The sequence below is a fragment of the Sus scrofa genome, chromosome 7 (genome assembly GCF_000003025.6).
Source record: "Sus scrofa isolate TJ Tabasco breed Duroc chromosome 7, Sscrofa11.1, whole genome shotgun sequence".
In the NCBI taxonomy this organism is placed as follows: domain Eukaryota; kingdom Metazoa; phylum Chordata; class Mammalia; order Artiodactyla; family Suidae; genus Sus; species Sus scrofa.
The window spans coordinates 44,745,383-44,817,471 of record NC_010449.5 but is presented as its reverse complement, the minus strand read 5'-3'; the positions used below and the strand labels follow the sequence as shown (position 1 = coordinate 44,817,471).

Below are 72,089 nucleotides of genomic sequence, written 5' to 3'. Positions count from 1 at the left end.
TGCTTAGTGGGTTAAGGATCCAGCGTTGCCGTGAGCTGTGGTGTAGGCTGGCAGCTACAGCTCCGATTAGACCCCTAGCCTGGGAACCTCCATATGCCATAGGAGTGGGCCTAGAAAAGGCAAAAAGACAAAAAAATTTAAAAAAAAATTTTTTTTAATTGCCTGCTACTAATCTTATCAAAGGCTCAGAAATACTGATTGTTTGATTAATTAATTGAACCAGATAGCTTTTTATCTGAGACATCATCTTTTTCTATCTTAATCTAACTCTTGGCCATTATTTAAGTAGGGATGGGGGGAATTGTGATATATTCATTCATTAGTTCTGCAAATATTTATGAGGCACATGCTATGTGCTGACACTAGATGAAGTTGTTTCCACTCAACATCAAGCTGGTACTGGAGATAGACAACTTATAATACATTGTAATCATGCTATGATAAACTGGGTATCACAAGGTTCTATGGGGGTGCAAAGCAGAGAATGAAAAAAAAAAGAAGAGAAGGAAGTATAAAATTAGTATGTCTTAGAAGAGCTTTTCAACTTAAGTTATCAAATGCACAAATTGCTTTGCTGTCTTGCTCACCTTGTCGTTTTACCAATAATCATATATTATGGTTTATGCCTTTCTTAACCACTTAGAGCTCAATTTTGCAGGTAATTGGGAGCTGGTGAGCTGTTCTCTAGAGAATGCTTCACAGCAGATACTCTCCCTCTGTGAGACTCTCCCTATGTGAGAGTCGTTGGTCATTTCACATATTGCTGCTGGGGCCGGGAGAAGTTTGGGTTGTAAGGTATTATATTTGACACCATGTGCCCCCCAAAGCCCCCTCCTCTTCTTGCACCACCTTATTGCAGCTCAAGGTCTAAAAATCCATGAATTGTGCTATCTTCCAACAGCCCCCTTCTGTAACACTACGACCTGTGCAAAATTAGAGCTAGTAATTCATACCAAAAGGGATAAAAATCATAGATCAACTGGCTTGCTTCCAGAGGCCATGGAGAATCAAGCATCTTTTTTTTTCTTCTTTTTAGGATAGCACCTGCAGCATATGGAAGTTCCCAGGCTAGGGGTCGAATCGGTCAGCCCACGCCACAGCCACAGCAACGCTGGATCTGAGCCACATCTTTGCCCTATACCACAACTCATGGCAATGCCAGATCCTTAACCCACTGAGCAAGGCCAGGGATCGAACCCGAATCCTCATGGATACTAGTCAGGTTAGAAACCGGCTGAGTCACAATGGGAACTCCCTGAATCAAGCACTTAAAGCAGTGCCCTTTGTGAGGCAGAATTCAGTCTGTTTGTGCCTCAGTCAGGAGCCCTGGATTCTAGCTGTGCTTCTGCTGCAGACCCAAGGCAAGCATGAGGCCCCTCTGGAACACAAGCCCCTCATTTCTAGATGTAGGAGGCCTGGATGAGGAGATGCCTAACGTAAATGTCAACTCCAATATTCTGTACATAAGTATTTAAATAAACTAGACAAACTTTTTGCTGTTTTAATGTTCAAATCCTTCATCTATCCAAAGTCCTTAAAGAACATTTTTGGTAGAACCTCGTGTATCATTCTAACCTATGCAAATGGCTGAGAAATAGCACACACTCCACATTTCTGAAATAAAAATTCTGAAACCCAAAGAGATTAAGCCATTTTCCTAAGAATATATAGTGACTCAGAAGAGGAATAGAGAATCAAATCCCTATGCTCTCAAATTTTAAATGAGACCAAAATATTCCATAAGAAAAGGAAATGTTTTTTTCATAATTTCCTCTCATTCAATTAATAATCTGACCCTCGGTATGATTAAGTAAAATACTAACTATATTTGGCTCTCTGCAGATAAAGTTGTTTCATTGGCCAAAATGCATAGTTAAAGGAATTAGACATTCATTAGAGAGCCAAATGGACCATGCAAAAGACACAGATTGAAGCTCCAGTGTCTATATTTGATGATAACAGGCACCACTGGCAGGCAGGAAAGCCAGGCCAGAGGTGTTCTGTACTAGCCCCTCTCTCCTTCCCTCTGAATGCTCACCATACAGATATCACCATTTGGTCTGCATGCTTGGAAGTTTCCCTGGACTGCCTGGCAAAGAAACAACATATCTTCCTAAAGATCAATAAGTATACACTCAACTTGGAGGGTCTCTAGCCCTCGGTGAAACACGGGCTATTTTAAGTGTCGCAACATGATGACCACAGAATCCAAAGCTCCAAAGTGGTAACACGGGTAATCTGGTAGAGCTTCCCATCTCTTTGCCTTAATCCTGCTTTCTGCACATTTTCAAAGTGCATCAATCAGTTAAAACCTGTGCTAGAAACAGACTTCTGATAAACACTGTAAAAGCTTGTGTTTAGGAAATGAGTATTATGGAGTTCCCATCACAGTGCAGTGGAAATAAATCCGACTCGGAACTGTGAGGTTTCGGGCTCGATCCCTGGCCTCCATCTGGTGTTGCCATGAGCTGTGGTGTAGGTCAAAGATGTGGCTCGGAAGTAGCGTTGCTATGGCTGTGGCGTAGGTTGGCAGGTGCAGCTTCCATTGGACCCCTAGCCTGGGAACTTCCATATGCCATGGGTGCAGCCCTAAAAAGCAAAAAAAAAAAAAAAAAAAAAAAAAAAAAGGAAATGAGAATTAGATATAATATGTTTCTCTCGATGTTCTGCTTAGTAACTCAGTCTGTGCATAGTTGCCTTTTCCCTTAGTTAGAATTCAGTCATCTAGAAAAGGTGACAGCCTAGCATTTAGAAGTTCAATTTTTAAAAACATATTCTCAGTGGCAATTTTCATGTCACTTATGTCAAACGTAACCATTTTGTGACTAGTTCAAACCTCAGAGACTATTTTATCTTTTGTGATTCAATTGCTGTCCTGTGCTTTTGATCTTGCCAAGTCCCCCTCTCCTAATCTGTACCAAGATTAAAGCTTGGTAATGCTTCTCTGTAAGTGGAGACAATCAAGCAATAAAGTCAAAAGAATAAACTCTCTCCACTTCAATTTTTCTCAGGTAAACAAGACAACAAGACATAAGATAATCAAATATATTAATTCTTTTATGTTAATTATATATGGGGTCTTAATTTGAAGCATAATTCTATTGTCATTCCCAGAACAGACATCAAATGGAATTTTGAGGTTTCCTTTACTGAAGTTTTTTTAAAAACAAGGTGTCACTTTTAGGAACAGAAAAATGTATATAATTACTTAAATAATGTATAGAGTATCCTACACCCTGAATACATACTATTCTAAATGCTTTGTAAAATTTAGCGTATTTAATCCTCATGAAAACTCCATATGGTTCTATAATTATCCCCATCTTACAGAGAAGGAGACTGAGAAACTGAGGTTAAGCAATTTTCTGTTTCTATAATTATCCCCATCTTACAGAGAAGGAGACTGAGAAACTGAGGTTAAGCAATTTTCTGAAGGTCAACCAGTCAGTACATGGAGGAGTTGGGATTCAAACTCAGGGAGGGTGCTTCCCGAGTCTACAGTCTTAGCTGTCAATAAGATGATTTAAATATCAATAAAAATGTAAAAACTGGAAGTATTTCTTTTTCAATGAAAACTGGAGGCATCACAGTTTACTGAACCTGATGCCATCAGCCCTGGAGCCATGCTTTATCGTGATACTTTTTCAAATATTTGAGAGAATACTCTGAAAAAAAACCCTCTTGTTTCTCCAAAACAGTTCTACAGTCTTTCTCCAAATTTATAATTAGTACTTGTGCAGCTTTTGCCAGTTGATTTTTGAAACCAGAAAATAAGGGGGGAAGCTGACTTTCTAGGTAGAGGAAATAGAGGACCTATTATTATTTATCGTCTTAATTCATGTGGTCACAATAAGGAAAAACAAGAGAGTGACGTAAAGTGAAAGAGCTGTGCACAGCAAACAAACTAAATCCGAATTCCACCATTCTGGGACTCTGCGCTATTTGCTGTGCTTTAATTTTTCTTTTGTAAAAATATGGTTAAAATACCTTTCTCATGGGTAGGTATTGACCAAATGAAATAATGTTAAGTGCTCAACAAAGTTCCAAGCACTAAAAAGCCCTGGATAGACACTCAAACTCTTCTCTCTCATTGTAGAAATTAGGACTTTCTATGCAAACACTTAAGGGAGAATTATCAAGCTTTAAAGATGCAGTTGAAGAGAATAACTACTCAGTAAATATTTTCAGACACCTACTATGTTCCAGGTACAATTATTATTTCGAATATAACAGGTTGGAATTCCAGAAGGTTGAAAAGGTTCTAATTTCTTTAGAAATAAGTGTATAAATGGATGATTCCTCCATCTCTAACTGCTGATTCTTTGAAAGACCTATTTAGTTTAACAAAACAGAGTATTCTATGATTCCTGTGATTACCCCTGGATTTGTAGGAAACACACTTTGTAGCCACAAAGCTGAAAAGAGGCATAACATTTGGTCTTAAGTAGCAGCTATGAAGCCCTGAGAAATAACAGGCCAATGAGGAGTCAATGCCTTTTAATTTCTGTTCACTCCAGGTAAACAGTCCCTAGAGATTAACATCAACCACTGCAAACCCCTTTGTAACACACACTGTCCAATCTGATCTTAGGTATTAAGACAGTGCCCTTCGGTTTGGATCTATTTTGCTAAAACCTCAAGAATATTTACTTCCTTTTTTAAATGATCCAGATTTATTATTTGAATTTCTAATACAATTGTTAATGCACTTTCAGTGCCTTATAAAGGAAAACAAAGCAAATGACTTCAGACTTGAGAGCTGTTTCTTCCACTTCTCTGACTTGCCCCTAAAGAAGGAGGCTGAGGCTGCCTGAATCACCTACCTGTGTGGAACAGAGACAATTTGATTCTCCTGAGGCTGCGAATTCTTAGGTTCCCAGCCACAATGTCTGTTGACAGAGCCTGACACTATTACTATATTAATAGCTCAGTCCTTCCCCTCACTGTCTTGCCATTTTCCTCTCATTTCTGACTGTGCAAAAGTCAAAAGACGCAGTTCCCTTGGTGGATTCCCAGCAGCCCCTCACTCGTCACTCTACCAGCAGCTACTGGGCACCTCGAAGGTGGGAGAATGCTACAACAGTGCCACAGACAAAAGGCTAAATCCACTCTGAAGATAAGACCTCAGCAGATCCAGTTTCTAATCACAACACAAGAGGCACATAATTAAGAACCAGTTCTCACCCACGCTGCCTGTTCTCCACTGACCCCTCTCACTCAGAGATCTCCAAGAGTGCTCCCCAGAGACACTCTCAGGACTGGACATTCCTCAGTACATCACCACAAACAACTGCTCCCTTAGAGTGATGCTGCTTTGCAACACTTTATATTCTATCCAAATTCCTTTAATAATATAATTTCTCTCGGAGTTCCCATCATGGCTCAGTGGTTAACGAATCCGACTAGGAACCATGAGGTTGAGGGTTTGATCCCTGGCCTTGCTCAGTGGGTTAAGAATCCAGAGTTGCCATGAGCTCTGGTGTAGGCTGCAGACATGGCTCGGATCCCACGTTGCTGTGGCTCTGGCCTAGGCCGGTGGCTACAGCTCCAATTCGACCCCTAGCCTGGGAACCTCCATATGCCGTGGGAGCGGTCCAAGAAATGGCAAAAAGACCAAAAATATATATATATATATATATATGTATATGTATATATATATAATTTCTCTCAAAGTTGAACCAGGGTTTACTACGTCTTCATCTGAACTCCAAAATGAACCCCCTAGAATTTATTCCTGCTGCTAAATCTGTCAGTATTTTCACAGATTCCTTGGAGAGCTATATTTTGGTTGTACAATCTCACTTTGGGTGAAGAAGATTCTAACAGAAAAACACCACACGCGCGAACAGAAAAATACCACATGCGCGCGCGCGCACGCACACACACACACACACACACACACACACACACACACACGATCTTTGACTGCCTATTCAATGCAGAGGAAAACATAATAATATACAAAAATCTAAGATGTTAAGAGCCAAGATAGGTCACAAGAAATTACCTAAAATAACTTTTTAAGAAAATTATTGGTCCTATTTTATAAAAAGAGTTTCAGAGGCTCAAAGAGAATGGGGTTTGTCCCAGTTTATAGATCTCTAGGATATTTATAAGAAAATATACTTACCTTCTTTTATGTATACTACATCCATTTTTAATATTTACACTTACCAGATACTCATAAAAGTTAAAATAGGCAAAATTTTTTCCAACCTACTTTTTGCTTTTCATTTCTAACAGTTTTCCCTGTTTCTTTCTAAATACGGAACTGTGGGTTACTGATGTCACTTCTGACTTTAAATAAATTCAATTTAGCCAAAATTTAATGATTAATTATGCTCAACCCTAAAAATTCTCATTCTATAGATTTTAAATTCCTGGTCTGAAAGATCCTGGCAAATAAAAGAGTTAACAATTTGTGAGCAAACATGAAGATGCAAATAGTCAATCTAAATGGTGCAGAAAATGCCTCTACTTACCACCTGGTCTGAGATCTTACCATATTAAAATACTCTTTCTAAACTGTACTCTATGCAGGAATTATCAAGGAAATAGAAACATAGATGGCCTCAACCCCTCTGATCACCACCCTCTGGAAACTTCTATTCCAATTCTGGAGACAGGATCGAATTACTTTAAACATTAGCAAATAGTAATGGACAGCATATAATTAAATACTGCATTGAGGGCTACAGACTGTACAGTGTCACATAAATAAAGAGTGAAATGGATAAGGTCTGGAGTTTCTGAGAAAGCTTTAAGGAATCAAGGGGACTTGAGCTTAACACTAGTATGAATAGAATAAAGGTAGGTAGAAGAGAGAGTAACAAAAACTACATGGTTGAAATCAGGATGTTTGGGAGTCTACATTTCAAAGTAATCCACTTGGAGGAGGCAACTTTTCCAAATAGTCCCTGAATTCAACCATGCTTCCAACCTTAGCGCTTCCTTTTAGAGTGAGATGATGGTTTGGGGTGCTTTTCTGATGGGGCATAACTGGCATATCTATCAAGATCTCCATGAACTCAAAATCTAATTAGAGTGAGAAAATTTTTAAAGAGAAAAAAGAAGAGAGAGAGAGCACCAATGGGAAGTCAACACAAACTCCATAGCCTTTTTAAAAAATGTTGAGTTTTTGGTTTTTTTTTTTTCAGGACAGTGGAATTATTTTTTATAACACTGTAATGATGGATCCATGACAATATACATGTGTCAAAATCCACAGAATAGGGGTTCCCATCATGGCGCAGCAGAAACGAATCCTACTGGGACCCAAGAGGTTGAGGGTTCGATCCCTGGCCTCGCTTAGTGGGTTAAGGATCTGGTGTTGTTGTGAGCCGTGGTATAGGTCGTATAGGTCGCAGATGAGGCTCAGATCCTGCGTTGCTATGGCTGTGGTATAGGCAGGCAGGCAGCTGTAGCTCCGATTCAACCCCCAGCCTGGGAACTTCCATATGCTGTGAGTGCGGCCCCAAAAAGCAAAAAAAAAGAAATTTTTAATTTAAAAAAATTGTTAAAAAAACGCACAGCCAAGCGGGAGCTCTTCCATTCCAGAAAATGCCTTCAGTTCAACAGCACAGGTATCTGTTTTCTGCTCTTAAAATGAAATGCTCATTTTATTTTTCTGTGCTCATAAAAGTAGTTCATGTTCATGGTAGAAAATTTGGATATAGAAAGCTTTTTTAAAAATATCATTTCACATGAATATATTTATATACATGAAATACATAGAATGATATATTATAGTCTAGAATTTCTTCCTAGGAATTTTAATGTGTTAATAATATTTTAAATATTTTAACATATTTGTGATCATGATTGGCAGAAGTGTGATGGTTTTTTTAAATTACAATAATCTAAATAAATTGCTTAAAACTCCTTTTCCTTATTTGTCTCCAGTTTCCCTGAAACTGCCTCCCAGTTTCACTTATGAGTAAAAGAGCACAAGACAAATCATAGGATAGCCTATGATTAAAGAGACTTTTGCAAATATGACAGCTCTCCAAGACGGCTAAAGTCAACTTTTCAGCCATATAAAAACTCTACAGCTAAAACCACATTTGTCTAACAAGGAACTGGCTTCTTGTATCAGATTAAAATTTTGTTTTATGATTAGAATATTTCTTTTTTTAGTATATAAAAGCATCTTGGACCAGAGCACAATTTGGAACATGTCATTATTTCATTATTAGTTGTTACCATATTTTTTAATCCTCTAACAAAGTATCTAACCATCATATAAAATACGATACAGTGAACAAGTTTTTTTTAACAAACCAAAGATAGTATGCTGCAGAAGCTGAACTGGAAATGCAGCAAGATCACCAAGTGCCACGTACATCCATCAGGCCCCAGAACAACTGCAAAACTGTTTATGATAAAGGCTAATGGGGAGGACCCAGCCAGGACCAAGAATTATCCTAGCAAGTTTTCACCATGGTGGAGGCTAGGAAGCAAAACTCATTAGAATCAGATGGTCAAAAACATTAAATAATGTAAAAAGCCAGGGAAGACAAAAAAATGATGTTGATCATGTCCACACAGCCAAAATACTCCCCTCTGAGTGTCCTTTGTCTGCAGAACTCTCCCTCAGAAGGCTCTTACTTGGGAACATGCTCTTTCCCCACAGAGTCTCTGGGGAAAGGGGTGAATGGAAACATACCTTTTGCCCTTCTCTCTCATTAATACTGGTAGAGGGGGCAGGCCAACTCTGAGGTATGACATGGTGTGCGTTCAATGAAGCAGAAAAGAAGTGGAGAAGAACCTTGTTCTAACTGCACTGTCATAGGAAAATTATGCAAACTCTCTGAGCTGCCATTTCTTCATTTGCAAAGGACACATCCTGCCCCACTTTTCTCCACCCCTATCCCTTGACTGCCTTCACTTTTCTCCTACCCAGTGAACTACCAGGTAGTGGAAACCACCAAGTTTTACTTTTTTTTTTTTTTTTTTTTTTTGCATCCACCATCCCCACTGCCAGAAATGCTCTCTGTAACCATTCAACTCCTCCTCCTCCACTTAGCTAATGCTTACTTACAGTCTGTGTCTCACTTAGACATCATTCACCCAGGAAGGCATCCCTGATGCCCTGGGATTGGCTGGCATGTACCTGTTCCCCATCCCCCCACCCCAAGTACCCCTGTACTAAAACTCCATCTCCTACTTTGCTACAGACTCCTATGAACTTGACATGGACTAAGCACTCCAAAATACAGGTAGAAGAAAGAAAAAGAAAGGGGAAGGAAAGGATAGAGAGGGAGAAAGAAAATATAAGGAGCAAGGAAGAAAAGGGCTGCCCAGGTAAAAGAAAACTGCCAATTTTTCTTCATAGGCTTATTTTTTTTGGGGGGGGTCTATTTAGGGCCATGCCTGCAGCATATGGAGGTCCCCAGGCTAGGGGTCGAATCAGACCTGTAGCTGCTGGCCTACACCACAGCCATAGTATTGCCAGATCCAAGCCAGGTCTGTGTCTTACACCACAACTCAAGGCAGTGCTGGATCCTTAACCCACTGAGGAAGGCCAAGGATAGAACCTGCATCCTCATGGATGCTAGTCAGAATCATTTCCGCTGAGCCACAATAGGAACTCCATCATGGGTTTATATAAGGACCAAATGAGACAATGCTAATGAAGACAATACAAAAACTCTGCATATCAGAATTATTTATTAAATGGGACATTTTCTGTTCTCTAAGAATTTGGAAATTTCTCCTGAGGCTCAAAGCTGAAGACAGCAAATGACTGAACTGACCACAAATCATTCATTCAAATATGCAGCCATCCTGTATCTACATCTACGCTCTTTCCCATCAAGCACCATGCAACACTCAGGACACATATGTGAACAAAGCAAAGACCATGGCCCTTGTGCAGCTTCCACTCATAAGAAGAAAGCAGACAAGAAAAATAAACATGTCAAATTGGAAACCTGCCTAACATATGCAACAGGATAAGTATTGGGAAAAAATAAAGAAGAAAATGAGAGCACCATTAAGACTAAGAGGAGTAACCGGGTCTGCAGGTTTGTATTTTAAAAGGATGATCAGGGAAATACTCATTGGGAAGATGGCCTTGGAGAAAAAAGCCTGAAGAACAGAAGAGTTAACCTGGGAATAACTGGAGGGAAGATCACCCCAGGCAGAGAAAAGAGCTCATGCAAAAGTCCTAAGGAGGCTACTGGCCTGTCTCAATTGAAGAATAGCGAGGAAGTGACTGGGACTGGATCAGGGGACTGAAGGCTTGTAGGAGTAGGAGATGAAGTCAAAGGGGCAAAGGGAGGGAGCCAATCAAGTAATGATTTGCAAGCCATTGTAAGGATGTTTGAAAATGAGAGCCACTGCAGGCCCTAAAACAGAAAAGGCTCACTATCTGAAATATTTTAAAAGGACCATTCTGATTGCCGTAATGACAACAGATCCCAGAGGGGCAAGAGTAGATTCTGGCAGCCAGAAGGGCCATGGGAGGAATTCAGGGAAAAGATGCCAGTGCCTTGGACCAAAGTGATAGCAGTAGTGGTGGTAAGGTTAGATGTTAAATATATTTGGAGGTTGGAGCTAACAAGATTTCCTTTTCTTCTCAGAGTCTTTGATGCTGCTGAAAGTCAAAGACCTGAGACATCTTGAAAGGACTCTGCCCAAGAACGCTACCTGGAAGGCTGCAAAGGCACCTGGTGAGAGGGCAAGCACCTGGAGTATTCCCCAAAGGATCCTTCGAAGCACCCTATATGAGAGTGACAGCATCAGACTCTTAAAGTGACAGAGAGTATCCAGCAGCCAAGAGACTCTATATCAACAGCACAGGTGAATCTGCCCCTCTCCTGTCTTCCCGTCTCTCAGCTCCACAGAAGTCAGAAGCAGCTTAAAGAGTGGGAAAAGAGAAAATAATAAGGTGGAACAACAGTGCAAGAAAAGTCAATTTCTGGTCTGCAGACTCATGGATCTGTCCCGAGTTGGGAGGCAGGGAAAAGTCTGAATTAGATAAGAGACTGATGTTTTAGATTGACCTGAACTTTTCAGTTCCTGAAAATTAGATACTTTAATACACATGAAGGACTGGGAAAGAGATGGGATGCAAGATACAAGGCGTAAAGGAGGGAGATTTATCAGAGCATGTTTCAAAATAATGGTGGAAGGGGAAAACATATTTTCTATTTATATATTTATCAATTCAGCCTGGTTAACTAAACTAGTTGGTTATATACATATATATTGTTAAGACCAGCGACAACTAACATGTACTTAAAAATTACCATGAGCCATGTTCTTTACCAAGCACATTCATGTACTGATTTTTTTTATCCTATCCAGTGGATACTACTGTCATTCCTAGTTTGTAAGTGGGGAAACTTTGGAACAAAGAAACTAAATAATTTGCCCATGTCACACAGCTAGTAAGTCACATAGATATAGATGCCTCTAGTTGATGACTATTTTAATCAGCTCAGGCTGCTTCAGCAGAATACTGTTAAGTGGGTGCTAAGACCAGTTTCAGTGGGGGAGAGGGGCTCCCCCAAACCAAATGGAATTCTCAGGTGTTAGCAGGGTGTTGGAAAATTCAAATCAATTCAACTCAATTCTGACATGACCTGGAGATCGCATCAGATTGCACAGGTTAAGGGCTCAGTCCTATAAGAGTGCCACCACCAACACCACCATCACCTCCCCCCACACATACACACAAACACACACAAACACACTTCAGATGCCAGTCACAAGCCCAAGCTGTGGGCTTCTGACCAACTGGCTTCTGATCCTAATGGAGTTTCCCGCAAACTGCTCCTTGCATTTAAGTAGAGCAGCACACAGAACTCAGAAGCATTTCACTTGCTAGATTACCAGTTTACCATAAAAGGATATACCTCAGAAACAGCTGCATAGGACAAGGTATGGGGAAAGGGAATGGAGCTTCCACTCCTTCTCCAGCTGGGCCACATTCTCCACATATCCACCATGTTCACCAACCCAGAAGCTCCCAGAATTCAGTCCTTTTGGGTTTTTCTGGATGCTTCATTACATAGACATGATGCATTACATCACTGGCTATTGGCAACTGATTCAACCTCTAGCCTCTCTCCCCTCCCTGGAGGTCAAGGAATGAACTTAGACTGAAAGTTCTAAGCTTCTAATCACAGGGTCCGTTCCCATGGCAACAAGACCCCATCCTGAGATTATCTAAGGAGTTTCTGAAAGTCACCTCATTAATACAGCAAGGCACCTTTATCACTCCTAATATAGGAAATTCCAAGGATTTTAGGAGCTATGCGCCTTCTTGGATACGGATGAAGACCAAATACAGTAGTCCCCCCCAGGCCCCACTTTGCTTTCCATGGTTTCAGTTACCCTTGGTCAGTCATGGCTCAAAAATATTAAATGGAAAATTCCAGAAATAAACAATTCATAAATTTCAAATCATGCTCCATTTAGCGTAGTGTGATGAAATCTTGTGCTGTCCCACTCCATCCACATCTGGGATGTGAATCATGCCTTCGTCCAGCCTTTCGAAACACCCGTTAGTAGCTGGCTTGTGTTTGAGGAGTTTATTTTACTTAATAATAGCAGAGTGATGATGCTGGCAATTTAGATATGCCAAAGAGAAACCCTGAAGTGCTTCTTTTAAGGGAAAAGGTGAAAGTTCTCCACTTAATAAGAAAAGAAAAAAAATGTATGCTGCTCTATGGAAGGAACTCATCTCCTATCCATGAAATCGTGAAGAAGGAAAGAGAAATTCATGCTAGTTTGGGTGTCATACCTCAAACTGCAGTTACTGCCATGGTGCATGTAAGTGCTTAAGATGAAAAAGGCATTAAATTTGTATGAAAAGATATTTGTTCAAAAAAAGAGACCACATTCACATAATTATTACAGTAAGTTGTTATAATTGTTCTACTTTATTATTAGCTATTGTAGTTAATCTCTTATTCTGCCTATTTTATAAATTAAACTTTATCATAGTATGTGTAGGAAAAAAACGTGTTTCAGGCACCCACTGGTAATTCTGGAATGTCTTCCACATGGATAAGGGGGAAATACTATACACGTGAGAAATATCTTTTGGTCATCTGAATGACCCAATACATATTTCTTATCAATCACAATGTTATAACCATAGACTGGATGATTTATAAACAGCAGATATTTCTCACAATTCTGAAGGCTGGAAAGTCCAAGATCAAAGCACTAGCGGATTCAGTGTTTGTTGAAGGACAAGTTCCTGGTTCACAGACGGCCATCATTTGGCTCTAACCTCACATGGTAGAGGGGACAAGGGAGATCTCTGGGGTCTCTTTATCAGGGCACTAATCTCATTCAGGAGTGCACTGCCCTCATGACCTGATCATTTCCCAAAGACACCCCTCCAAATACTTCACCCCAAGTAAGGGTGGGGACCATTTTCATTCTATAGCAATGCCTCCAGAATATTTGTTTGGCTCAAAAAGCAATTTTTGTCTGTTTTTGTTTAAGTAACTTGAAACTGGGTACAACTTTCCAGGTCAGCACAGTCCCATCATTCCTAACTGCCTGCCCACTTCATTAATTTACATCACCTACCTCACTCATAGAGACTTAAGGGTTTGCAACTCCTGCCAATCAACCTAATCTCTTCCTGTCCCTGACCCCCACCTTTACCCATCTGCCTATACTCGTCTTCCTCAAGCTGGAACATTCTGCATAGCCTCTTTTCTAGATCAGCTATCATAGTCAGATCTAGCTCAAGACCTAGTTCAAACACTCTCTAGATTAAACTCAGTAAACAATAGCTTTTCAAATCCTCTGCATTCCAATAGCACTCGCCAGTTGTGGATTATCCTCTTGCTCAGTTGCTTCTTGAATGCATACCTTATCTCCCCCTCCTCCCAAGCAGAGTGTAAGTGTAGTGTGATTGCTTTTTTGATGTGTCAGCTTTGCTAGGCTACAGCCCCCAGTTATTCAATCAAATGCTAATCTACATGCTGCTGTAAAGGGACTTTGCAGATGTATTTGGTGTCCCCAGTCAACTGAGTTTAAGTAAAGAAAATTATGCTGGATAATAGTCTAGATGGGCCTGAGTTAATCAGCTGGGAGGCCTCAAAATAAGAGCTAAAGATTTGGAGAGGGAGGGGAGGGAGAGAGGGGGAAAGAGAGAGAGCCAGGGGTGGGGGAGATTTTGCCTGTGGATAACAGCCCTGGCCTGTGCCCATTGAGAACCATCCTGCCCATAAGCTTCCCCTCCTGACTGCCTGCTCTGCAAAATGTGAACTTGCTTAAGCCAACCCTCACAATCATGTCAGGCAATTCTTTGTTTTACACGTGTACACACACATACATCCATCCTATCAATTTTATTTCTCTAGTTTAACCCTGACTGATACACACAGTAAGTGGAAGCAACCATCCCTTCTTTTTTCAGCTCCCACCACACGGAAAAAACAAACACACATACACATAAACTCACATTTGGGCACCTACTTGATACCAGTGAATAAACGTAAGACATTAAAACTGTGACAAAGTACCACAGGCACAAAGAAATACATAGGATAAACCAGATAAACAAAAATGCTGATGAGTATAGAATAAAATTATAAGAATAAGCCAGTAAATCATGGACCGTATGGAAAAAAAAATTGAATAAAGTCACTAAATGAAATAAAATAAAATATATAAAATAAAATAAAATAAATAAAACAAAGTTTTGAATATAAACCAGTAGTGATACCAGTAGGGAACAAAACGAGAAAAATGCTTCTGAAACAGTGGCAGTACAAGTAAACAGTGAACCATATGTATATCCACATATTTCAACAGAATTCCAAATAATTAAAATGCAAAAACACGTATTTTATCTGTCTAGTTTCCCAGTTTTTAGGCCATTCTACCAAGCTGTCATAGTGATAACAGTAATTGATGTTTACCATTTTAATATTAAAGTTTTCTCACTAGTGGTATTAGATATAAATGACTTTGATTTGTGATTTTTTTCCCCCAACACTATACTTTTAGAATGCATGACATGATTATGTATGAAATGGGAATTGAAAATTCCCTTAATATCCATAAGCATGTATTTATGCAGTCTTAAAAATTTAGAATTATGTAGGTTGCCTAAGCACTAAATTCGAACATTCAAATATAAGCGATTACATATATATGGTAATCGTTCCATAAATGAAGGAATTGTGGGGAAGAGGGAAAGGAACAGTGAGTACAGAAGTTCAAGGTTATAACTTTCTGGATATCCGTCCATTTACAGAACATTTTTTAAGTACTCTAAAACTTCCAGTTAGCCATGCAGTGACTCAGAATTGGCACACATCATCACTAAAACCAAAGGATATGACTTGGTTTGAAAAATGGTTTCTTGTGTCAGTTAAAATTCAGAAACACATTTGCTACTCCATGCCAACCTCATTCTACAGCCCCTCTGCTATGTAAAATTATTTTAATCAAAGGAAACTATGTAGATCAAGCTTAACTTTTCACCAAGTTATAAACCTTGAATGCAAGATGTTATAGAATGGAAGTATTGATATTCCACCAGGGAAAGAAGGAGAAGCAGTCTTTTATTACATTATTTTTAGAGCTAGAGAAACAACTCCCACTCCCAAAATATTAAATTTAGTTCAAATTCAATTTAGCGAACATATATGAAGTGTCTACTATTTAGCAGGTGCTGAGTTGACAAATGTGAATGAAACACAGTTGTTGCCCTCGAGATGATCACTGTGTAATGGAAACAACAGCTACGAAACTATGTGATAAGTACAGTAATAGAGATCTATACAAAGCATTATAGGACCAGAAGAGAGAGTCTCCTAAGCTTCTGGACAGGACAGGAGTATTGGGGGTGACTTCCCAACGTGGAAGGTCATCAAAAGATGATCTGGAGATAACCAAGCAAAGAGGAGGAAGGAGAGCCTTACAAAAGTTGGGGGGCCTCTTGAGGAGTTCCTGGTGTGGCTCAATGGGAAACGAGTCTGAATAGTATCCATGAGGACACAGGATCCCTGGCCTGGCTCAGTGGGTTGGGGATCCGGTGTTGCTGTGGTGAGCTGTGGTGTAGGTCACAGAAGCAGCTCGGATCTGGCATTGCTATGGCTGTGGTGTAGGCCAGCAGCTACAGCTCCAATTCAGCCCCTAGCCTGGGAACCTCTATATGCCATGGCTGTGGCCCTAAAAAGACAAAAACAAAAAAACAAAACAAAGGGAGCCTCTTGAGTACAGAAAAGAGCAGAGCTAGCATTTTAGGTTTAGGATACTGTAGCTGATTCAGAGTTGTTAGAACAAAAGGAATGAGACAAGGAGGGGCAAAGAGTAATAAACAACAATATACCAATTTAAGTCCATACCAAACTATACGTATGATGGATAACAAAGCCTTTCTGGATAGAAGAGAGGTATTTGGCATCTGCGAGTGTGGAGAAAGGGAAAACTAGCACCAAAAAGAAGCTTAAGGCATTAAAGACAAACATTGCTCCTTTGTAATTTTGGTTAGGTGGGTCCTAAGCAGTTGTAGAAGCAGATAAACAACTTCCCCACTAACATCAAAAAGCATCATCCACAGATGGTTAAGCTTGCTTACAACATAAACAACGAAGCCACAAAAACACTCAGACAATCTCAAAAATATCAGCAATGTTATGATTAATCAAAACACTATTTTGACGGCTGTATTCATTCTCATTACAGGAAAAATGTCCAAGGCATATAACATCTCATATACATCAAGTCTTCATAATAACACATATCTCCCTTGAAATTAGATTCCCTGATTGTTTTTCACGTAAACAAACTAAAACAATGACAATGCACATAACAAGGAATGCATTCCTCCATGAGACCTGAACTATGACATTATGTCTAGGAGTCTGGGAATTAACCCTGGCAGGACATAAAAACATGACAATCCACAAAAGATTCCACAGGAATCTATGTCTGATAATGAAAAATGTGTGATAATTTTGCTCTTACCTTCCTTCTATCTTCTAGATAGGCGGGTTTTGAATAGGCATGAGTTTATCATAAGGAAAATATGCAATATAAGTGAGCACTATAACCTGAGAGTTAAGAGGAAGAGGCCTCGGGAGTCACCCATACCTGAGTTAAAATCTGCCCTCTGCTTCTGCCCTGTGACCTAAGGAGCTATACTGAATTTCCCCAAACCTGGAGGATAACGGAAGAGATACATTTCCTAACACCCCCCAAAAGTTCTGGTAGGATGAAGCCCCAATCCCCCCTGCATGACTAAACAACAAGGCACCCTATTTCATCCCTGATCATTCCCTGTGTCATCCCCTTGTCCTCAAATCTGGCTCTCTGAGATGAAAATGCCCAAATAAAATACCTCTATCCAAACTCCTGCCTCAGGCTCTGCTTTCAGGAGAACTCAGGACAGCAGCCTAAGGTAACTGAAGCCTGGGCACCTTAGCTATAAAGTGAAGTCAAAATTTTCTGGTTTCTCACCAAACCAGTCAGGTTTCCCCAAAGAAACTAGGTCCTTCTTCAACTGGCTGGAGGGGAAAGTGTACTCTGGGATTGGATACTTCTTGTGCCTTTTGGGACATCTGGTTTCCTTCAGCTCTTCCCTAGGGGCCAGGAAAAACCTCTCCAGCAGCATCACGCTGCCTTCTCTGCCCATCCCCTGCCCCCAAAGAGCGCCCCTCCCCACCTTCCAGAGGGTGTGTTGGAAGCACTCAGCCTCTCTCACAGTGTGCTCCTGGAGTAGAGGCAATGACCACTCCACTGGCAACTCAAGACCGATGGGGTCCCAAGCAGCAGGGCATGTGTCCCTTTCTCTTCTTCTGATGCATATAGTTGTGATCATGACCGTTCCAGAACACTCCTTTTGGTTGGCTTTCCCCTCTTCTTGATTTCTCACCTTCCAGTCCTCCACTCCTTTTTCCCTGGGTTCATTTTCCAAAATAAATGACCCCAAACAAGCCCTTTCTCAGTCTTTTTAAGGGGTACCGAGGCAAAGGAAATGTCTGTCAGTGGATTAGAGTGGAGCAAACACACTTTGTTTTTTTTTTTTTTTTTTTTTTTTTTTTTTATTTTTTTTTTTTTTTTTTTTTTTTTTTTGCTATTTCTTTGGGCCGCTCCCGCGGCATATGGAGGTTCCCAGGCTAGGGGTCATATCGGAGCTGTAGCCACCAGCCTACGCCAGAGCCACAGCAACGCAGGATCCGAGCCGCGTCTGCAACCTACACCACAGCTCACGGCAGCGCCAGATCGTTAACCCACTGAGCAAGGGCAGGGACCGAACCCGCAACCTCCTGGTTCCTACTCGGATTCGTTAACCACTGCGCCACCACGGGAACTCCAGCAAACACACTTTGGGAGCAAATCCCAGCCTCAAGCTGACCCTAGGGGTTGGCCTGTTGGTCAATCAGTTGGTTGGAGCCCTAAACATCCAAGCCCATGAAATGTTATTATCTCTTTAAAATACATAGAAAAAATCCACAGAGCGAAAAGCACACTAAAATTGCAAGCACAGCATGGACACCATACTCGAGTGGCTGCATTTTATAATCAAATTATACATCAGCCAGATTTATACTGAAGGCCTCCCGTCTTTAGTTATGTTGGGGGCAATCTATTCCCCAAAGTAAAAGAAGTCTCATCATAAGTGGCATTGGTTTGGAAGACCTCAGCCTCAGCAAGGTGTTATCCTTCTCCCATCACCAAAACAAATCCCTGTGTTTTGATCTGTGTTTAGATAGAGGGGCCTGTGTTTATACAGAGGAAACAAGAAATAAAATGTTTTAGGAGTTCCATCGTGGCTCAGCGGGTTAAGAACCCGACTAGTATCCATGAAGACGTGGGTTGGATCCCTGGCCTCGCTCAGTGGGTTAAAGGATCCAGCACTGCCGAAAGCTGCTGTGGTGTAGGTCACAGATGCAGCTCAGATCTGGTGTTGCTGTGGATGTGGTGTAGGCCAGCAGCTGCAACTCCAATTCAGTCCCTAGCCTGGGAACTTCCATATGCCACAGGTGCAGCCATAAAAAGGAGGAAAAAAAAAAAAAAAACATTTTAAAAGAAACGGTACCAATCTAATTCTTTAGAGATTATAATTTGTACACAGTTTCATATATTTGTAATTATCAATATAAAGTGTGTAAAGGTGTAATAAAATCTTTAAACGAGTTCAATAACAGAGTGAAACAGAAATATTAAAACTTAAATAAGGAAAAAAGATAAAAAAAGGATATAGTTTAGCAGGTGGTGGGTTCTAGGTTACCCTTATGAACCACTCACTGAAGTCCACTTAGAAAGAATAATAGTGCTGTATAACCAACAGCAGTTGAATTAGTTTACACCCCTCAGGACAGAAGTCTGTGGCCTAAAGAAAAAAACTAGAAGAGGCAGGTGCCAATAAAAAACAAAAAAGGTAAGAGATATTAGGGGCTCTGCCCACCAAGATGGGGGTGCCACACTTCAGAGCCAAATACAGATGCTTGCTAACACGCTTCTTGAGTCAACAATTATGGAAGAAACACTTCTATTAATGTCAGTGCAGTTTTTGTTCAGAGGATAGAGGGACTGGAGGAGAGGGAACTTGCTAAACATGCATTGATTTGAATTCTGTAATTTGCCAGGCATTGTGCCAAGTGATTTTTCCTGCCTACTCATTTAACTGTTCAGAATATGCCCATAAAGTAAATATTATAAACCCATTTTGCAGATGAGAAAGCTGAAGCGTAGGTTTTAAGCACTTTTCCCCAAGACCAAACAATTAGTAAGTGACAGAGCCAGACCGGCCTATCTGACTCCAGGGTCAGTGTTCTTTTTCACAGTGACTAAGGCTATCCATCTTTCTTTTTGTCTGAGTGAGGGCAAATTATTGCCAAAATTTTAATTTGCATCACAGTTTTCATTGCCAAAGAAGTAAAGTGTTTTCTATACATGATGCCACAAGTGTTAGATACAGTATTGAGTGAGCTTAGGAACAAGTATAATTCTTGTAGTTTCCAATATTAACACCTATGGTTAGAAATGTAGACTGTATTTCTGAATTGAACTGAATTACACAGAAATTGAATTTAACAGGCCTGACTTACTGACTTTTGAATACAAAGAATTTGGAGTTAAAGAATTAAAATTTTCCAGAGTCCCCTTGTGACTCAGTGGGTTAAGGAGCAGTGAGTCACTGCTGTGGCTCTGGTTACTGCAGTGGTATGGGTTCAATCCTTGGCCCAGTGAATTTCCACATACCACAGATATGGCCAAAAAAATAAAATAAAATAAGAAAGGGTTAAGAATTTTAACTTTGTATGGAGTTCCTGCTGTGGTGCAATGGGATCAGTGGCATCTTGGGAGCACTGGGTCGCAGGTTCGATCTCCAGCATAGCTTAGTGGGTTAAGGATCCAGTGTTGCCCCAGCTATGGCTTAGGTCGTGACTGCAGCTCAGATCTGATCCCTGGCCCAAGAACTCCATATGCCGTTGGGCAGCCAAAAATAACCCCCCAAAAATAATAATTTTGTAAATTAAAGAAACTATTTGTAGAGGAATAAATAGCTAAGGCTGATATCTTTCCTTGAAAAGAGATAAAGCAAACACAAAAGAGAGAGTGCCATTTCCAGACAGAGACTGAGCCGGGAAGGAAACCTAAGCACCAGGTCTTTAAGGATTCTTTCTGCTCTATGACCTCCCTCCAGAGGATGATCTGGAGGGCTCTCTGCTCTGAGCAAATCTCTTTGGAGACAGTTCGGCATCGTCCTGCTTGGCTTCTTCCCTTTCTAAAACTGTCTCAGCTTGTCTTTGAAATATTTGTGACATCAAAATGCAATTCTGTCTTTTCTCTTGCCTTTTCTCAGAACAGCAGTCCATAATTACTCCCTCTACCACCACCCATAAACCCCTCGAATAGACGTCTGCATGTATAATATATCATGCATGTGTGCAACAGAATGTGTCTTTTTTTGCATAGAGAAAGCCTTGGAAATCTGACAAAGTCTTCAAGTTTCTCTAACAGAATTTTAAGCACAGTGTCTTTTTTTCTTCTGCATTTAATACTGACCCCAGGCATCTTCTGTGGCTTTAAAGTCTACAAAATTATTATTCAATTTACATTCTTAGGGTTACATGAATTCCAGTTCCTCACAGGCATTGTGGTTGGCTTGTCCTGGGATATTCAAGTTGCCTTATCCCTATTTCTCTTACACACTCAGTCAAGATTTTAAAGGTCATTTTAAAAAGCCTTTGGGATGTCATGTTTCATGGAGTGCCTCGACCATGGTCTGGAGTTCTAAAGAGGTTGCACAGTCACCTGCATCGCTGACAGAAGCTACTTTGCTTAGGGTGTCGCGCCACTTGGGAAAGCTCCAGGTAGAGGAGAATTTATCACAATAGGAATATAGTATGAAGTTATTTGCAAAGAAATATATTAACCAGATAAATACCCAGCGTGGATATCAGGGTGGATTAGCTCTGCATGCCATTTAAAGAAAGAAAACTACTTTGTAATAGTAAAATTATTTTTCTATCTCTGATCTCACCTGCCGCATTTCCCTTCCATTCTGCTGATAATTTCATACACTTTTATGAAGAGCAATTCCAGACCCCATTATTGTTCCAAGCTCTGACATAAATGAAAAACTGCCATAACCTTCCCTCCTGCTCATAAAGTCCTCAAAGAGGTGGATCAGACCAAAGAATCTTCTGACTTAAGGTAAATTTTTTATTCTTTTACAAAAATCCCCCAGGCAGGAATAAGGAAGAAGTATTTCAAACCCAATTCCAAATATTTCACTTGGAATCACTCCCTGAGAAGAATGGAGCAGCTGCCAATTAGCATATCTGTAGATCTTCTGAACAAACTCAGTAATATTTTCATTAATAAGTTGACAGAACAGAGCCCCCAGCTGTCACCTGGGTACATATCCCAACAGGAGAATAAAAAAGTTAAATAAAATATAAAAAGGTCAGATGATTATTATTTCTTTAAATACCTTTGTAAGGCATGGAGAGACAAGGTCTACGAAGTCCAACTGGTCTACCCCAGCTCATTCATGTTACAGGTGAAGAAACTAAGGCAGAGGAAGTTAGGAGAGCTGTACGAGGTCAGCTATCTACTTAGTGCCAGAGCCAGCACTGATGCCCAGGTATCCTGACCCTGATCTAGTGTTCCTCTCACTATAAAACTGATAAAACATAATCTCTAATGTGCTGTTTAACTATTTCCATAGCTTAGAGAGACGACCTGGCAATTTGTTTTGTTTTTCTCAAAAGCTTAATTGCACCTAGTAATCACCTATCGCTGTCCTTTCAGATACCCACTGAAACAACTGTAACATCGCTAAAATACAAATGATATGGTTCCATTTCCTTTTTTTCATTTTTACCCAAAATTTGTTATTGGGATGGTTTTCTCCTCATGTGATTCAGGGTGCTCTTTTATTCTAGCGACTTTTACTCTAGGTAGTCACAAAATGGTCTGCTATCTAGAGCTGCCCAGGGCTCATTGTGTGGCCATGGATCCCCACTTCTAAAATGCCTGTGACAGGGAGTTCCCATCGTGGCTCAGTGGTCAACGAACCCCATTAGTATCCATGAGGAGGTGTGATCCATCCCTGGCCTTGCTCCGTGGGTTAAGGATCCAGCGTTGCCATGAGCTGTGGTGTAGGTCACAGACGTGGCTCAGATCCCAAGTTTCTGTGGCTGTGGTGTAGGCCAGCAGCTACAGCTCCGATTTGACCCCTAGCCTGGGAACTCCATATGCTGCAGGTGTGGCCCTAAAAGACAAAAAATAAATAAAAAACAAATAAAATAAAATGCCTGTGCTAGGAGGGGGAAGCCAACAAGCCACAGTATGCACCTGACTCTCTCAGGTACCCTCAAAAATAGTACCAGTTTTAAATTCTAGTGTTTCTAAAACATTTGAAACATGGGTTGAGATCAAATTAGGCTAATAATCAGAGGTGGTCTTTCTGAGCCCCTTACATGAGCCAGGGAGTTAGGTAGAGGCTGGTGAGATACAATATCTGAGGTACAAATTTGCCCATATTAGAAGGAGGCATTGATTCAGGCCTCAGGTTTAAAAGGAAAAGGGGTTTTCTCAGGGAAAGTCTTAGCTCAGCCAGCTGTGAAAAAAAACATCATGGACTATATGGTTTGTAAACAACAGAAATTTAGTTCTGGGCCCGGAGGTACAAGATCAAATGCCAGCATGGTTGGGTTCTAGTGAGACTCTCTTCTGGGTTGCAGACTGCCAGCTTCTATCCTCAAATGGCAGAGAGGGGCGCAAGCTCTCTGGTCACTCTTATAAAGGCACTAATCCCATTCCTAAGGGTTCCAACCTCATAATCTCATCAAATCCTAATACCTGTCAAAGACCCCACCTCCTAATAATATCATTGGGGGTGGGGATAGAGTCCCGATATATGAATTTGGGGAGGGGGAGACATAAACATTCTGTCCATAGGAGGGAATGTTCACTCCAGTATGCATATACAATATGAGTTTGTTTTTTTTTTCTTTGTCTTTTTAGCTATTTCTTGGGCCGCTTCCACGGCATATGGAGATTCCCAGGCTAGGGGTCGAATCGGAGCTGTAGCTGCCAGCCTATGCCAGAGCCACAGCAACGCGGGATCCGAGCCGTGTCTGCAACCTACACCACAGCTCACGGCAATGCCAGATCGTTAACCCACTGAGCAAGGGCAGGGACCGAACCCGCAACCTCATGGTTCCTAGTCGGATTCGTTAACCACTGCGCCACCACGGGAACTCCCAATATGAGATTTAAAATACTTCAAATGGGAGCTCACGTTGTGGCTCAGCAGGTTAAGAACCTGACTAGTATACATGAGGATGAGGGTTCAATCCCTGGCCTTGCTCAGTGGGTTAAGGATCCAGCGTTGCCACAAGCAGGTTGCAGATGTGGCTTGGAGCCAGTATTGCTGTGGCTGTGGCCTTGGCCGGAAACTGAAGCTCCGGTTCGACCCCTAGCCCAGGAAATTCCGTATGCCATAGATGTGGCCCTAAAAAGGCAAAAGTAAGCAAATAAATAAATAAATAAAATACTTCAAATGAACTTAACCTTATTAGTCACTTGAGTTCTTTGGGGGAAAAGGGTACTCTCAGGAATGAAATCATCACTCTTGAAAAGAATGTACTATTTAGTATTTCTTTGGGTTTCATTACATTTCTGTTTGTGCACCAGGCTTCAGTTTTAAAACATGGCCAGATACACCCTTATTAGCCACTTCAGTCTTATAATGACTCAGATGTTTCACATGCTCTGCTCCAATTTGAAATGCTCTTACTTCTACATGTCAGCAGAGACGGAACTCTTTGCTGATAGTTTTCCTTTCTTTTTTTACATGCACTTGTACCTCTAGGACAGAAAGTCTAAGTTATTCTATAAATATCACAGAAAAATAATTAAATTAAAATATGATATGACTAATAACATATTCCCAAAACCTAGAGAAAGGAAATAAAGTTGAACAAAATTTCAACCATTTGACCATAACATATATTTTTAGATTTTTAAAAAATTATATCTGTGAATTCTAATAGTTTCCAAATGACCCTTTGATGACAGACTTCAGAGACTGAATCAGTTGGGTTTTAGTAGCAGTAGGTACTGAGATGCTGTGTTAATAGGCACCGTAAAGTGGTCCCTTCTTTTAACAACATCCTCTCCTTTTAACTTAGTGCCAAATAAACACAACTCCTGGAATGAAGATTTAATAGGGGGGAAAAAAGGGAAAATTTCTCAACAAATAATAGCTGCAGCACTTAAGCACATGAGGAATTAAGATACATCTCTGCCACCAGATTAGTAATGAATAAATAGGGCCCACTAATTTTTACTGTGCTTGCAGTAAAACAGACCACACAGGCCTTCTCCTCTGGAATCTGTAAGTAGTGCTTTAAAATCCTTCTATGGCTTTAGCACCTGTAATGACTTAGGATGTTCAGGGATGTCTAAAGGAAAAGGCACTCAGCATTTTCTTACACATACAGTTAAAAATAATTTCCGGACTGTTAGCTACTAGCTGTGACTCAGAGGACAGCTTCAGGCCCAAACATCTGAGATATTATTTTCTACTCACCTATTATCTGCATTAGCCTATTTTTAATGTGACTCATCAATTACCCATATATAACGGCATCCTCCAGCCCTAATGATTGATATAAATGTTCCCCATCCATGATAACATAATTTACAGTACCAACTCCTTTCATCTACAATTCTGCATAGGTTTTTGACTGGTACTAAGATCCCACATCACTTTAATTTTTCATATTGAATTCATTTCAAGAGCTGCACCCCGGGAACCCCTCACATGACATCTCATTTTCAGGACAATCTGTAAACACTATGACAATCTGTAAGCCAACCTGATAGGAGGCTATGTTTATAGAGACCCCAAGGAACTGCTGCTGCTGAAGGGAGAATCGCTCTTACTGTGTTGCTGCCTGCCCCCCATGTTTGTGACAGTTCCTGCTAATGGCTGTGTTCTGACTGATGCTGGCACAGAGCTAACACAGATACAGCAAAAATCACTCAGGTGGAGGCCTAGATAGTTGTAGGCCTTTACTTCGCCAGGAGAAAGGGAGGGATCAGAATGTTTATACAGAGGCAGAAACACCCCCACATAGTCCCTTTCAAGCCCCCAAATTCCCACTGTGCAGATGTGCCCTGTGTTGGGATGGAAATCTGACAGTAAAAGACTTCAGGAAAGCCCCATGGATTCTGTGCGTTGGTCACCTTTTATTTCCTATAGCTCAATTCCGAACCTCCTAGTTTCAAAAACAGGTATGTCTTTAAAGATTGCAATTTGGATCTAGAACCTATGTTGTGGAAAAACTCACTGAGAACACTTAGAAGCATAGGTATGTGACATATTCAAATGGGCATGAAAGAGTTAAACAGCAAAATCCTGTCAAGGCAACCAGTGAACAGCTTTTAACCAAGGGCTACTGATGCCACGGGGGGTCATTGATAGCAAAACACAGGAAGTAACAATAAAGCAAATGACTTCTGAGTAGTGGGGGAGACTTTCTTTAACTAGTGCTCAGCCTGAAGTTGTTCTATTTCCCACCCCTAAAATCCAAGAGAATCTTCACAACCTTTCCATCACTACTGCAAAGAAAAGACATTTATTTCCAGACAACTATGGTATAACTAAACAAGTGCCAAATGAGAGGCTAATCATATGGCCAGCATTAGCATAAATCCATAGAGGAAGAGATAGGAAGAAAATAGCTAAAGCCATGAAAATCAGTCGATCAGGAGTTTGCACTTCAAATGCTAAATTTTGCTGTGGCAGACAGAGGGACTAAGAATTCTCCATAATTCATGTATCAGTCCTGGCACAAGTAAATGACTAAGCCTTATTTGTGGGCCCTGTAAGATGGAATGCATCAAAATGGGGCACGGATCAATACAACACCACATGATAACAGAAAAAACAAGTGGCCAGACTTGAACTAGGGCAGTTTTCTTAAACACATCTGCTGTTTCCTGTAAGTTTTATCCATAGCTGTGCTTAATTTCATGATTTAGTAAATGAATTTATTTCATTGTACTACAAGCATTTAACTGCTCTTGATTTTTTTATTATGGTTGATTTACAGTGTTCTGTCAATTTCTGTTGTACAGCAAAGTGACCCAGTCATATATATATACATTCTTTTTCTCACATTATCCTCCATCATGTTCCATCACAAGTGATTAGATATACAGTTCACTGTGCTATACAGCAGGATCTCATTGTCTGCCCACTCCAAATGCAAGTTGTCATCTACTAACCCCAGATTCCCAGTCCATTCCACCCCCTCCCCCTCCCCCATGGCAAATACAAGTCTGTCCTACATGTCCAGGATCTTTAGCTGTATAAAGAGTCTTTGTATATAAATTTAAATAACTCCATTTGACCATTTTTAAAGAAAGGAAACTACCAAAATGTCCCAAATGAGATTTTCAGTCAAAATCTTTATGTCCAGGTAAGCATGTTAAACAAAAATGATGCCTGACTTAGTCACAGCCTTGTGTATGGATAGATCTTACATTATACACCTTTATGCTGAGGGCATACTCTTATCTCATCTATCAAAAATGTGTGAGCTATACTGTCTGACCAAACTGAACGTTCAAAACTGACTGGCTTTTTGCATTCAATGTAAAGAAATGCAACATTATCCTGGCCTGTTACTCTTATTCGCTAGCGAGAGTGGTTAAGCTATCAGTGGTAGAAACACAGCCCAAATGCACAAGGATGTCCTATCTAGTAAGAAAATGATTTCTCCACTTTTTAAAAACTTTCTGTGTAGAAGTTTTATCAAGTATAATACACAGGTACAGCAAGAACAGAAACAAAGATCTTCCATATTCACCCAGCTTCACAATTTTTACCACATTTGTTCCATCCCTCCCTCCTCTTCCTCATTTCCTCCTGAACTGAGAATCAACTGAACACATCCCACCTTTTTAAAGAGCACAATTATCAAAATCAAAAACTTAACATTGGAGTTCCCGTCATGGCTCAGTGGTTAACAAATCCGACTAGGAACTATGAGGTTGCAGGTTCGACCCCTGGCCTTGCTCAGTGGGTTCAGGATCCAGAGCTGCCGTGAGCTGCAGTGTAGGTTGCAGACGCGGCTCAGATCCCACGTTGCTGTGGCTCTGGCGCAGGCCGGTGGCTACAGCTCCGAGATTGGGAACCTCCATATGCCACAGGAGCAGCCCAAGAAATGGCAAAAAAGACAAAAAAAAAAAAACAAAAAACCTAGCATTAATGCAATGCTAGTCTCTAATATACTGACCATATTTACATTGCATCAGTTTCCCAATAAATCCTTATAGCAATTTTTTCTTTGAGATAAATACTTAATTATAAATTGCATTTAGTTGCATGTTTCTTTAGTTGTCTTTAATCTGAAACAGTCCCTTGGCTATTCTTTTTCGTGACCTTGACATTTTTGAGGAATGTAGGCCACTTGTCATGTATATTGTCCCTAGATTTGGGTCCATCAGATATTTTCTAGTGATCATATTAAGTTTAAGCATTTTTTGCAAGATATCAAAGTCCATAGCGACACTGAAAGTGACATTTTCTTCTTCTTGGGGAATGACAACAGGAGGCACATGGATTGGTTAAAACAGAGGAAGCCAAGTTTCTCTACTGATATATTAAAGAGTTTCCACTGACTTCCTCCATTCATTTTCATTTCAATAGCAACTCCATCTCATTGTCAAAGGCACAAAGAATACTTACCTATAGATACCTTCCCTATATCCAAGCAAGAAATAAGCAGAAATCATCCTATACACTTTGAAAATCATCCATACTACATACTCTTTTACCTGTACTTGTTGGGGTTTTTTTGTTTGTTTGTTTTTGTATTTTCTACGGCCGCACCCATGGCATATGGAGGTTCCCAGGCTAGGGGTCTAATCCGAGCTACAGCTGCCGGCCTACACCACAGCCACAGCCACAGCCACAGCCACGCGGGATCCCAGCCACGTCTGCGATCTATACCACCACAGCTCACGGCAATGCTGGATCCTTAATCCACTGATCAAAGCCAGGGATCAAACCCTCAACCTCATGGTTCCTTAGTCAGATTTGTTAACCACTGCGCCACGAATGGGAACTCCTCTTTTACCTGTATTTAAAAGTTCAAATTTGAAATAGAGAACTGAAAAACTTTGCCTGAGGTCAAGGAAATGTCTGGCATCAAAAATCAACTAGAAGAAACACTAAGGAGGAAGTTTTTTCTTGTCTCAGAGTCTTATTAAATGTTCAGCTGACTCTAATTTAAATATAATATTCTACGGTCCCAAATATCAGGCTTTCCATGAAAAAGAATAGTGGTATTACCACCATCTCACTCACCCACCCATTCCTTAATCCATGCTTTCCTTCATTTCTCATTTCTGCCTTTCTGCCTTGGTTTTCTTTCTGTTCTTCTCTTCAATCCTTCCTCTGTGGATAGCCATTTAATCTACTTTTTGTCTTCCTTTGCACAAAGTCCTAGTGGTTAGATGCCAGAAAGCAGAGATAATGCTCATAAGGTGGTACCCTCCCTTTCTCCTGTACCATTGCCCTTGACCTCCATACATTCCTACTTTGGTTCTAGATGATTGGAAACGCACACACACTTAAAGTTCTTCTAGTTCATTCTTTCACTTTCACCTAAATTATCGTGGTACAATTAATAAGTGTGATTTTCTGTTGTTATCCAGAGGACACTGGTATGACAGGATGTCCTCTGCCAATGAGAAGGCTTCCAGAGAATCAGCTCAGAATCTCTTCATTGCTTGTCACTGGACAAAGCCTATTTACTTTTCCCAGCTTTCTTTTACTCAGTGAGATCTGTCATATTCCAGACAACATGTTGCAGGGAGCAGGGTAAGTGAAACAAAATACATACACTATAAACTGTAAAAAGCTAAAAAATATAAACTACTGTTTTCACTATACTTCTCAACAAAAGATTTTCCTTGGAATGTGCTTAAGTCTAATACGCATGCTTATGCACTGGTTCTGAAGACACCAATTAGAAGGAAAAGACAGGAGTTCCCGTCGTGGCGCAGTGGTTAACGAATCCGACTAGGAACCATGAGGTTGCGGGTTCGGTCCCTGCCCTTGCTCAGTGGGTTAACGATCTGGCATGAGCTGTGCTGTAGGTTGCAGACGCGGCTCAGATCCCGCGCTGCTGTGGCTCTGGCGTAGGCTGGCAGCTACAGCTCCGATTGGACCCCTAGCCTGGGAACCTCCATATGCCGCGGGAGCGGCCCAAGAAATAGCAAAAAAGACAAAAAAAAAAAAAAAATTTTTAAAAAAAAGGAAAAGACAGAGTGTCTTAACTGGAATGATAAGACTTCAAGATAGAAAAGTACATTTGATTTCCCCTATATATCTCCCGGGAGCCCTCCATCTGAAAATGAAGATCTGATAGGCTCAGTGATCTATTCAAAGGAGAAGAAGAGGAAGAAAGAAAAGAAGGTCATTTTGTACATTTATACTTATGTCTGTCTTTCTGTATATCTATCTAGCTATGGGGATTGGCGGGGGAGGGAGATGGAAAGAGAAAGAGTACACATCTTGGCTTCACTTATTAAAACTCTTCCAAAAAAAAAAAAAAAAAAAGAAGAAGAAGAGAAGGAGGAATAACACCATGAAACAATATCCCTGGGTCTGGCAAGTCTAGCTAAACACTCTGAGGAGCTCTCATTAGCTAACACTAATGCTGCTTCTACAGGATACCTGATGACCCAGTGTCCGTCTACTGATAAGCCTGAAGTGTTAAGTTGCTTTCTCGTCCCTAAACAAAGAGTCAAATGGATTGCCTGTGCTGTGGCTTCCTTAATGCCACTATTGTGCGGGGATTCGCCCAGCAAGCTAGGGAGATAGTGTGTGGATACTGAATACAAAGAGGCAGTAGGTTCTAAACTCAGCATCCAAAAGACAAGGGCGCCCCTGCACCCTGCATGGGATGGAATGAAACCGTGTTTTGTCCAAAATTAAAAAGCCTGACCTATGGGTCCTTAGAAGAGAAAAAGATCCCCCATGAAGGTGACATCTGGATTCTCTCCTTGCTTCTGCTACTACTGCTGCTTTTATCAGCATTTTCTATATTCCCATTGCTTTGCTACAACTGTCAAACTTTAAGTTTGAAAATATATTTTATCCAGCCCTCTTGCACCAAATTCGGGTGAGGAGGAAGCTCATGATTTCTCAAGCGGATATATTGTAAAAGGGTTTAAAGGCCTCACCATCTCTTCCAGAAATTTTAATAAGCATATAGAAATAGCCAGCTGGCTAATCCTGGGAATATCCCTTCTCCCTGTTCATTTTATAGAAAGATCCTGTGGTCAGGAAATATAAAGCTTTCAACACATTGACCACAGCTAGGATTATAGCCTCATATGGTAGAGTTTTTTCCCACTGTCTTTTTCTGGGCATTGGCAATATCCAGCCGTCCTCTCCCGGGTGTTAAAGTCACCTTCACCCTTCACTCACCGGGGAGAACTTCAAGATTGACTGCACTAATGAGGGAGTCTGGAATTGAGACATTACATGTAAATCCATCAGTGTGATTAAACTTAGCATGCACACTATGTGTGCTTGGTATTTTCAAAGAGGCTGGCTATTAAATGGCTTCATATTTTTATACCTTTTGGCACCCTAATAAAAGGACTTAAGGAAACAGAATTTTTCCTCCACTGCCACAGATGGACTAAGGCAAATCTATGCTAAGAAGCCATAAAATAATTTGAAACATCTCAGGTTCATTGGTAAATCAGGTCGGTAGCTCAGCAGAATATTTTTAAATGTATAAAAATATACATATTGGTAAAGTTATAAGTGTATATAAAAGCAGATATATGGTGCAAAACCTATTAAGTTGCAAATAAAGTAAAACCTCATTAATTCAGACTCACTTAAATCAGAATTTCTGAGCTGACAAAGGTCTGGCAGAGCAGAAGTTTTCTTTACCATATCAATGGGGAAAAGACTTGCTGAACAAATGGCCAGGGTAAATACAGATTATAGGGAGAGTATATAAACTGTTTAAAAGAACACACTGTCTTTAGTATTCTTGAGCACTTAAGAAACACTCATTTACACACAAATAACTGAGAATATAGTTACAAAGCAATCTTACGTATTAATCAGAGCACTATAAGAGTTTCTAAAAGGATTCTTTAATTACTCCAGGTCCACTTCTGCTTGTTCAAACTTCTCACAAACATATGCCCCTCTTTGTACAGGTGATATAAATTAGTATGTATTAAAATATGTATCATGCTACTGCACATTAATATGTTAGCATTGTTGTTTTTGCATTTCAAGTACTGTAACAAAACTTAGTATTTGTGTATTTCTGTGGTCCATGTGGACACTTCCTCACATTAAGTATGGCAGTATGGAATGACAGAAAGAGCATGGACCTTTTTTGCTCTGCTGATTACCTGCAAGGTGAGCTGGAGTCTCAACCTAAGCCTAGGTTTCTTACCTGGTAAAATCAAGACAGGTGCCCTTATACCCACTTTACATTTCAAACTCGTTGCGAGGATCAAAACAAATGATATTACTTAAGTTAATGAGAATACTTCATAAAGTGAAATGCAAATGTTATAACTAGTTTATCTATATAATGGATACTTTGATTTAGAAGGGAAGGTTGATGAAAATAGCCAGATATAAACTTCAAATTCATCATTAACTGAAATGTAGACTGTGTCCTACTGTGAGATGAAACTAGAGTAAAGGAAATTGAAGCAATCTATAAACACCTACGCGTTCTATTTACCATCTAGAGTGCATCATGAGGGATGGAAACCACAGGGCATTTCAGCAATGTGTTGAAACCTCTTCGATTTTAAAAATCTGAAATTCATTGTGTAGGTAAGTCAGATTTAAATGAAAATTTCACAAATGTACAGGGTTTAGGAAACACAGGATAGGCCAATGCAAGGACAGAGAAAACTATGCCCAAACCAAGAGCCCTACAGCCTGACTCATCTGCCCCAATGTAACCAGGACCTAGCACAATGGCCAGCACAGAAAAGGCACTCAGAAGTCGTCTGTCATACTAGGATGCCTCTTGGCCAGCTATCAGCTAACCGTAGATAATCCACAAAGGCAGAATCAACATACTTGCCTCCAAGGACAAAAGACTGTAAATTTCGCAAGGTAAAAGCCCAGGTATCTCTTGTCACTGATGTGTCCCCAGATTCTGCAATTTAGTAATTGCTCAGCAAGAACCTGTTGAATGAATAAGCAAGACTATACATTTTATGTAAGTTGTTTGAGACATGGTCTTTACACTTAGAGTGTATAGTATGACATGACCAGAGAGACACTTTCATAATTGGACAATGGGAAAGTGTCATGTTATGAAGTAAGTGCTCTGAGAACATAACCCATTGATTTGTTATTCCAGCTGTACATTAGATTTACCTGAGGATCTTCTGAAGTAATACCAGTGTCTCAGATCCAAAACAAACAAATCAGAGGATTGGTCTTGGACATCAGGATTTTTTTAAACTCTCTCTAGGTGATTTTCACATGCATCCAGGGTTGAGAACTCTGGGACAAAACTTAAAATGAGTAATCATAACAGGAGGTAAAGGAGTTAGAAAAGAAATGTGTCTCAGACGAGGTGATATTTGTATTGGGTTTCTCTGTCCCTGTGATCCATCGAGCTCAGAAAAAATGCTAAGATGCCTTCCCCTTACAGATTTCCAACAAACTGTCTCTTCTCTAGGGAGCATGAAGACCTGCTCCTCCCACACTGCTCTCTCTTCCAGATCCTTCAAAGTCCTAAATCCCAAGGACTCAAAGAGGCATCAGAGTCTTCAGAATCCTAAAGTCACACCTCCCTGGAGGGTGAAATTCAGTATCTCAAGACTGGAATAAAAGGCAGAACAGAGACCTTGTGATTCTCAAGTGGCTAACAGCGTCTACTTTACTTCACTCTGAGAGTTCTTCACTATGGTCCTACCCAAGATGTGTGGTTTCAGATTTAATAGGGCCTGGCCTAATCTGAGAAGTCAAAGCAATACCTTTATCTCTCGCGAGTTTCAATCATGCTCACACTGAGTTATGTTAACATACACTCACTTTTGTTTACAAGTCCCCCACATTAGAGGGAAAACAGTGGAGTTCCTTATCTTATGATCCTAACCCTTCAAAAGCAACTAAGTAGGAGGACCAATTTCCACCCTCTTTCTGTAACCAATACAAAAAAACTGTGATGCCAAGAGTATCTGCCATAAGGGACGTTTTAAAAACACTATACTTCAGTCCTATGGGGTCAGAAATTTTTAAGACTTCTGCATCAAAACCACTGAAAAGATATGTAGGAGTGCCCGTTGTGGCGCAGTGGTTAACGAATCCGACTAGGAACCATGAGGTTGCGGGTTCGGTCCCTGCCCTTGCTCAGTGGGTTAACGATCTGGCATTGCCGTGAGCTGTGGTGTAGGTTGCAGACGCGGCTCGGATCCCGCGTTGCTGTGGCTCTGGCGTAGGCTGGTGGCTGCAGCTCCGATTGGACCCCTAGCCTGGGAACCTCCATATGCCGCGGGAGCGGCCCAAAAAATAGCAAAAAAAGACCCAAAAAAAAAAAAAAAAGATATGTAGAAAAACAATTTGACACAAATATCTAGAATAAAAACCAAAGTCCTAAGATCTTTTACAGAGGAAAGAGCACTTGGGAACTAAATTTCTAACTGCAGTTCTGTCAGGAGCTACACTCGCTACATGCCTGAGGTTAGACAAGCCATTCTCTAGGCATCTATAAAATGAAGTGCTCAGGTCAATGATGCTAAAAAGAAACTTTTCCATGTTAACATTCTGTCCTACTTTAAATCTGACATATTAACAATAGTTTCCAAATTCATCCAAGGCAGGCAAGAGAACATATCAAGGTAAGAAAAAATCAAGCCTCTAGTGCTTTCAACCTTTGTTTACAGATTCCTACATTAAAAATCATTCGAGGTTTGATCTCACCACCACCACCTTTGGATGAGGCCTTTTATGTGTTACTAAGTGTCTTAACATCAAGGCAGTTCTACCCTGACCAAGTTCTGAAAAATCCTCGAAGATTAAATCTGTATTATTTTTAGGAGTATAGGCAGCCCATGTGGACTTTATTGGTCCCTAGAAATTTTTTCCTACACAGCTATTGCTCATCTAAGTGAAACAGCCACAGCTCATGTGCTTTATTTCTCTGTGTAAGGTAAGCTGTGTGTGAATAAAATGAAGGGGCTATTAGGGAATAGAAGGCAACATTAAAAAGGTACTGTTATCTGGAGTTCCCATCGTGGCTCAGCGGAAACAAATCTGACTAGCATCCATGAGGACACAGCTTCTACCCCTGGCCTTACCCAGTGGGTTAAGGATCTGGCATTGCTGTGAGCTATGGTGCTGGCTTGGAAAAGGCGTTGTTGTGAGCTGTGGCTAGTCCAGCAGCTACAGTTGGATTCACCTCTTAGCCTAGGCACCTCCATATGCCACGGGCACAGCCCTAAAAGGACCAAAAAAAAAAAAAAAAGTACTGCTATTATTACTGTTTTCTGTCTCATCATACTTATTCAGAAACTATACAGCAATGAATAAAAAGAGTTTGGGGTTAATATATGTAAACTATTACATTTAAAATGGGTAGACAATAAGGTCCTACACAGGGAACTATATCCAATCTCCTGGGATAGACCATGGCGGAAAATAATATTAAAAAAGTATATATAATGTATGTCTGAGTCACTTTGCTATACAGTAGAAACTGGCACAACATTGTAAAACAACTACATGTTAATAAAAAATGGAAAAAGAAAGAATAAAAAATTTTTTTAATTTAAAAATTATCCATAAAAATTACTTTAAAAGGATAGGTGAGCAGAATGACAGGATGGAGCGGTTCTAGAGACAGTCATAGTTTCAGGTCCCTCGCCAGTAGATCCAACAAGTGTATCTGATACAACTGTGCATTTACAGACCCAACAGAGCTGGAAAGAACTCATGACCACCCCTGCCTATGTAAACGCCAAAAAGGTGCTTCTGGGGGAACATATACTTTCCCTTCATGCCTATTTATTTCGTAAGCCCTCCTCTCAGCTTAACGAAATTTTAGATGCTCCCTACAAGATCTTTAAAACCCTTGCCCTATATATTTTTTGTGACGAGGTGCTTATGGAGCCAAAGACTTGTTAAGGAACCAAGTGGAGAGAAAGGGAAAGTAACATGCATTTGATCAGCATCATGAATTATCTTATTAAACCAAAGCAGGGTATGAATGATGGCAGGTCCAAAGGAGAATTAAAATCACCCACATCTCCCTCATAGCCAAGAAGGGCCACAAAGGACCTAACTGATTATATGAGGTTAGAAATGATGTTTTCAAATTCCCATCTGGAGGCATGTTTGTTTCTTACTGTGTGAGTTTGCTCCTGAGTTCTTCAATGGTCTGTTTTGAAAGGGTGAGACTGACTGAAACAAATGCCTCTGTCTTCAGGACTTAAAAAAAAAAAAAAAAAAAAAAAATCATTGAAAACAATGTAGGGATATAAATGTCTGTGCCCACAGCCAAGATAAAAAATGCAAAGTCTGGGCCACCTTGCCTTTAATTTTCTAACTGCTGTTTTGTAAGGCTGTGTCATGCTTCTCAGTTCAAACACGCTTTGGCTCTTTATTATTCATGGACCTTTTTCCCAGTCAGTGGTGTTGAATAATAAAACAGCCCAGGATCAAATGGGCCAATTCTCCACGCCTGACACCAACTGCTACTGTTCGCTGGGCTCTGCCAAGCGTTGCCTCTGATAATGAGTGGGATTTGGTTAAACAGTAAATTAATGAATAATGAAATATCCAGGTTGATCAGTTAGAGAGCACGCTTGCTTTGCCCTGGGCTAAACGCTTGGGGCAGAAATTACTCTCAAACGGCACTTGCCTGGCTGCTGGTCTGGATAACTATTTTACAGCCTTTTGCTTGACAGAATGCTGGGGAGGGGGTAACCCGTGGGGGAGAGGAAAGGAAGAAGGACAGAGTTATTAACAGCCAAAAAAGAAAAAAAAAAAAAAGAGAGAGGAGAGAGAGAGAGAAGAAGAATAACCTAGTTATCACCTTGTAGGTTTCTAAACTGCATGTGTGAGAACAAAGTCACAAATACGATCTGGAGAAGTCTGAGTTCCAAAATTCCCAACACATGTTTGACATCAAGGAGAAACGATGAATGAAAACAGTCCTCTGTGTGCCCGTGCACATGTGAGATTAAACGCACAAGGATTCAACTGCAAACTCACGTTCCCGTGGACGTTAGTGGGAGGACACGGGTGGAGGCACGCCAGTGGCTAGAGGTCAGGAAAACTGTGCTAGCATTATGGTCATTAGCAAAAAATAGGATTTTTGCTAATGACCTCCACTAGGAAAACAAGTTTCACTGCCACTGAGCTCCCACATGTGTATGTATGTAGTTTATCACTTCAACTTCACCCAAGAATTCAAAATTATGTCATCTCATGCATGCATTAGTAATACGTTTGTTCATTCAAGATTCGTTATGTGTCCTTTGCAAGACACAAGCTTTGGATTATCAAAAACTCACAGCAGAGTGCCATGAGGACACCACGAACTGAGATTTTTCACTCTATATTTGTTTGGGAGATGAATTTTTTGAATTGAATGTCTCCTAATTATGTCTGGAATATGTCATTCTTTCCGAACTTCAAGGGGCCTGAGGATGGGTGGACTTTTAAAGTTTTACACAGTGGAAGCTGAAATACTTATCGATAAATTAACACATGGGGGTTGTGTGTTGTCCAGCTGTTTGGGTTAGGTTTGGTTTGAGTTGTTTTTAGATGGAAGAGAGAAGAGGGCCTTCACAAAAGTGGGGAGAGAGGGCACCTCATTAACAGTCCTCACAGATGGAAGTGAACTTAGAACAGGGCTGGAGAGAGGTGCACATCACCTTCTTTTTGTACAGAGGAGACAAATGATAGGACTGTAAAAAAAAAAAAAAAAATTGCCCACAGACTCATCTAGAAAGGAGCAATATGACCGTGGTTAACAAACCCGACTAGTACCCATGAGGACACGGGTTCGAACCCTGACCTCGCTCAGTGGGTTAAAGATCCTGCATTGCCATAAGCTGTGGTGCAGGTCACAGATGCAGCATGGATCTGGTGTGGCTGTGGCTGTGGTGTACGCCAGTGTCTACAGCCCCCATTTGACCCCTGGCCAGGGAACCTCCATATGCCAAGGGTGCAGCCCTAAAAAGCCCCCCCCCAAAAAAAAAGGAGCAATATGAATTACCTATAGCTTCAGGGTACATGATCACCACACTCAATTCCTCAGGGCCTACAAAGCAGCAAGGCCTAGTGACTGTTATCCCCTAGGTTCATCCTGCAAAGCAGTATCATAAACCAAGTTTCTACTTCTCCGCACTGGCACCCACACCCCTCTCCTCCAAGAAAAAATAAAATGCTCTAATTGTCTTTATTACTTTCAGACACTGGCCACCAAACACAGATGTTCATTATTGAGAAGTTAAGGAAGGGTAAAGGTCACAGGGGACCCAGATCAGCTTGATCCTTCTTTGGATTATTTGACCCCATTGTCTAGAATGGCCCTTATCTTTGAAGCAAAAAAGAATATTTAGATTGAACATAAAAGTGAATGAAATATTCTGGGTGAATCACCCAGGGAATGAATCAAATCATTTTGTTGGTGGGGCTCAAGCCGGTGCCAACCTCCTTCCTAAAAACAGCAAAAGGGAGTGTATGAAACAACTCATAAAATGAATCAACTGTGCTTCTACCTCAAATTGTGTTAGTTTCTTATTTTTAGGAATCTCTGGCAAAAAATAAAGAGAATTCTCTTGAAAACAAGAGCTCTAAAACCTAAAGAAACAAACAAAAAAACAGCAAGAAAACTTTTCCTGATTTCCTTAACATCTGGGACTCCTACGGAAAAGAAAATTCACACTGGTAAATGTTGTTTTGTTGTGGCTGTGTTTTCAGTCCTATCGGGGAATTCTCATATCGTGATTTTGTGTGTGTGAATGTGTGTGTGTGTATAAATAGTCCTAACTACAGTCCTCATAAAGGTCTCGCACCTCGTATCTGGTAGAATCATTTATCAGTGAGGATAATGTATATACAAAATTCAACCCGGTCCAAGACACTTTGCTCTCCAAGTCAGCTCTGACACCTTTGGTGGGGAGAGGGCGGGTAGGTGGGACCCGGCTAATGGGAGTACGGAGATCTGGTACGGTTTTACACTTTTTTTTTTACTGACTAGGCTTTTCCCAGCCATTTGGTGCAACATCTCCCCGCCCCCTTCCAAACCTACAAGGGTTGACAGTTTAGCAGTAAAATCCACTGCTGTGCAGAAGCTATCTAAAATCTTATTTCCTTGGAAACTCGGAGTATGGTCGCACTCACTTTGCCCACTTGAACAGCCACGGGACGGACCTTCCGGGTCATCAGGTGTCTCCAGCTGCCTGCCTCTAATTGCGCATCCGGACGCCAGGTTCTAGCGCTCAGGACCCGATGGTTCACACGAGGAGCGCTATAACTCATTGGGTTGACTCGATCTGATTCTCCACCATACAGGGGTCTCATTTCGGACTGAGTTTCCCCCTGCACGACTTGCATGCACCCCTTCCATGCTTCGGTACCCCGCTGTTCATGTGCCAGCCTTTCTCCAGTCATTTGATAAATGTCTGTACAGGAATGGGCATTTGACTGTTCCAGAGGGCAGACTCTGACCTCTCCAGAAAATTCTAAGCATACACGCCCTGGCCGTGCCCTCCTCCCAGTTAAACGCGTTGGCTAATGACATCTGACAGCCACATCCTTGAAACGTTTGCTAATAGGTCCGCGATCAGGCACGACCAGGACGTTAACTGGTGGTCGAGTCACAGATGACTGCCAGGGCTGCCCTCCATGCGGCCTGGGCAGGTCACGCTTCGCTAAGTCCTTTGGCTATTATGCAGCTTTTTGAAAAATTTAAAGAACATTTTTATGCTGAGGCCTCTCCCGGCAGCAGGTGTGACCCCTATTTGCGTCTGGACGCCTCTTGCCTGAGTCAGCTCCAGAAGGCTGCAGCCCTTCGGAGAGATGAGAAAAAGCGAAACGAAGCAGAGAGGGCAGGAACAAGTCGGTTTCGAACAAGTGGACCAAAAATCGCCACCTGACCTTGCTAGTTGGGGACCAGGGTGGGGGAACGTGTTGAACTTGTGTGACAAAACGGCTCCCTCAATCTAGCATAAATAGCTTGGGGAGAAAAAAAAGAAAGAAAAAAATAAGGAAAATAGGTTTCCCACGCGGCAGCCGTTTGCAAACTTGATTCCAAGAGCACGCCGCAAAAAGCCTCGTAAGCCGACAGCGCCCCAGGCAGTCGCGAAGGCTGGAGTTACGCTCCGGGGCGCCGCGGCGCGTGCGTGCGTGCGCGTGCGTAGGCCTCCGCGCGTGCGCGCTCGTTGACACCCTACCCTGCCACCCGGTCAGCGCGCCTAGATGCGAGCGGCGGCGCCGCGTGCGTGAGCTCTGCGCGGGTTGGGGCGGCGCACGCGCGGTACGTGCTCACGCAGACTGCGCCCGGGGTCTTAGTGTAGTAGCTGCGCTTGTGCCTAGTTTCCGCGTCGCTTTTCGCCGCTGCGCCCTGGGAACGTGGAGGAAAGGCGGTGGGAGTGGGTCAACCTGTGATCTGGGGGAGGGGCACGGAGGCATCCAAGTCAAGAAAGTGGCCCCGGGGAGACGATTGACTGACCTCATCCTCCGGAAGCGCTGGGGTTATTTATGAGGCCTGATTTAAAAGTAGTGGCTGCCAGGGAAGTGAAAAAGGAGCTCACCCCGAGCTATGGGAGAAGTTATGGTCGCAAGAACGCTGTTTATGACGATATAAATCAATGCGGAGCTTGTGATGGGAAATATGGAGGGCCTGAGTTTGGGATAGACACAAGGAAACACAGTCAAGAAGGAAAAATGAGTTTTTGCCTTCAGTGTGCAGCCCCCGCTCAGTCTCTCCGTTCGAAGGAGCCCAAGATTCCTGCGGGGAAGTTGGGAACCGGTGAGCCCACCCCCGTCGCGGGGTCGGGTCGGCCCGGTGTTCCCCAAGTTGAAACGAAACTCGTTAGAGGGCGAGGGAATACATGTAAATAAACAACTTAGAAGATTTATGGGAAGGAGTTCAATTTTATAGGACTGTATTTATAGAGCCAGCGCTGGTTCACTTATAAATAGATTAATGGGAAGCTAAAATTAATGGACTTGTGAGCTGCACGTTTAATTTTTGAGGCTTCAACATGACAGGCAACCGCCTTTGAAGCCCAAGCGTGGGAGGCAGACTGCATAGGGAATCGTGAGCGCCCCCAAGAAGACACATGTCCCATGGGGCCAGAATCTCTCCCTCTGACGGCTCCAAGCTCTGACTGCCTGGGGTCCCTAGGGAAGGGCCCCATGGGGCTGTTATTTGCAAATGAAGAAAAAGAGTGTGGCCTCATAAAAATAATCGGGTCTTCCTGCTAGCACTTCAGGGTGAGCAGGTGGGCTTCTGGGGCGCTGGAAGCCGCGCTCCCGGGCTGGCTGCCTCCAGGCAGGCAGGGGCGGCATTGAAGCCTCCTCCAAGGCTATCCAGGGTTCCCCGCCTGGGCCCGCGGTCAAGGTCCGCAGCCTAGCAGTTCCAGCTGTGTTTCTTTCCTTACTCCTTCCTCTTTCTGGTTAAGTTGGTCACAAAAGGCGGAGGAGCTGTGTGTGACTAGCAGCCCAGGGCCATTTTGTTAGGCAAGGCTCTCTGGCTTCCTAGCTCGTTCCTTCCCTTCCCTCTAGTTCAATCCTCACATTCGGGCCCCTTGCGACATTGGGTTTTGCCTGGTAAAGGTGATTGTCTCAGATCTTTGTCAAAAGGTGGCAGGAAGAGGGGGTGGTCTGGAATTTACCTATGGAATAATAGGTGGCAAGCCTTTCTCCAGAGCTGGAGTTAAAACTTCTGTAGGAAAAATTTGCCCTGGGATATGAAAATTAATCCCTACCACCTTAGTATCATCCCAGTGGTAACCAACCCCTCACTCTCCAAAAAACAAATAAAAAGGAAACTCAGTGGAATTCACTTGAACCAGAGACAAAAAGCATATACCCATTTTCTTTGTCGATAAGTGGATTTCCCACCCTCTTAATCACACTTCCCTTGTTTTCTTTTTTCTTCTACTTCCCTTTTTTGGGGGGGGGTGTTCTTTGATTCAGTCAATTATGGTTCTAGCCTTGAAAACCTTCCCCCCTTTTTTAAATTAATAAGTAAGCCAAAAAGTGGGAAATCTCACATAAAGTAGATTCCATTGTCCTTTCTGTCTTTCCCTACAGGGAAATCCAACTGAGAATGAGTTCACCTGAAAAACAGAAAATTGATATGGGAGGCATATTATTCATTACTTGAGTACCAACTGTATGCTAAGCACCCTCATAATCTGGGGTTATCAAGGTTTGACTGTGCCAGTTATCCTGAAATATGTATACATATTTCTGTTTCTGCTTTTTATAATTTAGGCAATGTTGATGTTGGAAAGGACCTTAGGAGGCCTACGTTTTAAAGATAAAGACCTTGAGGTCCAAAGAGAAACAGTGACTCGTCCAAACTGTGTAACATCTTGGACGAATTTACTTTCCTAGCCTCAGGAAAGACACCCAAGCCTTGGGATGAAATACAGATTGAGAAGATGTTTGATCACTGCAGCCCATTAGAGCTGGGCTGTAGCCCATTAACCCAAATGAGAAAATCTCTGGCTTCTCTGGGCATCCTCTGAGCCTAAGGTAAAAACCGACCTCCTAAGACAGCCTCTTTCTTTCTCTGGTCAAGAGAGCGTTTCCTCATTTCTTTATGGATGGCCCTGCAGTGCTGGTGAGGTCGAGGTTGGATTCAGTCCTAAAATGGGGCAGTTAAGTCTTCCAGATCACAAGATGTGGGGTGCAGGAGCCCATACCTGGTCCTGTGGGCTTCTCTCCTGTACCATCTCCTTCAAAGAGCATCATGCCAGAGTGCCATCCCACTAGCAACATGAGGGGGCCATCATCTTTGACTTGGACCCAGAGGCCCTTAGTTCCTGGAACACAGAGTCTTTAATTACCTTTTAGTTACCTGGGAAGTAAATCTGACAACCTCATTTTTTTTTTTTTTTAGAGCAAAGTAAACCAAGAGATGTAGTTAACATGAGTTTGTATTGCAATTCTGGTTAGAAATAGGAAAGAGTGTTGATTTGGAATTTCAAAAAATCAAAAACTCCTCCTAGTGAAAACAAAAGCATCCATTCTTCTCAGAAGCAAAATTTATTGTATTTATTGTAAGGAAAGCACTGCCGGTGTTTAAATAATGGGGGTATAAAAAGAAAAGTTCTTGGCTGTACTTTTTTTTTTTCTGTCTGTAGAACTAAGCCATATCTGTATTCAAGAAACTGAAGATGAAAACACAACAAAAACACAACAATCTTTTTATTTATGTAAATTAGATCAACACTGGACAATAAACCAATTTCTACCCATTACCATAACAGCTTGTCTATAAAGAACAGAAAAATTCGGATAAGATTCTACCTAGGGTCAAGCGTTTTTTTGGTGTTTTTTTTTTTTTTTTACCACCCATTCACAGAGGTATAGATTCACAGATAAATAATCCCAAACTACTTGCTCGCCATATTTACACATTCCCATTAAATTAAGCATAAATAAATATATACAAACTTAACATGGATACCCTCCAGAGCTCTTCTCGTGAAGAGTCAATAGATTGATATTTTCTCGATTGTGTGGCAAAACAATGTTAGTGAATTAGAGACCAACTCAACAGAGGAGTCGATTTTGGCATATTAAGAAGAATGGTGTTCATTCTACTTTTTAAAAAGAAAACAAAACGAATTTTGGTATTTTTTTAACCCCATAATTTAACACACATCAGCACAGGAGGGGAAACACTGTTGGGGCTCTTGAGGCAACATCAGGTGGTTCAAGGTTATTTCCTTTCCACATAATGTATTACGAATACCGGGTATCAGAGGTGATGACAAATTCTCTACAAACACTCTAAGTAGGAACGAGTTGCCCTTTTAAGTAAGGCTTTGTACTGGAGGAACAGGGTGTAGATAAGTTTGGAGTTTCGGGTTTTCCATTCGACCATAGTTTTCATAGGATATGAAATAATTGCTTGAGAGAAAGTGGTTTCCTTGGCCAAAGAAAATAAAACAGCCAGGTCTTTGAAAGTTTCTTCAGTTCTTTCTGTAGGGGTGGGGAAAGCTAAAGATGTGGTTGGTGCCAGAGAGAAGGAAAGAAAATGCTATCCAACTTGGGGTTGGGGGAAGAGAGAAAGTTACCTTCTCGGGGGAGAAGTAAAAGATCACTTCCATGTTGGACTCGTCGTCTAGAACGGTCCATTTCCTCTCCTCTCCCCTGCGCCCCTTTTTTGCTCTCCGAAGAGCCACAATACACGTAAGAGGAGGCAGGTTTGGACAGGGGACGGTCAGAAGACCTTTGAACCTCCAGAGGAACTTGCAAAGTGAAAAGCGTGAGGGCAGCGCTCCTACGTCCTGATTCTTCCTTTCTATTTGGGTTTGGGACCGAGCACTTAGGAGGGGGCACGCCGCTTGGATTCAGTGTCCAATGAGTACATGGGGGCGGGAGGGTATGGGGTAGCGAGGGGGAGGGAGCTGCAGCTCACCTGTTTAGTTTGAAAACAAGACTCAAAGGGGCTTGCTTTAAACGTTTCCTTTGACTTAAAAGGCAAACTCTTGCGTTAATCCCACTGTTTATTGATTTATGGGCCCAAGGAAACCAAATCTTTTAATAACTCAATTATCAGATAAACGTAGCGGGCCTGGCTAACGAAAGCAAGGGGGCGGGGGGTCGTACATGAAAGGAGAAGGGAGGGAAGAAGAGGGGGGCTCTGGGATCTCTCCACGTGTGTGGGGGGGGGCGTGCAGGGGGAGGCGCGCGGCTCTGCTGGGCCAGGCGCGGTCCGAACGCACGAGGAAGGGCAAAGGGCGTAGAAGGAGCCTGCGTAGCCCAGTAAGACAGTTCCAACCCCGTCACCCGCCTTAAGGAGCGCGAGGGTGGAGAGTTTTCCTCCTGGCAAAGGCGGGGGTAGCTTCCGATCCCCTGGACATTTCTAGGCCACTGGCCCTCGGGGAGCGGGCGCCGGGAGGCCGCCGCCGGCAGCAGGGGGCTCGGGCAGCGCTGAGACCCCTCCCGCCTGCAGCCCGCGGGGCGCCGCCCCTTTACCTACTGGAGCACTGGGCTTTCTCGGTCGCCTTAGCCCTTAAGGTGAGACCGAGAGCGGGAAGGGCCCGCGCGGCCCGCGGCCCCTCCAGCGGCTGATTCTATGTCCTCAACACGACCGGGCGCGAGTGGCCCCCGCGCTCTCGGGACCTGCACAGTAAGAGCAAGGCGCGTCCATCGCGTCTCTCGCACGTCACACGCGTGGGGCGCGTTGCCCTGCAAGGAAAGGAGACGATGGTTTTCAGTGCGGTTTCTCCTGGCCTTTGACAATCAATATGTCTAATGCAAGTGGCCAGGCCCTCGGACAAAGGCGCAGGCTTCTGAGCTGGGGAGAGATGGAGTAGTCTACACTCTCCACGAAGTCTAGTTCCCGGCCTTTGTACTCCAACTCATCTATGGCTGAACCCCGCACACCCAGAGGCCCCCAAAGGAGCTGACGGTGGATGGACAGGGGTCTGACATCAATCTTTACTTGGGCCCTCCTGGTGACCTGAAACCAACTCCCTAACTCCCTCCCCCATAAAGATGACTGCGCAAAGCTCTCAGCAGGTTCCTAACCTCCCCCCTCCCCACCCACGCCCGACCCTCCACCTCCCAGGCCAAGGCCCATCCTGCCGCAGGCCTGAGAGTCCCAGTGGGTCCTGTGTATCCTGCAGAACCGACCTCCGGATCTTTGGCTTCGAGCGATGTTGCAAAGGTCCTAATGCCTACTTTGTTTAAAGAGGTGCTTGCACCCACACTAAGTTTAGAGACCTGTCTCTCCCACTCCTACCTCTTGGGGATTTCTCTCTGCTTTAGGGAAGGTGGGGGACAATGGGTTGCAGATCTTATTTCATGATAATGCTCAAATGAAGCCCAAGAAACGGAGCTGGGCTGCCAGAAGTGAGAGATATTAAATACATGAAACTTCATCCACTGGGAATAGTCCCAGTGTATCCAGACGGTAAAATTCAAAGCTGAAATACATCTCTTTTCACTTTGCATCATTTTACCATTATTGCCAAAACAAGTGCACGTCTGGGAGGGGGGAAATACGCCTCATTCATAAAGTATCTTGTAAGGAAGCAATGGCTGCTGAAACACAGAAGCTGGCACCACCCTCCTCCCACACCGCCAGACCACTGGCAAAGCTGCTGCTTTTCCCGTGATTGCCAAGGAGCCCAAGGAAATGGAATCCATTTTAAAGGCAAAGCAACGTTAAAATATTGGACTCCAAGAACCCTTCCTCCTTTCCCCTAAAATTCTTTTAGTAGCTCCCCACCTTCCTGGAATTCCATGTTGAGGTATCTGTTAGCAACTAGACTCAAAGCTGCTTCAGTCTCTTATTGGCCACTTTCTAAATTATTCCCTTTGAGCTTCTTTAAAGAAGTGCACCTGCAGAATTCTGACACACAGGCTTTGATTAAAAAGGGATCGGATTTTTTTTTTCTCTGTACCTTATAGATTGTGTAGGAAGCCCAAGTCCTCTTTGAAGAAGCTCATAAACCATGCGGGCAAAGCTTTGGAAAACAGAAGAGAATGAAATGGTACATACCCCTCCGAAGGAATTACATACTAATCAACGTATTCATATTGTGTTTTGGTTTTACTATTGTTCTTAAAATTGGTAGATGACACAAATATTATAACAAATGCAAGATGCTCTGTATGCAGATGCTGGCAAGGCTGGGAACTAGTAACGTTTCTGAAAGGAACTGATGATGAGTCTGAATCAACTTATTGGTCCGGATTTTCCTGGGCCGCGGGAGCCTCTGCTCGGCCGGCCGCCACCGAGAGCTGCAGCCACCGCCTGAGTCCCCGCGGGCCTCCCGCCCCGCCCGCCCCCGCCCTCCCTAATTATGCAAATGGCCCGGGAGCAGGGCACCTGTGAGTTAAGGACGCAGGGCGGGCTGGGGGCACCGAGGGGACCGCGAAACCTCGCCAGAAGGCTAACCACACTCCTTTGCATCCCGGAAGATTCCCGTGACAGCCGAAGGAAGGGAGGGCAACGTAGAACAGGGTGACTGGGAGAGGGGTGAGGTGAGGTGGAAGGGCGGGGACTGCCAGAGAGTTTCCTAAAAATATATTAAAAATTTTAAAAGTTCGTGCGTCTCAGTCAACCAGCTCTCAAAGCACTGACACCGACAAGGTTTCTCCGATTTTCTTCCAATAAGTTAGCGTTTTCTCACGTTTAGTCTTATGTTTATTTTCCAAAGGGAAAAAAAATCATGGTTTTCTTTTTATTATCAGTATTACTAAGCTCGAAAGAATCGAAGTGGAAAATCCGGACGGTTGTCTCCAAGTGTATCTTGAAATAGACACTGAGAACCGATACTGTTGCTCCGTGGTGCGCCTCAGTTTGTTTAAGTTATTTAACTTTTTTTTAAAATTTTGATTGTATGTGTATTCTACCTAATATAATTCTTCCAAAGCCAATCCAATATTTTAAAGCTAAAATTAATGTTTTCTGTTTTCCTTGTGTATTTAAAACATTTTTTCCTTTTTTTTTTTTAATTTTTCATTTCCTGTGTTTCTCCTCCTTGTCGCCAGTTTTACTACCTGGGCCTTCCCCAGACGTGTGCCTGTTAGTGGTGGTGGTGTTCAAGAACATCTTGTCCATGCCTTTGAGCGCCTCGGTGAGATAGTTCTGCAGGGCCGTGAGCGCGGCGCAAATGGCCGGGGCGCCGAAGCCGTGCGTGATGAGGCTGAAGTGCGTGAGGCAGCTCTGGATCCCCGGCTCCAGGATGGGGCTGGGCCGGCTGTTCCCAATCGGCGTCCGGTCCTGGGCCAGCAGATCCGTAAACTCTTTACAAAGTTGCCTGCAGAGGGGGCGGGAAAGGAACAAAAACAAAACCAAACCAAACCCACCCTCAGTGTCGTGGTCATTGGCATTAGAAAGGAGACGCTCACACAAGCCCAGAGGCGCCCGGTCACCGGAGAGCCAAAGAGCGAGGCTAATGTGGGCGATTCCGCTCTGTTTCCTTTCCCAGCGCGCTCTCTTCTAGAGCAGCTGGGACTGGAAGGCTAGCGGGGGTGGGGAGGTGATGCACCCCTTGCATCCCAAAGCCGGGCCTTTCTTCCCTCTTCCACCTTTCCCCCTTTGCTCCCAGATGGCATAAACCCTGCCTTGGGAAATCCGCTAGGCTTCAGCGTTTGCTTTTCCCCTCTCACCTGATAGTTCTTTTTAAAACCCTTTCCCCCTCCTGGCCCCTGCCTTGCCAACTCTTGGTGATCAGATCCAAAAAGCCCTGAAAGATTTAGGGCCCTGGGCCACAAGCCTGTCCCTGGCACAGAAGCAGATTGCTGGAGCCTTGCATGGCCCAGGGCAAGCAAATGTTTATTCCAAGAGAGAATGCTGATTCCATTCAAACCAAAGAGCTGTGTACCTGCAGTATTTGGGAAAGGAGGTATTCACACACATCCACACCCCCTTTTCTCCCTTTCTTTTAAGTGTAGGCTACTGAAGATCTTTGTACAACAGGATTGTTGTCCATATAAAATGATTCCCATATTGTTTAGATAAAACCTAAAGGTAGATGGTTAAGACTCCAGGGAGGGTAGATTTTTCATTTGTTGAAGGTTTTTATTTCCTCAGGGCAGCTACAATTTAGAGGAATCTCCCAGCCTTAGAAAAAAAATCCGTGCCTAACTATGGATTGGGTTTATTTGACAAATTTTTAATATAGGAGGTGGACAAAAGGATTTTAGCCCTGAAGGTCCAATGGTTTGTTTCGCCTCACGGTCAGAGGCATGGCATCCCAAAGGTCATAGCCTTTCACAGACTGCCAGGCTTCTGTGAGCCTGCCTCCACCTGGTCTCTAGGGTGGCGAGAAAAGACAAACTATAGAATTCCAATCTCAGGCCTCCCTGGGATGGTCTGACACTTGGTGACAACTGGCCTGGCCAACAGGTGAACAGGGCAGACACCTGGAGGCCCATATGAGTGACCCTGGAGCATCATTTCCCAGGGTATTACTCTTATGAGGAATAATGGCCAGCTAGAGGGACAATACCTCCTCCCCCAACCTGCAGCAGCCAGAAAAGGCTCTGGGGTTTAAGACTGATGGGCAGAGGACCCTAACAAACATCCCCTCCCCACTGGATTCTCTGTTTGAAATGCGCTCATACATCTTCACAACCAGCAAGAAAGAGATAACAGTTCCGACCTAAATAGGGCAGTTCTCAGAATCACCTGTGGGGTTCAAATACACACATCCTGGCCTCCGCCCTTACTGATTCCCATTCAGGGGGCCTGGGGCTCGGTCCACTAATAATTATCTTGAAAAAGCTCCCCAGATGATTCTGGTATTCACCCCAGGTTAAAACGTGCTGGCCTAAGAGAAGCCACAAGGCTTCAAGGGGAAAAGTTACAAGCACTCCTTAGGGAAACGACAGAGTTGGTGGTGGTAGGATCCTGTTATCTAATTTATCCACCTTGGTTTTATTTTTTCCCCAACGTACCTTTACTCTTTTATAAAGTACCAACAGTTCCCCTGCCACTAGCCACCAGAGCAAGGGACAGTTTACTGACAAAGACCTATTATATTGCTAGTTTGTACATCAGAGGAAAATCTTCTAAAAAAAGAGGGTGGGTGCCAGGTTTTGATAGTTTGGAAGTGATGGTTAAAGGCTTTCCTAAAGTTTGTACTCATTACCAAAGTGCCAAAAAGGAAATTCTGAACTGGAGAGAACAAATGCTTCGAGTCAAACATTTTAAATCTTCAAAGCCCAAACCAGGATCTGTAAGCAATTAAAGTTCTGGGACATTAATATTTTTTGACCCTGCGGAAAGGGGCAATCAAATTCCAATCACGTCTCAAAAACATCTGGACAAATTTGAGCAAATGATTTTTCAGCCTTCCATATATTTCTTTAAATTACGCTGTCAACGGAACAAACCGCGTCCTGGAGCACTAAATAAATGAGCGCCGCTGTTTGGGCCGCGCCCGCGAGAGAATCGTGCGGGCGCACGCAGCGCCGCCCACTGCAGGCCTGAGCCGGCAGTAAAACACCAGCAATCTGACATTGAAGCCAAAGACAGGAGTAAATCAAATAAATAGAAAACCCACTGTAAAAGTTCAAATGAGCTCTAGACCTAAATTTAGCCAGAGATTTACTATTTTCCCCTCTGGAGTTGTAGTAAATTCTACGTCTGTGGAAGATGCCAAACAGCAACGTTGGAAAGAGAGTAATTAGAGCTGCGGGTAGAGATGCGTGCACGTGGGTGCCCACAGAGACACGCTGACCGGGCACACGTGGCTGTGTGGATAGGACAGGGAGATGGGGAACCCAGGCGGGGTTTGCGTCCAGGGAAAAATTGGAACAGGGACGCACCCCGGAAAAGGTCTGCCTGCCACCCCCAGGTTGGGGATGTGAACTGTAAAAAGCCTGGATTCGGATTAGCAAAGCCATCCTTCCCCCAAACTTGGAAATAGTGAAGACAGACACAAACATACAGCCCATAATCAATGCTAATGGGGGTGGGGGGAGTGGAGCTGGGAGGGTCCCTAGCCAGCCAACCGCGGGCTGCAAAGGCTTCTTCCACCTCAGAGCAGCGGCTTCCCTGCCCCACTGTGGAGGTCGGCGCTCCCAAAGCCTCCCCCCAATCAAGGTGGCTCCATTGGAAGGGAGTCCGGGATGAGGACCAGGGGTCTGGGACACTCACTTGGTGGCCAGCAGCATATTCTTTCGGGAATGCAGGTCGCTGGGGTCCGTGTGCTGCCGGTTCAAATACTCAGAAACAGCTTTGGCGGGAAACTCTGTTTCACAAATGTACCCAAAATCCCGAGCTAAGTGAACAGCTTCTCCTGAAAAGACAGGCACAGAGGACATGATCAGCACCCAGTCTCTAAGCATCCCAAGGCCAGGAGGCACTCCCCTGTCAATTCTGTTATTATTTACGCAGTTGAGGGCATTAGCAAAGGTGAAACAGAAGCCCAAACCAAACATGGTTCTCAACCTATAATTACAGTTGATGGGACAAACTGTTCCTGCCACTCCTCCCAGCCTCTCCCTGGTCATCTGTCCAGCCAAGTCCTAGCTAGACATCCCCTGAACGGTTTGAGATCTCCTACACTCCGTGATTTTTTAAGGGAAAGGTGGGCTGACCTGTTCAGGAGCCACCTTACAATGGCACCTCAACACAGAGCTGGATATTCAAGCCAGATTCCCCTTCTCTTTTAAAGCACCTGTTACACCTGCTTTAAATAACATCTAAAAGTCTTTCTATCTTTTGTATCTTCCTATAATAAACTGAAATATACAACTATAAACCCATGTGTGTCTATGTTCACATGTATGAAAGAATGTGGAAATTGTATATGGATCAGTTTCTATCCTGCAATGAAATATTCATCCTCCTTGTCAGTTTCCTGCTTAGGGAGGTTTCATGTTTCTCCCCTTCAGAGGTCCCTGCCATCATTCTCCTACTTAAGGACTTTCTACTGCACAAAGATGACACAGAAGCTATAGAACAGATAGCCAGACAGCTGAGATATTCCTTGGCTTATGGGGAAGCCCCTTTGAAAAAGCATTATTACCCTTTAAAGCACAGCCTTAGGGGTTCAAGGGAAGATCCTGACATGAAAAAGAGATATGTTGAATTATCCCATAGCTAGGTTATTTTTAAGGAGCATGACTTACTTTTAATCATCATTAGCATAGTAACCATGAAAGACTTCAGGCATGGTGCTCACAACAACTCATAACACTGAAAACTGCCAACTGAGCATTAGCATTTCAGTGAGTTTTCCAGTTTCCTTCCTTTTCCACCCAAATCTCTGTCTTGGACTGAAATTACCTTGACTCCTTTTCAAAATGAGGATGGTAACATTAGCAATTTCCCTCAAGGGCAAAAAGTAAAACCCCCAGGTTGAGAGTCAACCACTAATAAGTGTGGTCTAGAAATGCGGTGGCTACTGCCCCTGGAGAGTGAGTTTGGTCTAGTCAACCCTGCCTTAAAATGGCAAAGTGCAAAGCCTATAGATGTGATGACTTTTTGGTTGCTGCCTAAATATCCTAAAATCCCCTCCTCCAAAAACTAACTCCCTACAGAAGTGTTGTAATATCACATCCATAAACACAGAAGAAAAAAACAAGACCTACATGTTAGACTCTAGAGAAAATGCTACAACTTCCCCCATTAGGTCCATCTGGCTGTATTTCCTATCCCTTCCACATCTCACAAATTCAAAGGCAGATCCTCTTGTTCTAGGCTGTGGAGAAGATCCTGTTTACGACATATCATAAATATCACCCCCAACTCCAAGATGATGAGCAAACTAGAATGTGCTTGTTATAAATATGGGCCTTCAAATTCATAACTGGAGATCATACCTGACTCCTCTCCATGTTTCGACTCTACCCGCACTCCATAGTTTTCCTAGGTCCTTGGTCATAAACAGCTATATCTCAATAACAGTAAGTCCCAGGCAATCAGCCAGGAGATAGGGGCCCTGAGAGTAACCTGAGTTCTAAAATAATCATTAGAGGTCATGAATGCAATTAATAGTTTCATTAAGTTGACAATGTGTTTTCTCCTACTGGTGATTTGGAGGTGAAATCTAAGAAGGAGGCGTGCAGAATGGATTGCCACTTACAGAGTTACTCTTGCAAACATTCAGACAGAGGGTGTTTCAGGCACTGTGTCCTGCACCCACCCGCCCGCCGGGTGGCAGAGGTGACCCCTGCACTGGCTTAGAGGCCAGATCTAAGCACTCTTCAGAGCACAAGGACCTCCGCGCGCGTCCCTTGGCCTCTGGACAACTGCTGCTCCCTCTAAGTAAAAGGACCTTTGAACTTTTCTCAAGCAGTCGCTTGACGTCCAACTCATAAGGGCACAACAACCGCAATGATTTCCAGTTAATCATGAAACGTGTAAAATGTCAGCCTTCAGCCGACAGTTAAGCTCAGCCACTTCGTGAAATGGCCACACGTCTTGCTTACCTTCCACCAGGGAGGTGAGTAACGTGACATTTGCTGCTTTGCGCCTGCCCGCGGGTAAATTCAAACCGATTTTTTCTAGCCTTTCTCGCAAAGATCTCCCCCCATTTTTCGATTTGGCTCTGAAATTGCAAGAATTAACATTCTGATTAACCTCAGAGTGTTCCTGAAACAAAGTTTAGACTTAGCAATCTAAAGCCCAGTGGAGCTTGAAGAGGTTTTAACTTGAGGTTAGCACATTTTTTTTTCTTCCTTTTGGTTATTTGCTGATAGTTTGCTGAGGTTTGCTTAATTTCTGCAATACAGAGCATAAAAAAACTGAGTCGTTTTCTTTTTTTTAATCTCATGAGAAAAAAAAATATGATACCAGATGGGCATAATTAGGATGTAGGTTGTGCGTCCAGAGAAGGTAGAAGTTGCTCATACACACACGGAGCTCTTTCCTTGTCATGGAGCCTGTGAGGTGAGCAGAAACTGGACAAGTACAACGTTGCTGAATAAAGGGAAAGAACTGGGAGATTCAGAAGGCACGGGCTGAAACCAGTGGGCTTTGAGAGGAAGGGGTTCAGAATTGCTATAAAATGGAGTTGGGTTAAAACGGGAAGGAAAACTGAAACATGAAACTAATGATGATGGTAATCATAATAACAGGAAAACTGGCACTTGAGGGAGTTTAGTTACATGATAAGCGCTTTATATTGATTCTCTCTCTTAATCTCACAGTAAGTTTTATATACACACCCTCAATGACCTCCCAGGGGTGACTGAAAGAAACTTCCACATTCTGGGGCTCAGAGGACTCACTTGAAAACTCTACTCACAAAGCAGAGCAGGGCAAGAAGATTCCAGTGAGACAAGTCCCCTTACATCCTCCCAAGGATCTCCCCCTTTATGTGCTAAGGTCTGGGCAAAAATACAAGGAAAACACTCAGTTCTTCTGACCTCCTGTATTCTACTGTTCACCCAGCCACTTTTAGGAAAGAAAGGGACTTTCATCTCCCAAAATAGGCTAACCTGAAAAGTTCACCTCCCGCAATGTCCCCTTCATATCAGGGACACTACCAAAGGGTTCAGGTGTTGGCAGGGATCTGGGGGGAGGCTTTGAATCTGAAGAGAAAAGCCCTAATTTTTCCCAAGGAGCCTGAGATTGTCCTTCTCCAATATTGGGGAGCAACTGAATGGCCCCAAGGAATAGCTGTCAATACTTCTCTTGTGATGTTACTGTTATTATTGGTGGCGGTACTGAAAAAAAGGAGTCTAGAGCAAAGCCCTTCAAACTGCGGGGCACAATGCATTAGTGGGAAGGTATCAAGGCCGCCAAGTGCACTTTAAAACAAAGCAGAGATCAGAGACATGGCTTGTACGAAGGAGGTTGCTCCACAAAACTCCTGGTTTAGGTGTGTGTAAGATGTGGGTCCACTCAGGCTAGAGAATACCCCAGGGGTCCTGGGGGTGGGAAGGCGATGGGAGCCGAGCGCAGGGCAGGGAAAGTGGAAAGCTCCCAGGCCCGCAACTGGGGCGTTGAGCACGTGGCGGCCGCTGCACTAGCTTTGGATCCGGTTGCTAGGCAACCGCGCTGCAGCAAAAATGGTTGAGGGTAATTTACCTTCGGAGGACGCCACCGAGAAGAGACGCGTTCAGGCATTCTGGGGGCGACAGCCGTCTCTGAACTTCCCCCACAGTTACTTTGTACTTTGAAGTTGAACTGAGCAGAGACAAACGGCCCGGGACCGAGCAAAACACCTCCCCGGTGTTGACGGACATGCCTCCCAGGAAGCCATCTTTATTCATCATCAGAGAAGTCACAGATTTGGGAGGAACTGGAACTAGAGCAGAAAAGAAAAAAAAAAAAAATGCCATAAAGGTGACCGGGTTTCGATTCTGGTGACCGGTCGACAGAATGTGTCCCTGCAAGCGCAGGGACAAGGCCGCAGGAGGGAGGCCGCAGGACAGGCGCCAGGCGGAAAGCTGCAAGCAGGAAGTGTGTGTTTCCATGGGGCTGCGGTGCGATCAGAGCACTGTGTACAAACAAATGCAAAAACCATCACTCCTCTGGAAACTTACCCCATGTGTCTGGACATAGGAAAGTCTCTTGCCACAGTCCGGATCACTATACAAATCAAGAAAGACACGCAACCCAGACTTTGGACTGCTGTGAAACCTGGCAAATCTGATTCTATCACGTGCTGGCTGTGTGACCTTAGACATCTTGCAGAACTTCTCTGACTCTTAGTTTCCTCATCTGTCTCCTGAGGATAATAATCACATTTGGTGCTGAAGCCTGAAGGTGATCACCCCTACCAATAATTTAAAATATTAACACCAGTGGTCTTTATGGGAGACTTTTCCTCCTCTCCTATTGGGCACAAATCTTACCAGTGTCATCACTGGTAAGCTGGGCCCAAAGAGCTGCTCATTTCTCTAAAGTGGATTCCATTCCTTCCTCCATCCTAACAACAGATTCATGTAGAAATGAACCCAAATGCTCTTCTCCAGTGAAAGCAATCCCGCAGTGCCATGAATTTTGCTTACAAATTAACATAGAGCACCGGCTGGTGATTGTTTGAAACAGTTATGATTTACAACAGGTGCCCTGATCAATCAACCAATCACTCTAATTCATGTGAGCGGCGGTCTTGCCTTGCCCCAGTTGTTTCATTTCGGCAAGTAATTGATAACAAACCGCACTCAAGGTATGTTTTATGCAGAAGTTAATAAGACCTGACAGCTGGTTGCCACTGCTACCCAGGCGCTTTCGGTCTCCAGCCTGTATCTCTGTTTAATTGTGTTTCAGTGTCATCTGCACCTCAGGAAGAGGCGGGGCTCAGGAGAACCGAGGCTGGGAATGAGGAACAGTGAAGAGCCAGCCTCCCAGTTCCCTGGCAATCTCGCTCCCTTGGACTCCCACACTGCTGAAGCCCCTTTTCTTTCGGCAGGCTTAGAAGCCAATAGGCAGACCACTTCCCCTCCTGATTTGGCCTACACCTTAGCTTCTTCCCCTGGACTATGAAGCCCCTCAAACAGTATTTGTTGATCACCACTCCAGGGGGTTTATTGAAACATGCAAGAGATCCGGCATGAAAAAAGAGCCTTCCATTTCCCTTATTGAATAAGGACTCTGTCTCACTCTGTATTCCTGATAAGAGAAAGATATGCCCTTTCTACCATCTGGAGCCTAGAACCCTACACATCAAACAAGTTATATAACCTCCCTTGTCTAGAACAGACTAACCACCCTGAGGGTTTTTCAAACAGCTAATTCTCTCTACTGGATACCAGCATGCAGAATTCCATGATTGTTCAGAGACTTAAAAGCCAGACAGGTCCCCAGTCTTCTCCTTACTATGAATTGCACTCAGCTCTTTACAGACACCAGGGGGAAAGGGCTTTCTAAGGGAAGTGGATGGGGAAATCGAAGCATTCCCTTTTTCTGCTTCTTGGTAAACAGTTTCGGATTTCTGGATCTGTCTACAGAATGTCCCAGGGCAGATGGATGATGTTAGGTAACAGAGTGGATCTTCTGCATTGTCTGAGGGGGAGGGGTGTTTAGAGAAGGGGGCTTTCTTCTTGCCGATTCCCCTCATCATAAGTCTCCTCAGTGAAGTGCTTCCCTTTTGAGAGTGAACGAGGCAAAGTCATAGTGGGAGTATTAATTAAATTTGAGTAAAATACAGATTTAAAGTCACTTAAAAGCAGTGACGGGGATGGGAATGCTCTGCCATTTAATTCTCTCACACAATATCCACATCGATTTTAAGGTCTTATTTTTCTTTACTGGAGTCCTGAATTCTGTATTTCAGCTTCATATTTGAGCACTATAAACAAACACTTTAGGACCGTGGACGTTGGTATGAAATAACTTTGGGAAAACTTTCCCCTAAAATATAGACAGCCCTTTGTAGTATAGAAATAAACTGTGTAAAAATATCATCTTTAATCTTCAGCAAACACATTTTAGATTTAAGTACCCTTTAGAAAGAATATTTAATGGGGAAAAAAAAAACCATTAAGCTGGAAATAGTACGTTCAGTTCCCATTTCCCCTACCTGACAACCAGGTATCTACTGACAATTGGTATTTTACCTGCTTTTCAAGGTCCCAGGCATCAAATCTCTTGAAAAGCCCAGCCTTTAGAGACACTTTATAACCTGCCCTCTAATTTCACTATTGTTAATTGCCTGATTTACCTGACAAGAGCTATTTCCTCTGGGGAAGGTATACTGCTCCCTCCCTGGGATGGATGTTTTTGCATACACATTGTTACCTAAATACCACCAACGGGGTCAGAGCTCCTCTGCCCGCTGCAGTCTGGGGGGAGGATGGGGAGCGTGGTGGTGTTTTAACTCCCCAAAGATGAAGACTTGTCTTCAAGCACGTGGTGCAGGTTATAGTTCCTTATCCATCTCATTCGAACCCTCTACTCTCTCATCCTCTGGATCTAAATCTCTCTCCTACTCTGGCCTTCGTACTGGTCGCCTAGGTAAGACTCTCCCCATTTCTTGTCTGGATACTCCTCAAAGTCAGTCCACGGTACTGTGTGCACTCAGCTTCCCCTCCACTGTCACACCTGCTTTTTCCTCAGCTGATTAACCCCATATTTGATTCTCTTTGTCTTTTCCCTTCTGCTTTCCTCCAGCTTATCAATAAACCCAGGGAGCAACAGGGCCCGGTTGATTCGTTAGTAATTATGAGCACGCTGCTCCTGCTCACGGAACCCAGAGATGCCTTCGATAGGTTTAAAGCGACAGCAGGAAATGGTAAGGAAATGGAGCATAGCAAAACTCAGCGTGAAGCTTTCAGTTCTTTACATGTTTACAATTTTCTGTGCATACATTAAAACTGGGTGGTTTTTTTTTTTTTTTTTTTTTCGTCCCCCGCTTCAGTTCTCAGTTGGAGAGCATGGCCAACTTCTGGATGTAACACCCACAAAACTGGCTCCCCTCCCTTTTAACCTGTATTATATTGGGGGGAGAAGAAGGAAAAAAAGGTTTAAAAACCGATCAATATTTCATTACAGGGACTGGCGTTTTATTTAAGAAAGAGGAAGGAAAACTGAATGGCGAAAATCTTATTCATTAGTAGACTGCACAGCGTCAACGTGTTAATAGGTTAGCTCTTAATCTGTGCTCTTTAAACTTAAGTGTGAAATCACAGCTTTGCGATCTTTGTGTTTGGCTGGAGGCAGGTCCTCTGTGGGCCTGATCTGCTGTTGGAGGAGAAAGAAGAAATGAGCCTATCTACCAGATTCAAGGCGAAGTCCCTCTGAAAGGTACCCGGGCTTATATATGGAAACCGAGAAGCCACAAGGGGTTGAGGATTGCTTGAAATAATTACTTCTCACCAGCAGATCACCCCTTTCCTCATACTTGCGTTGTTTCTCATCTACCTGGGGGCTACGTGTTATTCCACATGTATATGAGAACACGTGTATGAATGTGAGCACTGAAATCCTGAAAAGAAAAATAAAAGGATTTCCACAAAGAAAGCCAAAACATAATGAAACTACAAACATCCGGTGTTGGCAACCTTTACGGGCCAAGTCTAAGAGGCTGGAAACTGAGTTGGGTCCCTTCACTTTCTCAAGTGTGGGACCTTGAGAAAGTCACTTATCTTCTCTCTGTCTCAGTGTCCACACTGGGGAGTGAGGATGGGAGCTGGAGCAGAGTGTCTTTCCAGCTTTGAAATTCTGTGACCTCTGATGACTCCCTGGGTGGCTGGAATGCATCTGAGAGTCTCTAGTTGGATAAATACTGATTGGGCTCTAAGTCAGCTCTGGAGATGTGAACCTCTCCCTTCAAGAAGAAATTCATATCCTTCTCAGGGGCTCCAACAGACTCTGGGGGCTTGTGACCGACTAGGTCAGAAGGAGGAATCCCAACAGAACCCCTTGTAATCGAAATTGGCAATTCCAGTATCTCCCCCACCCAAAGGAAACCCACACCAATCAAAGTGTTTATGTGGGGAAGGGGCCAGAACGAAAGCGAAAAAAGTGGGAGCAAACCGGAGGCTGAACTGAAACTAACCAAACAGGATATTCCTAAGACCAATGAAAATGCCCCACAGTCACAACATTTGAACCTTGGACTCGAGCCACGTGAGCCTTTCCAAGAAACCCTAGCGTCTTTTCTGCTGTCTAAGGTGTCAAGCCGATTGCACAGCAGCTTCTAATTGCACCAAAAACTTGTTGGTAAAGCCTAGGTGAGCCTTCTTTAGATCAGGCCGTAGAAGGATGGCGGTGATCCCTTTTAGGAGCTGGACACCACCCCGCCCCCTCCCGGCCCAGATTCCTAATCTTAATGGAACTGAGAATTCAGAATGATTTTTTAATGTCTCGTTGGATTTTTAGACTGTTAATGTACCGAATCCTTCTCATTATTACTTTATTGATTGCTCATTGACCAGCCCCCTTCAAATCGTATTAACCACCCTCTGCCGGTTTAGATTAGGAGAGTTTAAAAAGCACCTTTCATTACTCCCCCCACCCCTGCCATGGAGTTGAGACTCGACGGCTTAATGGGAGCTCTAATGGGGCAGCTAAGAGGAGAGGGGCCACGGTCCCTGCCGATTGCATTAATAGCTCAAAGGGGGCCAATACAGAAAATTAGCCGTAAACGAGCTCTGGAGATCTTCAAATGAAAGAGCCATTTATCACGCTGGCTACCTTCACTTCACTCGTTTGCTCTCTCTACTGGGAACAACTCATTTCCTCTTAACTAAATTACTTCAGAAATGTCAGCTAAGCCCAGATAGCAAACATAACAAGAGAGCTAGCCTATAATCTGTAGGGTGATATCAACGTGGGGGAAAAATTGGACTGGTAACATTCTAGGAGGGAGAACTTCCATAATTAGAGATACACAAGCGCGACACATAGAGACGTATGTCCTTTATGTCTAAGTCTTCTGCCTCCAATCCCTAAAGAGGCAGAGACACCTAAACCTGGGCCAGTTGCTGCCTTATTATTAAAGAGGTAGACTGTAAACATCTCTCCAAAAGCCGATTAGAACATAAACAAAGCAATCAAGTCCCCTGCCAGTTGTCGAAATTTAAAATATTTTGTTCAGAAAAATGTCCTCACCTCCTCTTTTAAGGAAATGAAATGTTTTGGAGTCATCCCTTATAAAGGTGGGGGAGGGGCAAAGATGGGAGACCAGAGGGCAGGGAAGGCGCTAATGAACCCATAACCTTATTTTAAGTGGTTCACAGTGATCTAGGAAAGTAAATCAACCACTTATTCCTCTTTTGCCCATGGCTCTCTAAAGATTTTTTTTTAAATATGATATTAGGGTCTTTTCTTCATGTAATAAAGCAAATACCTGAAATATTAAATAATGAAATTGACCTAACACTTCCTATTCATACCACACTCCCTAAATCAATAAAGTCACTGGGATACCACTTAGGTGTTTTAAGCTGCACATCTTCGAAAAAGCTTTGGGGACCATAGAAAGCACTCAGTGTTTCCGAAACAGAACCGGCGACGTCATTCAATATTCTCCTTTTCTTGTTCCTGGAGATACTCATATTCATAAATATTCACATTTCACTAACAAACATATACAAGCCCTGAAACCAAAGCATCCTACATCTAAGAATATTTTCAGCTCCGTTGTGTTAGGCAAGCTAAGTTCCAAATATTTTTATTGGCCTGGCTATTACTAACATTTCTGATTGGTCATCACTTGGGCAAGCCCCCACTCCCAGCCCAAAGGCTGTTTCTAGGACACAGAACCCTGAGCTAAGGGGTTCTAGCTTTCCATGAAAAGGCACGGGGAACTAAAACAGAAAAGAGACCCCAAAAAAGCCAATGAAGAGGTACCTCCCTTTTCCCCCACCCCTTTATCCCTCACCCCATCCACCAGCAATTAACCAGAAGATAAGACCCAGGAGGAAGTGGTGAAAGTGAGCTGTCAGCACAGTTGCAAATCAAAGCACACGAGCTGGGGTGCCCTAGCAAACCCAAACCCTGGCATTAAAAACCGAAAGGATACTATTTAATGCAGAGCGAAGAGCGGGAGAGACGTTTGAAGCAACACTTAAAATAAATGGTTACGCCGCTAACCCTACTCTTCTTCAGAATATTACATTCCAAAGCCAAATGGCATCACTTCAAGTACAGCTCCCCCTCCCACCTCCCAAAGAGCCTTCTTCTGCTTTTGTAAGAGAAGAATATGCAGAGGCTTGACTCCACTTTACTTTCCAAGGCATCCTTTTCCCTTTTAATTATTTTCGTGAAAGTCATCTGGCTCAAATGAATCATTAAGTGACTAGAGCTAGGGATTGTTGACACCAAACAGAAGGACAGAGCCTTCTCCAGCATCTATGAGAAAGGGTTACAGTAGTTAAAATCATAGCCCCAAATACCGGTTCTTGCGATAATTAAAGATTGCACTGTTTACACATTCAAGCTCCTAAATTTGTGGCATGTGAGTGACATTCGGGCCTTTCGGCAGCCACACTAATCGCCAGGCATTCTCTCAGTGGCTGTCAGAGAAGAGGGGGGGAAAATTAAGCAGCTGCAATACGCCTGAAATGAGTTATTGTAATTACATTTAATTAGTTTAATTAGTTAATGATTTTGCTTACAGCTGTACAAGAGACTGCAAACATTTGTTAATATCACATGCCCTTTAACAGTATGGGGTGATCCCACAGTCACACTAAATCATGAACGCATATGTAGGAAGATTGAGAAATGTACAGAGGCCGGTTCAGCTTCTCAGGAAGAGCATATTTAGCGACACATTTGGCACAATTTAAAAAAAGAAGAAGAAGAAACAACTCATAAAACACAGAGAACTGGGAACAAAATTACCACCAAAAAAAAAAAAAAATCAAAGAACAAGGACAGAGCTGTCTCAATGACATAGGGTTTAGCCCAGCAACCTTCAGTTATCAGTGAAATAATCATAGCATATTTCTGAAAGCGGTGATTCCCAGCCAGTCCCATACATGTTGATAGTTCAATTATTTAAGATGTATCTAGAATTTCTACTGGATGTACCAGGAGAAAAATGGCAATGGTTTCTGTCCCTCTGTCTCTCTCATCCGGGTTTCTGCCTGCAGTGCCCCCGCCACCCCATTTCTTCTTCCCTACCTGCCTTCTCACCCAGTTAGCCGCTATGCTAGGACTGTGAGCAAACATTTGTATCCTACAAAATAATGAAATCCTTCAAAGTGAAAACTCATCATAAAGGCAGGAATGCACAGGAAAACTTTGCTTACTTTGTTGGGGGGGGGAGAAGAATCCATACCTTTTTTAATGACAGACTGGTCCAATAGATTCATGCTGCTGTTATTGGCATCTTCAACTGACTGTGAATATAAAAACATCACTATTCAAATCGACTGGATATTAAAGAATCGCACACATAAATCATGTCATTCCAAACAGGAGTTTCTGTTATTTCCATTTATATTAATTCACAAAGGGAGGTTTTATTATTATCATTATTACCTCCAAATGGACACAGAAATGAAATTCACCCAAATTATAAATTCTTCCAATGGAAGAATAGCAAACAGGAAACTGTGAGAGACGTCTGGGTGCAGGATTGGTTTAGCTCTCATATTAAACATAGATATTACATAGACACATAAACTTTTATATTATTTGCTCTTATGAATTGTGAAAATTTGGCAACAGCTGAAAAAGTCTCACCAATATTAGTAAGAGCAATTTCTCATGTCTATGCTATCCCAGTGCATCTTAACCCCAGAGTCATGTTACAAATACATAATAGTTTGCATTGTAGGATTTTAATTAAAGTCTGAGCAGTTTGGAATGGAATGCAAACAGCAACACACAGGAACAGGTTTGCAGGCTGTCAGGACCGTACACCCACTGCAGTCCCCACACATCCTTGTGCTCTGTGAGCTTCCTGCCACTGGACAATGCCTTGGAGGAACCTGCGCAATCTGCTCCCCCTCCCAACCCTGCCACTGCTGTTGTCCAGCAAGAAGCACACCTGTTAGGAAGGCAGTAGCTACAGACACACAAGTAGGATCCTCGGAGTCAACACCCAGATAATGGCAAAAAAACATTCATCTTCCTTGCCACAGTTTCATCCCAGAGAAGCAACGTTTCAACCCTACGTCTTGGCTGCACTTCTGAGGGGAAATAGCTGTTAGAATGATGTTCACGCTGTCAGGATGCCCCAGAACAGTGTTCCAGCTGAGCATCCAGGGCATCCAAAAGCAATGGATCCCCACCTACTCTCCAATGAAAAAAAACACTAAGCCTTGCTGCAACGTACAGCTGCTTTCTCGATCCTTAGAAACCCAACTTTGGACCAATCTGTCACCCACTCTACAGAGGAGTGAAAAGCCAAGCAAGGGCTTGAGAAGGAGGTTGTGTTTAGACAGCACCTCCCACCCTCTCAAGCTGCATCCCCAGACAGGGCGTGTGTTCATCACAAGGAAGAGACTGTCTGCCCCAAACAAGCAGCACATTAGAAAGGAGATGATCTAATCAGGGGCGCAGGGTGGGGGTGGGGGGGCATGTTAATTTGTTTCTTTTCGTTTGTAATAGTCACTCTTCTGTTCTCAGAAAGAGGAGGAAAATTGTTATTCTCCATAAGAGCCCTTTTCCAAGTTGCAACATGCCATCTACATCTTAAGACACAGTAAAAAGCTTTTTAAAGAAATGCTTCATGTAACTTGTTCGGAACTCCCAGGGGACCCCACCATGCTCACGGGCGCACACGCGCAGGATGCACGCCTTGCTGTGCTCACGTGTCTACACTGGCGACGTGTCCACGCAGGACAGAAATATTCGCCTGTGTCTGTGGGCGGGCAGACCCGCGATCTCACGGGCCCGGATGGCGCGCCCCCGCACCTCACCCTCACGTTGGTACGTAAATATGTATATACGCCTCATCAGCGACGTGGGGTAGTTGTGGTAGTTAATGAGAAGGCTCTTGTCTGATTTTCTATCTAATTACGGCCGCCTGCTGGGTTTTTGTACAGGATATTCACGCAGCATGCTGGCGCTTAATCGTCACAGGGAGGATCGTAAAGATTTAATTAGGACTGCATGCGGAAGCTCAGAAAAACAACTCAGACTCGTAATTACTAGACTTCTTTAGTTAAAAGTGATACCAGGGGTTGCTTTTAGACACTAGGGTGTGTTTGAGTGTGTGTGGGGTGTGTGTGTGTGTGTGTGTGTGTGTTGGGTCTTTGACTGAACGTCCTTATGTGTTGATGCTCTTAGGTAGCAGAGCTGATCTGAGTTTAGAGAGCAAAGATGGGAAGAAGGAAAAAGGTGTTCACAGCAACTAAACAAACCCCAAACTAGGTGTCATCTCTCTCTTTCTGATGCTGTTTTTCTGAGTTTTAAACACCGTGCCCGCCACCCCCACCCCCCGCGTGCATGCACACACACACACACACACACACAATGAGTGAAATGTAGCATACCAGAACCCAAACAGCGATTTGCTAGTTTAATAGCCCCTGTGAGTAAATTGAAATAGAAATTGACAGGGTTTTATAGTTTCATTTAAAAAATATTAGAAGCATTTGGTTAATTAGCTCTCCTCCTTTGCTTCTCTCACGGTCGGGGCAGTGGCCCCGCGTGTGTGTCTGGGTCACACAACATCCTCCCCCAACCCTGCGCCAGGTGAGTACCCACGGTCTGTGAGCAGCCCCCACCCCAGCCCCGGCAGCGCCCTGGGATCTGCCAGGCCCTCCGCCGGGTTGGGGTCGGGGGGCATCTGGAACACACACTAGGCCCTTGAGATGGAAGAAGTGACCACTGTCCAGGCCGAGGCACCTCTGGTCCCTTTTACAGACTGGTGGGGCACAGTCCACTCATGTCCTAGTAGCTGCTGGAAACACTGAAACCTCAACCCCTCCTGCAACTTGAGCCCACGCCCCACACTCCAGAACACTGGGAAGTGGGTCCTCCCGGCTTGAATAAGGGGAAGCAAAGCCTCTGAAGTCTGGTGCTAGGTCCATCTCCTCCCCCATCTTTCTTTGTCACCTGCCCCATGTCACACCAAGCACACTCGGGCCTCAGGAGGCCTGTCATCGCCGTGGGGACAGACAGAGATAGCCCCTTCTCCCTCCCGTCATTCCCTTCCTGGGACAGGTGCGTAGTGTAACCCCCAGGACCCCTGGCACTGAGGGTCAACCCCAGAAAGACCCTCGGGCCTCCCCATGTCACCAAGAGACCTGCTGGGGGGTGCTTTAGGGGAGGAATCAGACAGAGGTGGGATGGGCCTGCGCCTTCTCAGCTCTGGCCTCTTTCCGCCTTCGACAGAGGGAGGTCTGAGCTCCGGGAAGTGATGCTTGGACAAGGGTGTTCTCCCAAATGCACAATGACCTGGCCCTGCCTTTCTCTCACCCCTTGCATTTGACCAAACACGCCAAACTCATCACAATTTTATCTTAAAATAACAACAACAACAACTAAAACCAAAGAAATCTCTGTGGGCGAAATTCCTGGGATCAGTCGCCTGAGCCACTCAGCCTGCAGGGTGGTGGTGACACAGCCAGTGTAGCATTGCCAACAGCAATGCTGATGAGTTGATCTACTTTCATTATCTAGCACTTTGAACCGTACCCAGAAAGGTTAATTTAAAAACTACCCCCCTAGACACATATTACCTCAATGCATTAAAAAAAAACTATTAAATATTTCCTTTCTCAAATGATATTCTGAAAAGACAAGGAAAAGTTGAGCTCTGTTAAATCAACCAAACTACCATTCTTATTACTATGGGTAAATCCAGCCACAACTCAGGTGATGCCATCAGTTTTGGAAATATTAAATGACTGAATTCCTTTGAAATTCCTGAGTTTCCTTTAAAAGTGAACCAGCATAGACTACACCCAGACAGCGTTTAATGCTGTCACCACATTATAACTGTACAAAAATACTTTTTCTTCAGCAAGGTAAAGAAGGACACAGGCACCCTTTCTCTTTCCCACTTCCTTTTTCCTTTGCTTAAGAGGTATGTCTATAGCGATGCATAATATACACAACCATGCCAATGAGACTGAAGCATCAATTGTATGCCTTTCAACCATATTTATCTTTTCTGGAGACAACTTAAATTAGGGAGCAAAAGGAGACCTGCTCAGAATCACCCAGACAGTTTTGAGAAATCAGTTCTTTGATGTTTCTTTGTTTAGTTTAACCAAGTATTCTCAACCAAATCAGGCTCCATTGTGTAGGTTGCAGATGGGATAGTGGGGTCTGGGGAGGGGGAGTGTTTGGAGCCTTTTGTTTTAAGAAACAAACATGTGATGCCTCTTCTACTGGGGTGGTGACTCTGGGGGAGAGGAGGGTCTTAGCGCAGGGGGAGGGCTGGAGAGGGGATGTGGAGAATATTGCTCCACAGTCATTTAATGGTCTGAAAAGGTGAAAAAGAATCTCCAAAATGGTATGTCTCCTCATGGATTCCCAAACAGAATGTTGGTTTTCTGGGCCTCTCCCCACAAATTTTCCATTTTCCGGATGATGACTCTGGAACTCAATTATCTTGGAAGAGGTTCTACAGCTCATGGGACATTCAAAGTAAGATCTGGCCTGGACAAAACAGCACACGTTTTTCTTCCAGTGTGCACTGTCATGCTTCAGACTGTCTGCAAATCCAGCAGGAGCCACCACAGAGGACCCTGCACCTCCATGCTGCAGCTTCGGCCTCTGGGCAGCTGGGACTCCACCTGTCATGTCAGGGGGCCAGGCCCACTAGGGGACACACATGGGGGTGGGGGTTAGGAGGGTACCCAGCTTGCTCACACAAAGCGCAAGAGAACAGGAAGGAGTCCCACAGCTAAGGCAAAACAAAAACATCTAGCCTAGATCCTGATGATCCTAAACTAGGAAAATACCTATATTTTTCTCCTCCTTGATTTCATGTCTCCTGGCTCTAGCTTTCATCATCGCACCTCCAGAAATCGCCATTAGAGAGCCGTCCATGTGTACACACTGACATACGTCTTGTCCAGCTGGTCCCATTCTAAAGATGGAAACTACCTCCCCCAAAGGAGACAGAGCTGTCCCTCTCCTGTCCCTCCCCCCTCCCGGGGCATTTGTTATTTGTTTGTTATCTTGTTTGTTTGTTTGTGCGCGGTTACCTGGACGTCTTCCATTCCGGGGTGGCCGAGGCCGTGCAGCGAGAGGCTGTCACCCATGCCCGCGTCCAGGCCGTGGTGCGCTGAGTGCAGGAGCACGTCCGGCCGGCGGACAGAGTGGTAGTCCCTCCGGGGGTCCAGGCCCGAGAGCTGGGGCAGGGCGGCCCGAGGCTGGGGCAGGAGGGAGCCGGCTTCTGAACCCACTTCTTGCCGTTGCCGTTGCCCCCAAGGATGCTGCTGGGGCTGGTGCAGGGGGTTCAGGGAGTAGGGGTCGTTGACGTGGGAGTAGGGGTCCTGGCTCTGGTGGTAGGGGAGCGGCTGGTAGGGGGGCGGGAAGTAGGGCGGCTGGAAATCTGACGACGGGGTGTGGGACAGCGGCGGGGCGCTGGAATAAGGTCCTTGGGACACCGAGCCCAGCTGGGAGAGTCGCGAGCTGTGACTCGGGACGCCATCGTGCCGGTCCTGGGAGTGGAGAGGACAGAGGGAGAGAGAGAAAGAAGGGGAGGGAAAAAAAAAATACAAGGGACAAATGGAGAAGCCCGGCTTCCGCATCTTCTTCCCGGGACAGGGGAAGAAGCGTCTGAAACTTCAACTCGCAAGTTGACTCAGAGGTTCATGATTTCAGCGATTCCAAACGCAAGCTTTAGGGGGAAAACGGGGAGAATCACCCACTTAACCAACATCTAAGCCTTCTGTTGGGGTGCAAAGCCGGCAGAAAAGGGTGAAGGTAAAGTAACGGTGTGTCTGGGTGGGGGGGCATTCTAAATTTCCTAATAAATAATACAGGAGTCTGACATACAGTATTTGCTCTTCTCTGTGCTTTAAACTATTTTTTCCTAACTTTTCCAGAGGTCCAAAGAAGAACAAGTAAAACTTCATACTATTTGCTTCTCCTGTTCAAAACCAACTTCTGCCTTCCTGGCAACCCAGCTGCTGACCAGGAGCTCCCCACACAACCTGGTCATTCCAGGAGATACAGGAATCTGCCGGATCTGAGGTTCCAATCACCCCTCCCTCCCCAAGAGGAATTAAATAATTTATGTAGTGTTTGATTGAAATGGATCTCATTCAAAATCATATCCCGAGTCCCTGTTAAGTTGAATTGTGGTTCACAGGAGTTCTTTCTAAGGGTGCTTTTCTATATCTAACGCTGTTCTACTCCAGGCTGTGAAAATGAAGGACCTGGGGTGGGGGTGGGGGTATAAACCCCCAAAAGGCCCAGACAACCCCTAACTGGAGTGCTAAACTCCGTGAAAGGGTAAGGGGGAGGTGTGTGTATGTGTGTGTGTGTAGAGAGAGGAGTGCTTAAGTTTCTCCCTCTCTGTGGAAATGCCATGGTGAAGTCCCCGAGGTTCTTTTTGGAGAAATAGTCACCTAAATTTCCAAACTGCAATGGCAAATAAAAAGTTTGTCTGTTCGGCCTCCCCTCCCTCCCCAGCTGACTCATGGAGCTCAGGCGAACACACAATACAGAGAAGCAGCTGCAGCCTCGTCCAATTATGGTGCTAAATTACCAAGCCAAAGGCGCTCGAAGGAAGACAGAGACGGGAGTGAGAGTGAGGCACACACACAGAGACAGAGACAGAGAGACAGTTGAGGGGAGGGAGCATGCAATTCTGGTACAACGTGAATCCAAACTCACCATGGATGAATAGGTGTGGACTAACATCTGGAAAAAAAAGCCTGGTTACTGCTCAAAATCAAACAATGCTTTAAAAAAAGTCAAGGAGTCCAGCAAAGGAACAAGCTGGACACAGGAGCCGGGCTTGAGGTGTATCCAGGACAGGCCATCAAAAAAAAAAAAAAAAAAAAAAAAGGAAAAAGAAAAAAAATTACCCCCCCACCCCCAAACGAGATTGGCGACGCCTGTCACACACAGACAGAGCTCTTGTTCATCGGTCTCTTGCAGTCTTTTTGGTCTTTTTTTTCTTCTGTGGTTCTCCGGGGCTCCAGATGCAGTCCTCTTCCGCCCGAAGCTGGGCTCAGACTGCTCAGGCGCCCCTTCCTCCCTCTGCTTGCCTACACCGCCTCATAATAATTGATATTCATGACTATTAATATTACACGAGTACTTTAAAGGGAGAATGGAGGACAAATGGAGCGTGAAGCAGCAGCGGGCGCAGAGCTCCCCTACTATTGTAAATGACGTTCATTCAGTGGAGAATTACTAGATGTAATCAGACGAGGGGGCTGGCAAAGGCAGACAGGGGGGAAAAAGTTTAGCAGGAAAGAGGCAGAACTTCAATTAACTGAGCCCGGGACGCGCGTAAAGCAGCCCCTGCTCCCTGGGACAAGGCGGTGACGGAGAGAGCATCGCTGGGGGCTTGTGCTGTACGGAGGTGTCCTTGTTCCTGGAGAGGGACTTTTCCTAAAGGGAAGAACGGATCGCCCTAGGTGCTTCGCGTGCAGATTAAAAAACAAAATAAAAAGGCGTTGCCTCCTCCTTTGGAGGGGAGAGCAAAGTAAACCGGTGGGCCCGGTTGTTTACAGTGACGTTTGCAGGCTTTCATGCAGACTGGAGACTATGCCTATTTATTAAAGGACAGGCGCATGATGGGGGCTTTCCATCCCTTGTGCAGCCTTTCCCCCTTTAGTGCTCATGCAGTCTGTACTTTTTTACTTCGGTTTAAAATATATGCAATCAATCTTGTACACTAAACTTATCCTTCCAGGCAAAGCCAGGGGCAAGAGAAACCCTTTCTGGATGCTTCAGGAACCCGTTCAACTGGCCTGACTGCCATTTCTGTTAAAGTTCAATCTTCCTCTGGACTTAAATAGCTCCTTCCACCGAGCTCCGGGCTCTCCTATATTTTTGAGCAGAAAAATTAGGCAGATAGGAATACCCGCAATATTTTCTGCCTCGGTCTCTCTCTCCTCCCTCCCCCTTTATTCTCTCCTCTTTCCCTCTTCTACTCCACCCCTCCCTCTTCCTCCCTCCCTCCCTCTCTCCCTTTCAGCTTTCACCTCTCCCTCCCTTCTTTCCCATTTAGCCAGTCGACTTTCCAGACTCTTAGAAGGAGTCTTATCCTGCTTCTTTTCGGAACCCGGTGAAATCCCACTCTGTAGCCCCCCAGCTATTTATACCTTGGGCCCTGTCCCCGCCCGTGCCAAGCCCACTTCGGGCGCTCACATTCTTTACGGTAGTTCTAGCGCGTTCGGCTCGACCATTATCCCGCCTGTTAAAGAAAGAAAAGGAGGACGAACCGAAACAAACCCCACCAGGCGGAGGCGCGGCTCTCCGTTACAGTCTATACACAACCACAAAGAGAAAAGGAAAACCCCAAACATCATTCCGCAGAAAGACGAATCTTTCTCACTCTCTCTCTCACTCTCTCTCTCTCTCTCTCTCTCTCTCTCTCTCACACACACACACACACACACACACACACACACACACACCCCAAAATCATGGGTTCCGGGCCCTGCCCGCGAAACTCTGTAGGGAGGCGTCTGAGCGCGCGCGGGTCCCTCGGAGCCGCAGCCTGGGTCACGGGGCTGGGCGGGCGGCGTCCGGAGGAGCCCGTTCCCCGGGTCCGCAAGGCGGCTCCCGGCCCGGCTTTCAAGAGTCCGGCGGGGTGACGGTGTCCCCCGCGGGATGGGGAACCTCCGTTCGTCCCTCCTCGACTGCTTCGTCCCACCGAGCGCTGCCCAAGCCGATCGCCCGAGACGTGGCTTGCCGTCCTCCCTCCCTTCTCCGAATTCCCCTCCTGCCGATCTCCATCCGATGCCCGCTCGCCAATTTCCACCTTCCGCTTCTCCAACGCTTCTGCCCCTTTCCCTTCACCTTCTTCGAAAGCTTTTCTTTCTCGATCCCCTCCTTCGACGTCTCCGAAGCCTTAGCTTCCCTCCTTCCCCTTGCGCTAATTCGGGGGCTTCCAGGCGGGTTCAGCCGCAGCGAAGTTCGGCGGGGCCTGGGCCGCCGTCCCTCCCAGTCCCGCCGCCCGGGCCGCGCGCAGCGCCGCAGCCCCAGTGCCCCGCCGCCCCAATGCCCCGCCGCCCCGCCGCCCCACAGCTCCGTCGGCGCCGGAGTCCCGAGAACAGAGCACATAGCCGGCGCGCCAGGCCCGCGGGGAGGCAGGCGGCCGCCGGGCTGCGGGTAGCCTTCCACCCGGGGGAAGTCTCCATAGCCTCAGTGCTAAAGAGCCGCGCGCACTCCACCCGGGTAGAACATTTCGTTAAAAATGCTAAGACGTGGGGCAGTTTGGACGTCCCGACCCTCAAAGAAACAAAACACGAGAAGACAAAATAATAAAATAAAATAAAATAAAATAAAATAAAATAAAAATTATTTTTTCCACTACGGCTCCTTGGCTTGTGCTCTCTCTCCATCCATCTAGCCATCTAGCCGTCTATTCGTCTGTTGACCACCCGCCTTCTAATTTTCGTCCTCTGCCTAGATACGTTTGTTACCGATTTCAAAATTTTATTGAAAATAAAAATTAAAAGCCCGCGTCTATTGCAAATGAGGCTTGAAAACCTAATTGTCTCCCACACTCAAAACGAGGAGATCCTCTGCCTTTATCAGTCTCTATTTTCTCTGCCCACGTTCAGTAGCACCAGGTTCCCTATCAAAGCCTAAAGGGGGGGGGGAGAGAGACAGAAAAATAAAATAACAAAACAGAGAGAAACCTCCTAAGTTAAAGTAGTCGGAGTTCCACCTTAAAGTTCTTTTTCAGAATAGCAAAGTCTCACCAAGCCAGCTTTACTAAAAGTTAGAGAAAGCTGAGAAAAGCGACCGGAAATCTACGAGCAAAGAGCTTAAAAATATATATCAGTTAGGGTGTCAAGAATCTCAAATTCTCTATCTGCAAAGCTCTAAGATGCATCTGGGGGTGTTGGCTCACCTCATAGATATCTTCGTACTTGACATTCTCCACGAGCTTCCAGAGCATGATGGCAGCCTGGTCTCTAGGAGGTGAGTGCATTCATGTGAGGAGCAGATGTCTGGCTTCTGAGGACTCCGCTGTCTGTAATGATCCATCTATAATTGGAAATGGGGGATACACACCAAATCCGACGCTCCTCTCCCATCGCAACTTATATCTGTTGTCTCAAACAATAGGCTGGAGAAGTAAGCCTCAGCTGAGAGAAAAACATTATTACACACACAGGAGTTAGATGCAACCCACAGACATATATATTATAAAAACCATAAACACGTATTTACACCCAGACACCCACATTTAGTTATATAAGCACCCCTGGGTCACACAGAGTCTACAGATTCTAAACATGCATTTAAAAGAGAGAGAGTTGGTCAGCGTGATTAATATAAACATATACATTTTAAAACCTCTATATTGAAAATGATGAATCATTGTAGCCACTGACTAAAGTCTTGACAATTCAGAAGGAGAAACCGGGGTGTCAACAGCTCCCCATTTTCTAT

At 43.9% G+C, this 72,089-nt stretch overlaps 1 protein-coding gene across 5 annotated transcripts; it reads right to left on the bottom strand.

Annotated features, from left to right (window-relative positions):
* TFAP2B (transcription factor AP-2 beta) lies at window positions 42,909-71,819 on the bottom strand. Of its 5 annotated transcripts, XM_013978019.2 has the most exons (9): window positions 71,545-71,819; window positions 66,704-67,162; window positions 61,873-61,933; window positions 54,225-54,444; window positions 52,622-52,740; window positions 50,343-50,484; window positions 47,237-47,496; window positions 46,135-46,197; window positions 42,909-44,914 (listed from the first exon to the last, which is right to left on the bottom strand). In XM_013978019.2, the coding sequence occupies exons 1-8, from the start codon at window positions 71,623-71,625 to the stop codon at window positions 46,136-46,138; spliced, it is 1,404 nt and encodes a 467-aa protein (XP_013833473.1). In that variant the 5' UTR covers window positions 71,626-71,819; the 3' UTR covers window positions 42,909-44,914; window position 46,135.

Bases quoted from the DNA above. Each gene is read 5' to 3' on its own strand.
- TFAP2B (XM_013978019.2), bottom strand. From the start codon at position 71,625: ATGCACTCACCTCCTAGAGACCAGGCTGCCATCATGCTCTGGAAGCTC. The intron at 50,485-52,621 runs GTAAGCAAGACG...CTGTCTTTTCAG, and splicing joins ACTCACCTCCCTGGTGGAAG to GAGAAGCTGTTCACTTAGCT. The intron at 46,198-47,236 runs GTAGTAAAACTG...TGTTTTCCAAAG, and splicing joins CACGTCTGGGGAAGGCCCAG to CTTTGCCCGCATGGTTTATG.